This window comes from Osmerus eperlanus, chromosome 1, assembly GCF_963692335.1.
Source record: "Osmerus eperlanus chromosome 1, fOsmEpe2.1, whole genome shotgun sequence".
Classification (NCBI taxonomy): Eukaryota; Metazoa; Chordata; class Actinopteri; order Osmeriformes; family Osmeridae; genus Osmerus; species Osmerus eperlanus.
In genome coordinates this window covers 19,134,074-19,202,287 of record NC_085018.1, presented here as the reverse complement: position 1 = coordinate 19,202,287, position 68,214 = coordinate 19,134,074, and the positions used below count along the sequence as shown (strand labels likewise).

Here is a 68,214-nt window from a genome sequence, read left to right as displayed (position 1 = left end):
TATTTTAATACACCTGCTCATTGCTCTGGATCCCAGTGTTGGTTTCTAACTGGGCTGTGAATGACTGGATATGACACAGGCACTTTTACTAGAGTAACAAAGACGGCAACTGCATAGTTAGAGTGTTTGTAAATCTCAGTTTTATTGTGGTTTAAATTAAGGCAAGTTGACATTCATTACAACATATACCAAGGTTGTTGTGACCCAGTGTTTGGTCACAAAATGTCATGGAATTTGACACTAACACAGGTTCCACTACACTACACTAATCTGTCATAGTGATACTAAAGTGTCCTTTTTGACAGATATGTGCTTTCAGAACAGTGTAGGAGAAATGAAAGGATTTAATATTGTCATATGTTAATCCGTATAGGTCAATCAAGTCCTACCTTATATTACCACAAACATATATAACATTAGAATATCCGTTGTTTCATCATAGTACTACATTGAATGATATTGATTCTTCCACAACAGATGGATCCTATCTGGAGGCCGGCTCATCATGACCACCTCCCTTCAGTGGATGTTTATGTGCCTGTGTGTTAACTTATGTAATCCCCATGTGTTTCCCATATGAGGCTGTGTCCCAGAGGTCTGCCTGATGAGCAGTTCATGGATACCCCACCTCCCCATTTGTCCTCAACCTGCTTTGACCATCTCCACCACCGTCATTTGAACCCCCTGTGTTATAGAAGGGGTGAAAATGTCAACATTGAGACGGATAACTGCTGCCAATTATGCTAAATGGCCGACATCAACTGCCAGTGTGTTGACTTTAGCCTGCTTTTATGTTCACTGTTAGATAATCAAAGAAAAACAATGAATGTAAACACACATGTGGGACATTAGGGATAGGATTGTTGCTATATGGAAATATGTGTTAGTAAATTCCTTGTTTGTGCAAACTTACTTGGCGAATAAAGCTGATTCTGATTCTGATTGTCATGTCCTAAACTGTCATACATGAACCTGCTCTTATCTTTTGAGACTGTCAGGAACCATTGGGTTGGTAAAATGAAAGTAGGGAAACAGAGAGAGAATAATATTGAGTAAAATATACTACATGTATAACTGAAGCATCATGTTGGTAAGTTGTTCCATGAAGATCCCATGTCTTGTTTGGGGGAGATAAGTTTGTGTGTTTTTGTGAACAGTTCTGTAAAGTGGGAGGAGTTTGTGTGTTTAATAAATAAAATGTGAGAGTCAGCGTCTGTGAGTATAATGAACAGGAAGGAGGGCTCTGGCTCGTAAACAGGCCTCTCAGCCTCCCCTACACAGCAGTCTGTCTAACGGCCCAAGCATGGAGGTCTGAGGAGGCAACCCTCAAAGCTACCGCACTGGAATCTGACTAGTTCAGCCTGTTTCCCCATCTAGTCAACAGGGGGAGTGAGGTCTGAATGAAACTGAATTGTAACGCTTGTTTTTGAGAGTACAGTGACTAAATCTTAAAAACCTTGACCCTGACGTGATTTGAACACGCAACCTTCTGATCTGGAGTCAGACACGCTACCGTTGCGCCACAAGGTCATGCAGCAACGTTCCTTTCAAAGTGTATTAATAGAAAATACAGCCACCGTTTTTCCAGTGGCCACAGCACTGTGGAGGTGTGAGTGGCTGTCTATGTGTGTATGATCAGATATGAATTGCAGGATCCACTCATTTTCTATGGTGGAATGCAGCCTAGAGAGCTGGGCCCCCTGGTATGTGTGTTACAACCCTATAGGGAGAGCTGTGTTTGAGTTGTTTTCAAGACCGGGTCTCTTCTGGGGGCTGGGGAAGAATGACAGAGGCAAGTCTCAGTGATGACTCTACCACTCAGGGCTGTATATCATGCTCTCCTAACCTGCGCTGAGCTGCACAGTACTGCCTCTGTATTCTGCTATGTTCTGGTTATACAATATTATTCCACACAGGGAAGGAAAGGAACTGTAAATTCAACACTCACAGTTGAGCTACTTTCAGGAATGAGACTGAATTTAGATTCATGTCCACACCTTCAGAGTTCTTGCAGCAACAACCCTCCATGAGGATCAGTCCTACTACAGAAATCCACAGGGGTTTAAGTAGAATGAAGTGCTAATAGTGATGATGAAACTGTATAACGGGCTTGGGCCTTTTTTATCCTCTCTATGACTCTATCCACGTTGTCAATGCTGGCTGTGACTAGTCAGCAAATGTGACTCAAGTGTCATTACTGACGTCAGTATTTCCGACCCATATCATAACGTCTGTGTCTTTCCTGTCTCCAGTGTGTGTGTGTGTTGTGTTGTGTATGGACAAGATTAATGAATTAATTATTTGGCTTAATGGAAGATGACTAACTCAAGAAAAGGTTGTCACAGCACACTCATCCATCACGCTCTTCCTTTCACTCTTTCCATCTCTCCACTTTTCCACTCAGTTTATAGACCACATTTAAGACTCCCATGTATGGATGGTCTGTACGAGATACAGTGCAACTTGGAAAATACGGTAGTGAGATTTTTAATAGTAAAAATGACAAAGTAACACACACACACAGAGTACACTCTTGCAAAGCTCCCAGAGCAGACTGCCCAGCACAGTGAATGTAGGCTTCTTTCAACCCTGTGTGCTGCCAGGGTTACAGTTAGATGTGTTTTGTTTGGGGATGTAGGCTGGATGTAATGTCTCTTCAGGTACTTTAGGGGTCTGCTAATGTGATTCAGGAACAAAAACAGTCTGTCGCTATGGTGTTAACAGCAGGCTACTTGTGGTTATTATGGGATGCTGTCATAATAGAGGAATGTGACTGTGTCTCCCTGGTGGAGAAGCAGTGCCCAGCTGGACACTCACAGCAAGACACTCCCATGCTACCTGTCTGCCACCCAGAGACACAGGGTACAATATGGGCACAGAGAAATGAACCAATACATTTGAAATGTGATCTTTATTGCCTTCCTGTAGATCTCATCTGTAGTTTTATTTCTACCACTGCATGGTTTACTTTCTGAGGAGAAAAGACAGTGGACATTCAGTAGGGATTTCGGGTGTTTATTGGGTCTATTGTCTGTTATACAAAACAGTAAAATACAAAAACATGCCTCAAAAGAGCAAATAATAGGTAGGCCTCACAAATATAAAAATGAAGTGCTTACGCTCAAATACAACCTGCACATTCATATGTATGTTTGCAACTTGTGTTTGTGTGGGTGGGTTGTGAGCCTCTGTCCCCTGTGCTCTTGCTACTCCATAGAGCTGAAGTGTACACTGTGGACTACGTTCTGGATTGTCTAGGTACTAAAGTAGGACTATATGACGGGAGATGAGAGGGTTGCATTTATAGCTTGTCATACTGAGCTCTTGTGATCCTACTGTGAGGGGTCAGGAGGGGTCAGGAGGCAGCCTCATATGTATATGTGATGGAGCACCCGTAGACAGTAGACCCAGTCAGCAGGCAGTTGGTGGTAGGTCATCTTGTTGCCATCAAGTCGTAGGATCTTCATTCTAGAGTAGGACAGAGGACCCACCTCCTGGCAGAAACTGCTCACGCTGAACTCTGTAAGGAACATAGAATCCAAAGTTACTCCACTCTGGGAACACGAGAGCAGGCGTACTAATGGTGAAATTCACTCTATTTACAGCAGTTCTGTGCAGGGTATAACCTTGTTCAAGCTGTAGACATTAACAATACCTGTAATTTCATTAGAACACATAGAAGACCAACTCTATGTCTTCACTATCCGTTTAGCCGGATTGTTCCTTTGAAATGAGTGATCAAACAAAAGCTGACTCCATTAGATAGATTGCTGGTGCTTTAGCTAGGATGAAGTACAGCCACAGCTTGTCTCTGCCATCATCTGGTGTTTTCTACAAGGTTTGGCAGCATTCACAGTAGCTGTCAGGGAAGCTAGACAGTGAGGTGAATGTTACTGAGGTAGAATTTCTCTCTTTTCAGTCCCAGAATGGCACACAGACTGTTGGATCCCAGGCTGGAAAACAGGAATACATTTTTTCCTCTGGCCAGAACATTCTCTGTGCTAGTCAGAACAGAATGTCTGACTCTTGGACTGCGAATAATTCTATCTATAAACACAGTTTAGTCAGACAGTCGCAAACACATCCGAGCATGCATACACACACGCACGCACACACACACACACACACACACACACACACACACACACACACAGACAGAGTTAGCTTTGAGGTTCTCCACTGATATGGGAATCTGGTTGAATTCCCATGGTAAAGATATGGGGCAAATACACCCCACAAGCTTTTTTTGTTAAGCTTGAGCAGGACCTCGTGGCGCAACGGTAGCGCGTCTGACTCCAGATCAGAAGGTTGCGTGTTCAAATCACGTCGAGGTCAGTGATTTTAGAAATTATTGCTGTCACGTCATTGGTATTAGATTGTCGCCTGTGTTTATCGGCCACAATATGGCAGTCTGTGGTTGCGACACAGAAGAGGAGAGGGTTGAGATCACGATTAATGCTCGTAAAATATAACTGAACCAAGTAAAGACAGATTTATGAAGATCATCATGTCCATGTCATCCTCCCTCTCATAGGCTGTGGTTCGTTTACTCCCATGTCTGCCTAAAGCTGTAGATTTACTGTGGCTGCAGTTCCACTGCTTTCCTCTATTGAAGTCTAATCTCTGTCTGAGAGAAACAGACAAAGGAAGAAGGAAAGGATATTATAAAGAAAAGAACAGAGCGTGCTTTTGGCTCGCCTGATACCCCTTGTGAATCCCTCACAGATGTTTTCAGACCCCTCCACTCCTCTCTCCTCAGCGCTCCTCTCTCTCCATGTCACCCATGCCTCCCCAGCTCTGTTCCCTCCTCTAGCCCTGCCCCCTCCTCTAACCCCACCCCCAGCCCTCCCCTGAGCACGAGGGGTGTGTTGGACAGTTTGTTACTTTGCTTTACAGATCCAGTCATATTTTCCACATTTCCCCTTTCCTCCCTCACAGCAGGGTTAAGGTGTTGGATATCCTATGCCACTCTCACTGTATGCAGCTCTCCAAATACTGCACATTGCCAGTGTGTTTATTTGGTGTGGCGAGCGTGTGTGTGTGTTGTCTCCTACGGTATATTTGGTTGGCCTCCAGGTAGAGGTACTGCAGGGTTGTGGGGACAGTGGGGGTGAGGCTGAGCTTATTGTAGGAGAGGTCTAGCTCCACCAGGGAGGACAGGTTGAAGGCCTGGGGGTGGACGCTGGGGCTCTGCAGACCGCAGTGACTCAGACGCAGGTATCTGAGCCCCCTGAAGCCCACCAGACAGTCCTCCTCCAGCCCAGACAGGGAGTTGTTCGACAGGTAGAGCTGCTGCAAGGAGGGGGGGAGGTGGCGGGGAACGGTGGGGAACAGGTTCCCGCTCAAATCCAACAGGTTCAGATGCACCAGACCTGAGGGAGAGAGAGCGGGAGAGGAGGACCTCAGAAACATCATCATCAGAGTTGTCATTGCTTTGTCCCTCTGTCAGTTTCACTGCATGTCTGATGCTTGTCCATTCTTCCAGTGTGTGTATGTCTGTGTGTGTATGTGTGTGTGTAGGTGTAGTACTAGCTACCTTTGAAGTCATCCTCTGTGATGGTGCTGAGTCTGTTCCCCTGCAGCAGCAGTAGAGTGAGGTGCTCTAGATTCTGGAAGGTTCCTGGGGTAATGCTGGTAATGTGGTTGTAGGCCAATCTGAGTTGCCGGAGTCCGGCTGGCAGGTTTTCTGGTACCGTGGTCAGATGGTTGTGGTTGGCAAAAAGAAAGTGCAGCCTGGTCAGGTTCTGGAGAGCAGTTTGGTCCACTCTGTTGCTCTGCAGCTGGTTACGGTCTAGTATAAGCCAACGCAGGCTGGTGCCATTGGTAAAAGGAGAGGATGACATGGATGAGATGTTGTTGTCCTGAGGGAACATAACACAAGAAATTGAACTGCTGTCTTTCCTTAAAGTCATGAGACCAAAGTGATTTGAACACACAATCTTCTGCTCTCGAGTCATACCCCCCACCATTGTACCCCAAGGTCTGGCTAGTAAACCTAAACACATGATTTGTTATCATGAACCCTGTGCTATGCAAGCTAACGCTTGCTGTATACCACTGCCTTGATTGCCCTGACAGTTATTGCAATACAATGCGGTGAGGTCACACTCACAATCATTACCATCACAGGAGTCAAATGCTGTATGTTTTTGAGTAACTATGACAACATGGTAGCGTTCACCTGTAGGAAGAGGTATTCAGTCCTAGCTGGCAGGTTGTCTGGTATGGCTCCCAGTGCTCTGTGGTCACAGTAGAGGGCTGTGGGCCACTGGATGGGACAGTCACATGGCTCGGGACAGGCCTGGGGGTTGTTGGCCCGGTACCATGACGGGTCCATACGGCCACGCAGGGTCAGGACACTGGGCTCCCCTAGGAAACGGTTTATCCACAGGGGGACCCCTCCGTAGTCCGTGTCCACATCAGTAGAGGCCTGGAAAGGCACGATCAGGACCAGGACCAGGACCACGACCCGGGTGGACGACACAGGAAATAGGGTGGACGTGTGGAGTTCCATGGAGCTGGGTGCTGTGGAGCTAACAGTGCTGCTGACTGGATGTAGGAATCTGACATGAGGAGTAGTGTACAGTTAGGTAAGATGAGAGTTAATCTTGGTCACCGCATGAATCTACAGTGCAGTAACCATCAAAGTGTTTTCTGGTGATTACATTTTCTAGTAGTATAGTCAAGTCTACAAGCCAGGAAATAGTGGACTAGCTTATGAATGTGCTGATAGTCAGGTAACTTGTACACATGCTGTAGGTTTTAATAGTAATAATGTATGTACTACAGCAGCTAGGATTAAGCTGGCAGCCAGGATCATGCACTTGGTTCCTGTTTGCAGCAAACATCTGTGTATGAGAGGGAGGAATGTGTGTCTGTGTTTTTCCACATCTGCAGTCTGTTACAGTACAGTAGAAACACACACTCAGACACACGGAAACACTAACACATGCACATGCCTGCACACATGTACACACACACACAGTTTAACTAACTGGTCTCACAGGGACAGAGACTACATCCTCACCACAGCTGTTATTCATATTTGATTGTCACAATCATCATTTAACATGTTGGGAGACTCGGGGACATTTAAAATCTTAGTATCTTCACACTCTGTATTGTATCACGCATCACTTTGTCTTTGCAGTATCATCATCCTCAGCATGCAGTATTGGATCCACCAGTTTTCCAGTTATTTCATACAAAGTGTATATTTCACAGCACCATCCCCTCAAAAACATTGAAGAACATTGAACACAAAATGACAGCAAATAGATTTAAGACACATACCTGTTGTGGGTCTGGTGCTGGAGATGTGAACTTGCTTTAAGGTCGTTCCTGAGCGGTTCGGTGAGGTTCAGTCGTGGTGGTGCTGCATTGTAGAGAGTGTGTATGTGTGTGTGTGTGTGTGAACTATGTGTGTGCGTTCTACCTGCAGTGTTTACTCACTGCCTGATACATTCCTCCGTTCCACAAAGTACCCACAACCTGGGCCTAGACCTCCTCTACAACCCCCTTTTTCTCTCTCATTCTCTCTCTCTCTCTCTCTCTCTCTCTCTCTCTCTCTCTCTCTCTCTCTCTCTCTCTCTCTCTCTCTCTCTTCTCCTCTCTCTCTCTCTTCTCTCTCTCTCTCTCTCTCTCTCTCTCTCTCTCTCTCTCTCTCTCTCTCATCTCTCTCTCTCTCTCTCTCTCTCTCTCTCTCTCTCTCTCTCTCTCTCTCTCTCTCTCTCTCTCTCTCTCTCATATCCTCCCAGCCTATGGTAACTGTCACACCATCAACATTTGGTGGAAACATGTGTGCCAACCCTGTGTGAAAAAAAGAGGGAGCAAGATAAAATGAGGGGAAGAGGGAGAGAGAGAGATATATAAAAGAAGACAGTGAAAGACAGTAGAAAAGGAGAGAGAAAACAGAAGAGAAGATAGCAAGAAAGAGAGAAAGAGAGAAAGAGAGAAAGATGATGAGATAGAGCTGTAGAGGGGGATAAAGTAAATATCAAAGGAGGAGTGAAATGGGGTTTGAAATAGGGTGTCAATGAAACTAGCAGTGAAAATAAATGATATACCTTTTGTCTCTCTGACATGCCTTCATAACTCAGGAATCGCAGAGCATCTCAGTGCAGGGTGTTGCACTGCATCCCTCAGAGTTGTGGCCAAGAGCTGACTTCCATGTTGTTTCATGACAACCCGCCCCACACTGAGCAGTTTCTAAAATACATGATGTATAAACTCTGTGATTACGGCAAAAGCTTCCAATCTCCTGGACTATGATGACAATGTGTGTGTGTTCTTGTTTCAGCATATGTGTGTGTCTGAGGTATGTATGCTTTCTGGCTTTAACTGCACACAGTGTAGCCAAAGAGAGCACCTGGGGAGCCAAAGAGACCACTGCATGAGAATGTGTGTCTTGCTGCACTTGTGTGAGTGTGTGTGTGCTATAGTGTGTGTGTGTGTGTGTGTGTGTGTGTGTGTGTGTGTGTGTGTGTGTGCGTGTGTGCGTGTGTGCGTGTGTTGTGTGTGTGTGGTGGGGGGTACAATTACTGTATGTGTGCTTGCTGGTATGTGAATAGCTTTCTAACCCAAAAGAGACCACTGGATGAGAATGTGTTTCTTGCTGCACTTGTGTGAGTGTGTGTGTGCTATATGTGTGTGTGTTGGTGTGTGTGTGTGTGGTGGGGGGGGGTACATTACTGTATGTGTGCTTGCTGGTATGTGAATAGCTTTCTAACCCAAAGAGACCACTGGATGAGAATATGTTTCTTGCTTCACTTCTATGTGTGTGGGTCTTTTATGATGGTTCCCATGTGCGTCTAGCTGAGTTGACTCCCCAAGGTTACTGCTGGATATCAGGGGATTCATCAGAACTGGGTAGGGAGAGGGAATCAATAGGGAGAGGGTGTGGTGACACAGAGGATGGTCTACTTAGGAGCCATGGGAAAGTGTCCTGAAGCATATACCTATGGTATGGCATCAAACCCAAGAATTTTCAGCCTGTGTATGATCATGCATTCCATTCAAATGATCTCATTCAGTAAGAAAAGAACATTCACCCAATCCATTAGGCCTGCTAGACTGCTCTGAGGTTGATGTGGTTTCCACTCTGTAGGATCTCAAACCTACACGGTTATTTCTGTCAGAGCTAAGGTTATTTCAACCTAAAAACTATTTCAGGCAGAGCTAGATCAGGGGGTCAAGACTGAATATGGTGGGATATAATAAAGCAAACCTCAAATTGTGATCATTAGATGGACTTAGCAGGAGTGGGTGTGGGCCAGAAGGATTGAGCTTGGTGATCACATGACTAATGTTAGGATATTTGTTGTGAGTGTGTGTTTATGTGTGTGTGTGGATGCATGTCTCTGTGTGTGTACTGTACACGATATTCCAGAGACACTCAGCAGCTCCCTCCATGGCTCATTCCCCCTCCCCCCTCCTCCCTCCTCCCTCCTGCCATCATCAGCCTGATGGGTTTTCCATAAACAGCAGGAGGAAATGAGGAAACCTTCATTTCATCTTCCCTCCATCCTCTCCCCGTGTTGGCCAGGTCCCTGCACCCAAACAACACCTTTCACTGTGAGGTCATAGGGATCAGCCTCTCCAAGAAATCCTTTCACTCCCAGACATAACATCAACACAGGCAGGCAACTTCTCATAAATACAGTTCCTACAGTGTCAAAACAAGCTTGAATTTTGTTTTTGTGAAGAGGGTTACTTAATTCTGGACATAGTTAATACCTATGATTTGACTAATAGGGAAGGTTTGTTGGTTTTCAACTATATATTAAGGTGTTTGAGACAATATACAGATACAGAATACCATTCAGGCTGGTCTTGTCTGTCTTCAAAGGCTGCATTGGAACCACTGTCTTCCAGCCTCAAGCTTCTCTTCCTGCCAGCTCTTAGTTTGCATGTGGTATCTATTTCCACTGTGATATCTCTCTAATACTGTACTGTATCTCCCTCTCACACCATCCCATCTTCATCTCCTGACTCCACCCCATTCTTAACACCGACACCCCTCTCCTCCCTGATCCCTATCCTATCCACGCCACACCCCTCCCAAGTATCCACCCTCTCCTTACTCATCATCCCCTATCTGCCCCACATTTCATGGACCACAAATCCTTTCCTTCTCCTCCCTATTCCCTACTACGTTCCTGAAACTCTTTGAACAAATTTCCTGGAGACTTTGTGCCAACAAAGTAGTGACAAGACAAAACAAAGAAGGGCTGACAGGCATGAACGTGGCTGAACCTTGCCACACCACCTCACCCGAGCCCCTTCCAGACCAGAAGCGCAGCTCCAACAGAGCAGCACTGCACATGATCTCAGCACCATGAGACAAGCTGAAGCAGGCTGGAGGGTTCTGCCTCTGTCTGCAGGATGGATGTGCTGTCTATACTCCTTGTTTCCCAGCATGGTGGAGGATGACACTGTATGATTGTGCCGGGGATGATTTCATACAGTGAGATAACTGTTAATGGCGTGGCTTTGAACTGCCAGCAGAACACATGGGAGTGTTGTATTTTCATTTCCCGTCTCCATTCTCCAACACAGACAGATTTTTAGACCTGCTTCTCTCATCCAGTAAAAAGTTACCCCCTTCTCTCTCCCCTGATGTTGTGTTATATAAGCACTGCCTTATGGCAGATGTTCCATCCATATGTTTCTAGGAAGGTCTTCTATAGGCTCCTTTTACTCTGTGCTACTGTGAATGTGTGGTCTCACTACACCCTTGAAGGTCTACCTCACTAAACCTAGAGGGCGCCATTTCACCAAGCACAACCACTGTCCTGTGTTCAGCCTGACGGAGAAATGTGATGCAAAGCATTAGAGTTTGAGTAACCAGTTACCATTGAGTTAACATTCATATCAATGTACTGTCCCACTGTCAATAGAGAGGTTCTCGTCTTGAGTCTTAAGATATAGCATCTGTGGTTAAACTAGTGTTATATCCACTCAAATCAAAAATGTTAAAAGATGAGAGGCTTTCAGCTTAATTTGCAACATGTGTGTGTGTGTGTGTGTGTGTGTGTGTGTGTGTGTGTGTGTGTGTGTGTGTGTGTGTGTGTGTGTGTGTGTGTGTGTGTGTGTGTGTGTGTGTGTGTGCGTGTATGTGTATAGAATGGTCACTTAACACATCTGGAACATAGTTCAGATTCATTGAGCCACATTTCCTGATGATGTGTTGTATGATTCTAGCTACATGGCAGACTCAAAATCTTTCAAGTTCTCTGCCATAATGTCGACATACATCCAACATGCTTTCTCAGAAATGTCTACTTTGAATGACAGGTGGGAGCAGACGAGATGAAATGTATTTCTATCTCCGTCCATCCACCCCATACTCCAAGTGTAAGATGTACCGTAAGTGTACATGTATTTTCACATTCAGAACTGCACTGCAGGCATTCAGTGAAAACAATAGCGAGATTGTAATGTTTACATATTCTAGTGTGTGTGTGTGTGTGTGTGTGTGTAGGACACATCTGCTTTGCATTGCAGGGTCCATACTGGGGCTCAGGTTACCTTCAGGACCAACTCTGTCCTGGTACTCCCAGTCTTTATCAGTCCCTTGAAGTGAGAGTGTTCATGTGGGTTCATCTCTGGCTGAATACCCATTCTAAAGTATAATGATAAAAAAATATGTAAGGTTTGTTGGGTATTAAGTATTGCTGTTAATGCAATCAAAATTGAATTGCCATAAAACGCCCCATAAACTGTTCAGACGGAACTCATTAGGAAGCGTGTATGTGCTGCTTTTACACAGAAAGTGATGACTGGGATTTAGGTCTGATCTGATGTGTCTGTTAGTGTTGTAACTTGTGATTAGTGACCTGTTTGTGAAAGTACAAAGCTGTAGTCTTATAAAACCCCACTGGATGCATTATTTCTCATGTCCTGGAGACACAAACAGAGCATGTTTCCTCACTGTGTGACACCTGGCTCCAGAGGTGTAACATCTGGGACGCTCTGTGACGGACCAACGGATCAAATAAGATAGTTAGAAAACTTCATGGAACAAAGATCGCCTCAGTGTTCACTGGCCCAGCCTGTCTCAGAGACAAACACATTCCTTGGAGGTTGAGAGGTTTTGGAGCTGTGTAATTGTATGAGGGGTCTGAATTAGTTTGTAGAAGAGTAGATTCCATTCTAAAGCTGGACATTTGACAGTGAAGGAATAAGAAAGAAAGAGTCTGAAATGAGAAGCTGGGCATTCTCAGGGTGAATTCATGGCATGAGCCAAAGGTTTGAGGACTCTTATTCCCTGAGCCCTGCTTAACCATCGTGTTCATGACCTGGGGCCATGGGGGGGGGGGGGTTCCTGCCTTTGAAGTTCTGATTACCAGAGAACTGATTCCTTTCACTGTCTATATTAAAATTGTTGGGTTGCATATAACATACATTTTTACGCATGAACATACACACATGCACAGCCAGAAATCCTTACCAGCTGCAACACATTTAGACTTGCTTATACAGCATGCTCACGTATCAATAGTTAAGGTTAGCAGGTCTCAGAGTGGACAGGGGTCAGGTAAATGTTAGGGTTTCAAAATGTTACACTTAACTCAGAGTCCTCCCCTACCCCATCCTTCTTCTTGTTGTATAGCAGTTGTTTGGGTTCACGTGTTGTGTCTCTCAACAACATGTATAAAACATATTACATACATAATACATATAAATCGGTATCTTTAAACAGTTTGTTTAGTACAAAATACCAAATGGGCAATGACACGGAGGCCCTCTAAACTAAGCCTTCATAGGTGTTTGTGTGAACCCCACAAAACCATGTGAGACCATGTAGCGTCTGGCCTGAGTTACAGCAGGGTTAGGAAAGATAGTTAACCTTCAGCCTCCCCAGCCAGGGTTGACTTTGCACAACAACAAGCCTAGAGAAAGAGTCCCTAACGTCTACGGGATGCACAGCGTCCCTCTCTGGAGCAGAACGGTGGACATGAGGGGGCACGGGACACGTGAGGGAGCAGCTGCTGTGTAGCAGCGTGGGCATCACATTAGATGAGTAACTTGGTAGGTGAATACCCAGAGGCCCCCAGGGTCACTGGAGGGTCGGAGGGTCCGAACGCCACAGGCCCCAGGGGATGGAAACGTCCAAAGAGACAGGCAGGAATGTAAAATGTTTCCTGCTGCAGGAGGGAGAGAGTACAACCCCCTAACTCCTGGAGTTCAGGCATTGTTTATCTGCAAGGCCCTCATACATCGGGAATATTCTAGGATTAGCCCCTCTGACTAGCCCTTCTGATGAGGAAGTTAAACACTTTCTAAAACCAGTTAACCCCAGTTCCTTTCCTACTGTAACTTCCTATCCTTTCTACATGACTAGATCTACCTTTTCTTGCTGTGCAGCTAAATTCAAGTTAGGCATGTAACCAGGCCTATGAAGTCAAAGTCAACAGCTTTATCATAGTGGCAGGCTTCACCCTGACGACTTTGATAGCTTCATACTACACCATCTAAAAGAACTGACTGAATTAACACTGCACTGCCAACTATGTGGCTAGCAGCATCAGAGGTGCTCATTCCAAATCTGCAGATTTAGCCTTGTGGCCAGCATCACAGAAACCCAGTCTAAATTGGTGGCTAGCGTTATCATGAGTGGCCCCACTGGTGCAGACCACTATTTTGAGTTTACCCTATGTCAGCCATGCACAGTCCACACTGTGTATGTTGTCTCGTATGTGCATATATGTGTACATCCTCTTGGATGCCCACAAATGAGGGTGAACATAGTGTACAGTCATACATATAGACGACCACAAATGATAGTGTGTGATGCTAAATCGAGCTGGTAGACCAAACAGTATGGGTGTGCAATCAAATGTAACATGGGCAAATACAGCCCCTCACTCCACACACCAGCCTTTTCACTTTCTCCCTCTCTTTGCCAAAACATACATTAGGCCTTTTCCGCTCTTATTTCAGTTAAAAGTTTCTCCTCTGTACACAACTAGGAAATACAGGAGACTCTACATGAACATTTTCCTGTTTATTATCTCCTCTGATTCCAGACGGAGCTTTCTTATCTGAGTTGGAACCCCTTATCTAGAAACAGCTGCCCTCTCCATCTCTCCCCTCTCTCATCCACTAGTTACAGTAAAGCAAGCAAGCACAATCCCAAGATAGACAAAGTGAGTAAGGAGAGAAGAGGAGAGGCAGGCCACAGACTCTGAAGGAGGCTCAAGATAGGACCTCAGAACCACAGTAGATTCTCTCCAGGTACTCAGATGAAATATTTGAACAGTGAGTTCTAGGACAAGCTCATTTTCAGACTGAGAAAAGTGATTTTGTCATTCCAGGCAGACTCTGGAGTTCAGCGTTTGAATGAGTATTAGCACACAGCTCACAGACATATGCAGGTATGCGGTATTGCTATAACCCCCAAGAGATGGCTACAGGTCAGTGGAGAGGGATGAGGGTGGAATGGGTAGGAACGGGAGGGGGGACCCTGGAGATTGGGGTAAGGCTAGTCCCCCACCCACCCCCTTTAATGAGAAGAGCAGAACTTAGAGGAAACAGTGAGTAGAGGACTGTGGACGCCAGCACTGTGGGGGAACAGAGGGGGTTCAAGTCCGGAGAATATAGAGAGCTTGGCTGAGGGGTTCAATGTGCTCCACAGATGCAAACAATCCTGCTTAGCCACCCCACTTCAGACCACTCACTCTGGGGGAGAGAGGGGCTCCAGGAGGGGGCTGGGAGGCTGGGAGGGAGTTTGGGAAGGGCTGGGAGCTCAGGCAGTGGAAATAAAGATGGCAGACGAGGGGAGGAGAGAAGGGGGGAGAGAGGGGTGGAGTGGCGTGGGGCAGTCAGGGGGACAGAGAAGGGTAGAGAGGGGGATGGAGAAAAGGAAGGCAAGCAAGGAGTGATAGTTTTTCACAGTGTTTGGCAGAGTCCCTCTCAGTCTTGAACAGCTTCTTAGAGAGAGGGGAAGAGGAGGGACTGGCATCTTTGTTCAGGTAGGGATGTGTGTGTGTGTGTGTGCGCGCACTTGTGTGTGTGTGCGTGTGTGTACATGCATATATATAAATATTTTTTTGTTTGTTTGTCTTTGTCTTTTAAATAGTTGATTGTAAAATATGAAAGAGGAAATGTAGAAATGGAAAACACAGCTTCAACTTTTAGAGATCTTTTCCTCTTTGAATAAATAGATAGTTATTTAACTTCCTAAAACTGTGCAAGGTTTGGCAGCTGTGGGAAACATTTACTGAGGAGACATTCAAGGATTTAGTTAGTCCTCAAAAAACGTTTTCCTCTCTAAATTCCCAGTGGATCCCAAAGCATACAAGCAAACATAGCTAACGTCAAGGAAACAACCTTGCTTAAAAAACTGTGTCAGTGACTTCAACGTTAATCCTTCTAACCCCACATCTCTTCTCGGGACAATAACAGTTATCATGTTTGCAGCCATTAAGTATTAATAATCTATCATATGAAGATTTTTCAAAGTTAAAAATTAAAACTTTGTCTATTAATAATCCCAGACTGTAGATTGCAAGTGGGACACTAAATATATCTTATAGGATGAAACATTGTGGTTAAACATGTAAGGAACATGTAAGGAATCTTTTACCCCTGCGCATCAGAATCCTCCTTATATTTATTCATGATGTGTAACACTTGTGACAGAGCTCTCTGTCTCCCTTCTCTGCCAGCTGTTTGAGCTGTGTGTCCAGTCTGTCCCAGCCGTGCGGCCAGCAAGGGTGTGACCATGCGCGTGGTGTGTGTGTTCCTGTTTGCTGCCCTTCTTCCCTCGTCTCTCTCCCAGAGACACGACCCCTTCCAGTGGCTGTCAGCCCTGCGTAGCCAAGGCTACCATGCAGACAACACGGGAGGGGAGTGCCCTGAAGAGTGTGACTGTCCTCCCTCCTTCCCTATCGCCATGTACTGTGATGGGCGTGGGCTGACGGTCATGCCCACTGTGCCCTCCCGTATGAAGTACCTGTACCTGCAGCACAACGCCATCACCGCCCTGCCTGACGAAGCCCTGGCCAACGCCACCAGCCTGGTGTGGATGATGATGCACTATAACCAGCTGTCCTCCGACCGCATCGGCAAGAAGGTAGAAAGCCATCTGGATCCCATCAACACAGTCATATATATACAGCCAGACTGAACAGTGTGACAGATTCTGATGTTACTCCCCTGAACACACCCCTCATGCGGTAGTGGTGCTGGAGATTGTTGGGACAGGGATGTGGGTCCTGAAGTATGGCCTGTACTGTACAGTATGTCCATGTGAATTATTTGCAGTGAATACAAGTGCACATGCTGCAAACATGTTATTAAAGTTGATTTAACCCGTTAAGGAGTAGCGTCACACATATGTGATTCTGAACATTCCAACCGACTATTTTCCGATAGACAAAAAATAAATGACAAACGCTATAGTATGGCTTCAAAATTTACAATTAGGAGGCTAACAAGTAACACTAGCAGGTAGTAGCATTGCTACGAGTATTATGCTAGGTTGCTAGGTAACGGAAGCTAACTAAAACTAGCAAGCTTCCGTTTTGGAAAAATAACTCGCTCCTTAAAAGGTTAATTCCTTTGCAGACTAACAAAGTCTAATATGGGCTGGACAATCTGAATACTGTTATTTTCTGACAAAGACCTCCATTGTACCATATGTTCTCCAGGCATTTGCCAAGCTGAAGAGTCTTGAACGCCTCTATCTGCAGCACAATAACCTGACCCGTGTTCCTCCAAACCTCCCACGCTCTCTCCGAGATCTACGCCTCAATGGCAATAGTATCAACAAGGTAACATTCAGACAATTCACCAGGCACTGCTGAACACCTGTTTACTGGTCGTCATTACCTACTTGGGATTATGAGGAGAAATGAACATGAAATATATTATGTAACCTTGAACTGTTTGCTCTGTTGCCTAGGTAACACCTGCTGCCCTGGAGGGAATGGACAACTTAACCGTTCTGTATCTCCATGACAACGCTGTGACAGATATGGCTGCTTCACTGAAGGGGTTGAACTCTCTCACACTGCTGGATATCAGCGGCAACAAGCTCAAGAAGGTGTGTGTGTGTATGGGTGCATGTGTGTGAGAGTGCATGTGCTACCATCTGGTAATGGATAACCGTCCTGTGTGGATCCCTGACAGGTCCCAGAGGGTCTGCCAGAGCATCTCCACCAGCTGTACCTGGAGTCCAACTCCATCAGTGCTGTTCCAGAGGGCTTCCTGCGCCAGTTCTCCCAGCTACAGTACATCCGCATGGGCCACAACCAGATAACAGACAAGGGCATCCCCCCAAACACCTTCAATGTGACTGGCCTGGTGGAGCTGGACCTGAGCTACAACAAGCTAGAGAGGATCCCCCCTGTCAGTGCCACCCTGGAGCACCTGTACCTGCAGGCCAACCAAATCAAAGGTAGGGCACAGACACAAAAACACACACTCCAATGGCAAAGGATAAATTCTGAAAACAAGGTCTGTCTCTCTCTCTCTCTCTCTCTCTCTCTCTCTCTCTCTCTCCAGAGTTTACCCTGGGTAGCTTCTGCAGTGTTGTGGATGTGATGAACTTCTCCAAGCTGCGGACACTGCGACTGGATGGGAATGAGATCAGTGCCCAGGATGTGCCCTCTGACTCTGCCTTGTGTCTGCGCCTGGCAGCCACTATCGAGCTGTAGAAAATCCTCTAGATTCTGATCTAGGCTAAGATTAGCTTCCCCAACTCCTAACCTTAGCCATTGGTGGGGAGAAACTAAATAGGGATAGGAATCTAATACTTTAAGTTGGTCTGGCTTTCATGCTGCCACTGGAGGGCAACAGACCTGAACTGCATTGCTGTAGTTCTATTTCTACAGCAGGTGGCAGCGTTTTGGTTTATACTGCTAATGTATCAGGTCCTGAAGTGAAGCAACAGAATGAAGCAACAGGCTGAATAGCCCAAAGGTCAGCTGCAACATGTTTACCTACAATTGTTTAATTACAGGTGATCATTTGTGTTGTTTTCATTAAACATATAATACTTGCAAAGCCACCTCATAAAAAGAAAAGCTTTTGGAATAAGTTTGTAAACTACATACCACATAGTCTTGTAGTGCTAATACATAGACTTTTGCCTAAAAGCTTCAGGTGACTCTTGTCTGTGTGAATGAGCATGCATGTTTAATCCTCTCCTCAGTAGATCATGGTCAGTTTGACCACTCTTTTGTGGTGTGTAGATACATTATACTATTGAGTATTTTCAATATGTTTCTTGGTATTCTTTTGCAACCATAATTTTGTTGCGACAGCATTTGCAGGTGTTGAACAGTGCTATGAGTATTTACTCAATCACTTGGCCTCAGAGAACGGACTCACAAATGTACAATTACATATCATACTCCCAAGGCCTCCATACTTCCTAACCCCATATTAGTTATTTCTAGTCTCTACAAACTAGCTCAACACTTTTATTGCTATGGCGGTGTTGCTTTGTACAATGCAAACTGTTTTGTGCATTTGTCTTTTTCTGTGGCGCTAAAATTGACACATGAATGCATAGCATGTATTGATCTTCAAATTGACTAAGGTTGTGGTGTTTTAATACTAAGTGCCTGTCTTATGGAATGAATAAATAAAGGTAACCATTTTTACATGTACTGGGATGTGTTTGCTTGGTTTGTGTGTGTGTGTGAACTTGAACATACTCTGCCATTGTCTTAAAAGTGGAGTATGACCCCACCCCCATCATGATTTTTCTGCAAAATATTGAATGAATGAAAAAACTAAGGATGCCCCTTTCTTCATGAACTACCAGCATCAAGTGATAATAAACAATAATACTTTTATTTGTATTTTTTATTATTATTATTTTTAGGGGTGCTGAGATGAAATTTAGTTTATTTATTTTATGGGTCTAAAATCGCCACTGAGTCTTAGGATCAAACAAAAATTATGTTAGGTGGTTGGTGCTGGTTGGTGCTAGTTGAAGCTAGTTCTTCTAGCTAATTTAGAAAGAAATACATTTAATAGCATACATTCTAGCCTACTGGAAATATTAGCAATTGTTTTAGGGCATTTTGAATTGAAGTGCCGTCCAAACCACCGAGGTGAAGTTAGTTACATATTCGACATTCGTCTCACATTCGGAAGACGCTACTTTGCAGCGTCGCATTAGGGACCGGGTGAAAACTAAACCCTTCAATTTAGAAAATGTATGTGTTTCATAATATTTCTATGGATATAAAGCCTCAAACTGTTACCAGATTATTCTAATAATGCCTGGCCTACTTCCACACCCTTTACCTTTTCAATAAAAGTTTTAACAAAATACAAATAAATAATTGAAAAAGTAAAGGGTGTAGAAAGTTATTAAGTTTATCGAGAATTTCATGCTATTTTCAGAGATTAGCAATTTTTTATCATTTAGTTTGAAGCTTAATTGAAAATATAAAAGGTGTGGAAGTAGGCCAGACTTTATTAGAATAGCTAATCTGGTCTATATTTGAGATTGTTCTGTACAAAAGTTATCAGTGTTAGGGTTAGCATGAAAATAGCATGAAATCCTCGCTAATATTAATAACTTTTTCAGAATTGTACTGAAGAATCTTAAATATACACCAGATTATTCTATTTTCAGAGGTAAGCGATTTTCGATCATTTTGTTTGAAACTTAATTGAAAAAGTAAAAGCTGTGGAAGTATACCAGACATTGTTAGAATAATCTGGTGTCCGATTGAAGTTTTATATTCATGAACATATTATAAAATTCATAATTTTTCAAAATGGTATGGGTAGTTTAAACACGGTCCCTAACGCGACGCCCGAATGTGAGACGAATGTTGAATGTCGAATATGAAACTAACTTCACCTTGCTGTCCAAACCATAACCAACTACCGCCACGTAGGGCTACATAATGATAGGATCGCATGTAAGTTTCTGTTATGAGGTTGATGTCACATTTAGCCTTCCTTAAGGTTTGGCCAGTGTGGTTGGTCATCTTTTGAATCCTAGGGTATTTACAGTCTCCTTAGTGTTGCGGTAGAAGAGTGAGGGTTTGACCACCTGACCGTCATCCTATGATGAGACTGGTGTTGTTCCTGATTATCATGACATCCACAGCATGTGTTGATGAATGATCCAGTACAGTCATGTACACCTGTCATGTTTTCGTGGTCGGAAAAGCCAGCTGGTTAGGCAACAAGAGGCGGTGTTAGTCCGCTAGTGCTTTGGCATGGCAATGTTGAGATGCTTCCACTAATGACGTAGGCTTAGCTGAATGGAACTGACACACAGTAAAAAAAAAAAAACAACGCTGTGATAAGTGTTCTAGTAAGAACTGTAGAAGTGTACAGTTTCATATAAATGCTACGTAATGGCTGTCACCTTTTATTATTAGGGTAGAGACCGCTTGAAGATAAGACCATGAGCAGTTTTACTCACCTGATAAACTTTTCCATGTAGGCTAATATAGGCTACACTAAAATGCTTTGCCAGTCTGCTAATGTTTCGTCGCTAATCCCAACTCACATAATTTTTTATGTGGATTCATGTGTTTGTCCATATTGACCTCACAAAAGATCACATTAATATCAAGGCCACTGTATTTTTAAGAGTTTGCTTGTGCGCAAACGTCTGACTGCCATTGTTCGTAATACTGATTGTGTCGGGGTGCAGTAGTCGGGATCATCACTGACCTCTGTCCAATAGAATGTCTTCCAAATATGGATCATGACAGTGATTGGCTAAAGACGTATAAGTGTCGCTCCAGCACACCGGACTTTAAATACTGTTCCTAAAGCATCCTGGAAAGACTTCAGACAGCTTCACATCAAGAAATCAGGATGAGGAAAGTCGGATTGAGCAGTTTTACAAACTTGGCTTTTAGAAATTCTGCGTCTACTGACACGGTAGGATATCATAACCAATGCTTAGACAGATAAGAAACACTGAAAGAAGGAACATCATATAGCGTTTTATTAGGCCATATGTATTATTTTGGTGGAGCCTTCAGCTCTAGTAATAACTTTAGTATGTACGCTGTTTGGTGTAATATTGTGCATTTTAAAGTGAATAGGTTGGCGTGCTGTTGAGTATTGATTTGGAAGAGTGAAACTGCATGGCACTGTTTGTCAATACCCACCTAGCAGCCAATGAGAAATGATACATTAATCAAGCCACATATAAAATAAAAACATGTGATATGACACTGAATATAGACTGGACAGGTACCACTGTCCTGTGCCCTACTGTTGCTTGGAGTCGATTTTGACCCGTAAGATAATCAATACGTTTATTATTTGCAGTATGTTCAATTTGTATGATCTGTCTGTTTCAGTTGAGGGAGAACAAACAGAAACAAGCCCCTGATGGGAACACAGATGAGAATGTAGAGAGGGGAAACTGGAGCAGTAAGAGCGAGTACTTGTTGTCTATGATTGGCTATGCAGTCGGTCTGGGAAACATATGGAGGTTCCCTTATCTGGCATACAAGAACGGAGGAGGTGAGTGGTGTTCCTACATCTGGTGATCCTACATCTGGTGATCCTACATCTGGTGATCCTACATCTGGTAATCCTACATCTGGTGATCCTACATCTGGTGATCCTACATCTGGTAATCCTACATCTGGTGATCCTACATCTGGTGATCCTACATCTGGTGTTCCTGCATCTGGTGTTGCTACATCTGAACCACTAAAGCTTTTCCAGAGTAGGATATGTTTGCACAATTACAGGAGGACGATGACATGGCAATTATTGATCCTCTCTCCCTCCTCTTTCATGTGTATTACCAGGTGCCTTCCTCATCCCTTACTCCATCATGTTGTTTGTCATTGGTATCCCTTTCTTTTTCCTGGAGTGCTCCATTGGCCAGTTCAGCAGCCAAGGGCCCATCAATGTGTGGAGGGCTGTGCCAGCAATGCAGGGTAAGACTGGGAATGCTCAACTGTCTCAATTCCAAATGGGACAACTCTGTATTGTAAAAATGAATGTAACTTGACAAGTAACTGGAGTGCATTCTCTCTTCCTCTTTCCTTTTTTACTTCTCTTTCTCTATCCAGGTGTGGGGATAGCAATGGTGTTATCGAACGTCATTGTAACCATCTACTATAATGTGCTCATAGCCTACTCCCTATTCTACTTGTTTTCTTCCTTCCAGTTTCCTCTGCCTTGGAGTGAATGTTCCAGCAACTGCAGCATCACACCTAAAGGTTCTGTTTAACTTCATGCTCTAAATTTGTTACTCGGAACTGTACTGTACTTAACTGAACTGTCCTCTCTGCAGTATTATATGCCAGAGTGAGTCATCATCAATAGCACTGACTGGAAGAAGGTGGTTATCTTAGAAACTTTCTAGGTGGCCAATATCTTTACCCTGTCCCCCTGTGCCCTGCTTGCCTTTGTATAGACATCTGCAATGGGACAGCTGTCAATGAGAGTCTCAACCTGATGCTGGGAACGAATAGCACCTGTCATTCAAACAGCAGCACACTAAAGAGTGCTAGTGAAAAATACTGGGAGTGAGTACAATACACACAAACACACACACACACTGGCTATGGTGTATGAAACTGTTGTAGACTGATGGTGTGTTTGTAAAAAGCTGTCTCTAACTGGTTGCTTAGGTTACAACAATTTCTGAGTAGCTTGTCCAACACTGCCCCCCTCTCTCTGTCTCTGTCTCTGTCTCTGTCTCTCTCTCTCTCTCTCTCTCTCTCTCTCTCTCTCTCTCTCTCTCTCTCTCTCTCTCTCTCTCTCTCTCTCTCTCTCTCTCTCTCTCTCTCTCTCTCTCTCTCTCTCTCTCTCTCTCTCTCTCTCTCTCTCTCTCTCTCTCTCTCAGTGAGGTAGTCCTGCAGCGCTCCAGTGGTATAGATGAAACTGGGCCAGTCGTCTGGTACCTGGCCCTCTGTCTGCTGTTGAGCTGGATCCTTGTGGGCGGGGCCATCTACAAAGGTGTCAAGTCTTCTGGGAAAGTGAGTCTGAAGCCAGAGGCCTCAGTCTTTTTCAGGCTCCCCCCATCCCCTTTCAATAGTGACTATGTCTGCATCTGTGTGTTTTGTTTCTGCTTCCTTTGCCCCCTTCCCTCCAAGGTGGTGTATGTCACAGCTACATTCCCCTATGTAGTGCTGTTCATCCTCCTGATCCGAGGTTTGACATTGGAGGGCGCTAAAGACGGGATCGATTTCTACATTGGCTCCAAGTCCAACTTCACTAAGCTGGGTGAGGCCGAGGTGAGGTTCCACGGGTACTGACCCCTCACCTTTACCTCAGTCACACTAATCCTGTGGCTGGACACAGGAATCCTGTTGCTATGTCGATAATAAACATGACATAAACTTCTGCTTGTCAGCCTGTCGGTTTATGTCTGTCTGTCTGTGGCAGGTCTGGAAAGATGCTGCATCCCAGATCTTCTTTTCTCTGTCTGCAGCAAACGGTGGAATCATCACCCTAGCCTCCTATAACAGGTTCAAAAACAATGTGTATACGGACTCCATGGTTGTCTGCCTCATCAACTGTGGTAAGAATTTGGAGCGTGCATAACTCATGTCAGAAATGATTGCAGTTAAGCTCATCACTCAGATTTCATGAATGACCAAACGTTGTGTCATCTTCTTCTCTGTGTCGACTTAGCTACTAGTGTGTTTGCCGGTTTTGCCATCTTCTCCATCCTGGGTCACATGGCATTCATCTACGGGAAGCCTGTGACGGAGGTCGCCCAGGCAGGTTAGGCACGCCTGCTTGATGCCCTCTTACAGTACATGCTGCCCCGGCTTCATCTATTTGTTCCCTGACAGTCGTGTGTTTGTGTGTGTGCAGAATTTGGACTGGTCTTCGTCGTGTACCCAGATGCCCTCTCCAAGCTTCCCATCTCTCCTCTGTGGTCCATCCTGTTCTTCGTCATGCTCCTCACCCTGGGACTGGACTCTCAGTTTGCTGGGATAGGTGAGAATGTCTGACCACAACGACAGCCAGGAACAAGCTTCGGAGTGCTGTTGTAAACCCCCAGCCCCTGTCTGTGGTCCTCAGAGGTTCTAACCACTTGCCTCCAGGATGCCTTCCCTCAAGCCCTGAAATCCAAGCGCTCCATCATCTCCGTGGTAACCTGTGCAGTCTTATTCCTGCTGGGCCTACTGTGTGTTACCAGGGTAGGTTCTCCCACACATCAACATCCTGGTACTGCCCTCACAAGTCTCTGCAAACTTGTTTACCATATACATTTTGCGTGTGTGTGTGTGTGTAGGGAGGGATCTACTGGGTGACTCTGATGGATCAGTTCTGCGGAGGCTGGGTCCGGTTGATGATTGCTGTCCTTGAGGTCCTTGGAGTCATTTACATATACGGTACACCTGGACCGAGAGATGATTATTATAGGGATTAGTAGTGATTGCATAATAAGAAACAAGTATAGATGATAAACAATTCATAATAAATGCAAATGACAATTGTGTTTGTGCGTGTGTGTCTCTAAAACAAAGGTGGAAACAGATTCATTAAAGACATAGAAATGATGATTGGCACCAAGAGCTTATGGTTCTGGTTTTGGTGGAGATCCTGCTGGTACTTTATTTCCCCCTGTGTCATCATCGTAAGCAATTCATCCATCTATCCATACTGCCTCAAGGTATTCCATTCACTCAAGTTCCCTCCCCCTCGGCCTCTCAGCCCTGACCCAGACTGTTTTTGCTGCAGGTGATTCTGGCCTGGTCTCTGTTCACCTTCGAGGTCCCAACTTATGCAGGTGTACAGTACCCATGGTGGGGCATAGCACTGGGCTGGTGTATCACTGCCTTCTGTCTCATCTGGATCCCAATCATCGCTATTTACAAGTTCATCAGAGCATTGGGAGGACCATTGCAGGTGTGCATATGTGTGTAGCTGTAGTCATGTGTTAAACTGTATAAAGTATAGCCTACTGTGTAATTCTTAGATATGTTCATCAGGTGTCAAAACTAATTAGTGTATGTGTGTATGCAGCGTTTGAAAGAGATGTGTTCTCCGACGGAGGCCTGGGGTCCCTACCTGGAGACGCACCGTGGAGAGCGCTACAAACGAGACATCAACTCCTACAGTCTCCCACAACTGTGAGGTGTCGTGTGTGTGTGTGTGTGTGTACAGTGAGACAGACGGACAGATGGACAGATATAGAGAGAGACTGTGTGTGTGGAAACATTCAAGCACACGTCAGACATTTCTGTTCTACAGTTGTATATCAGGGTTCTGTTAATCAACACTGAGGGACACATGGCAGGTTTTGTTAAGCATTACTTCATACCTGCTTCTGTTACCATCATCCTGGCGATGATGATGACGAAGATGATGATATGTTATTTTTAATGCCTTGATTGCAGTTAGGTTTTATTGTAGTTTGGTTTCAGTGCAATTTATATTGTATATCGTCTTTGTGTTTTTTTTAGTTCTATATATGTGCTGCCTGTGTATTAATACATCTGTTTGCTTTGTTATGTTGTTTATGATGATGATCACATATTCTGTTGTTTGAATTGTATTTTTCCATCTCTCTGTTATGTGATGTCAGCAGCCTTGAATAGTTTGTCTTTTTCACAATAGAGGCACACTTTTGTAGGTTGCTTCAAATTATGTTTATTACAGTCAGATCAGAAATGGTTTACAATTGTTACATGTAGCTGATGTTGTTCTACTGAGGGAGCTGAAGGGGAGGTTTAAGCCCAGTTGCAGCAGGAGCAGCTAGCGTCAAACACCAGTCCAGCAGCACAGTGCTGGGTGTAGGTCACTCCCTGGCTGCATTCATAGAAGTGGTTCTTGTTGGTGGGGTCTGGGAAGAGACCATTGGCCTTGCCAGCACAGAAGCCAGATCCTCCAGTGGCACCACCACCACTACCACCACCACCGCTGGGCTTGGGAGGAGCCTGGGTAACGGGGGGGAGGGGGTTCGTGCGAGCAGCACAACCTGGAAGGGACAGGAGAGATTAGACAGTCAGGTTGCTGTGGTGTGTGTGTGTGTGTGTGTGTGTGTGTGTGTGTGTGTGTGTGTGTGTGTGTGTGTGTGTGTGTGTGTGTGTGTGTGTGTGTGTGTGTGTGTGTGTGTGTGTGTGTGTGTGTGTGTGTGTGTGTGTGTGTGTGTGTCTGTGTCTGTGTCTGTGTCTGTGTCTGTGTCTGTGTCTGTGTCTGTGTCTGTGTCTGTGTCTGTGTCTGTGTCTGTGTGTGTGTGTGTGTGTGTGTGTGTGTCTGTGTCTGTGTCTGTGTCTGTGTCTGTGTCTGTGTCTGTGTCTGTGTCTGTGTCTGTGTCTGTGTCTGTGTCTGTGTGTGTGTGTGTGTGTGTGTGTGTGTGTGTGTGTGTGTGTGTGTGTGTGTGTGTGTGTGTGTGTGTGTGTGTGTGTGTGTGTGTGTGTGTGTGTGTGTGTGTGTGTGTGTGTGTGTGTGTGTGTGTGTGTGTGTGTGTGTGTGTGTGTGTGTGTGTCTGTGTCTGTGTCTGTGTCTGTGTCTGTGTCTGTGTCTGTGTCTGTGTCTGTGTCTGTGTCTGTGTCTGTGTCTGTGTCTGTGTCTGTGTGTGTCACCTGCTCCGGTGCCCAGACCACTCTTTATGGTGTTGATCAGAGGGTATCTGCCCTGGCCGCAGAAGGTGCCAGTGAAGTCATCCAGATCCAGACTCCACACCATGGCTCCTCCAAAACCAGCCTGCTTCAGCCATTTGATCTGTGGGGAGGAAGAAAGTTTACAGACATGTATCACATGACCAGCTCCGTGTCATGTCAACTCGATAGTAGTGACACGCGCGCATGATGTAATACCTTGATCAGGAAGCTCTTGACATTGTCATATCCAACCCACATGTTCTTGCTGTCGTAGGCGTAGGGCACATCCTGGGTAGAGTCCCAAGCCTGGGTGGCACCCTGCTTCAGGAAGGTGCAGATCTGGTGGAAGGTGCAGTGAAAGGGGTTAGATTCTCCATGCTGTAAACACACGCACGTGCAGTACACAAGCATTCACAACCCCTCCCCTTCACAGACACACACACACAGACCTCATAGTAAGCCCAGAATCCAGCCTGGCGGGTGAAGGTCCCAGCGGGGCCGGGGCCAGCGGAGGGAGCTCCGACTCCAGTGTTGGAGGCGGAAGCCAGGCGGAAGGTGTGGCCGTAGGTTGGGAAACCAACCAGCAGCTTCTCAGCTGGGACACCATTGCTCTTCCAGTACTTCATGGCGTAGTCCTGAAAACAGAAACGCTCACAGTGTTGATGGATCACCTCTATGAATATATTAAGCTTCTGTCAGACAGCGGGAAGTGGATAGAGAAAGAGATAGTAAGGAGTTCATCACTCACCACATTGAAGTAGATGAGGTCTCCCTGGTCAGATGGGCCTCTGTACAGAGGGCTGTTCTCCCCAGTGTTCTTTTCCCAGGAGCCATGGAAATCATAGGTCATCACGTGGAAGTAGTCCAGCACTCTGACAAAGACAAACTTAAGTTATCACCACAACACAGTTGATAAAGAAACTTGTGTATCCTGTGCGTGTGTGTGCGCACAAACTGACTGTCCAATCTGGGCGATCTGGTATCCAGAGTCGATGGTTCCCTTCCCAGCAGACACGGCGGCGGTCAGCATCAGACGGGGGCGGTTGGTGCTCTTTCCTTCCTTCACGAATGCGCTCAGCAGTTCCTACACACACACAGACAACAGCAGAACGTGTCAATATTGTATGCATGAATGCACACAATTGATCCCAAAGTCGAAACGTAAGACTTTCGACAAGAGGATTTATGAGGCCTTGCTTCTCTTACTGTAAAGAGGCAGAGGAACATGTACTGGAGCTGTAGATCTGCAGGAGAGGGGGTCTGACAGTACCTGCACCAAGGTGGTGTAGCGCTGCTTGTCCTCTGGAGGGGACCCTCTGGAGCCAGGGTATTCCCAGTCAATGTCCAGGCCATCAAACTGGTATTGACGGAGGAACTTGATCACACTGGTGATGAAGGTCTGCCGATTAGCAGCACTGGAGACCATGGCTGTGAACCTGAGGACAGACATGTAGCATCAGCATTCCGCTCTTCCTGGTTGGGTGCTGGGTTAGAGGCAGGTGCGTGGATAAGAACACTCAGTCTGGATTTACTTCTGAGTGCCGAAGTTCCATCCTCCGATGGCCAACAGGGTCTTCAGGTTGCTGTTCCTAGAAATGCAGAGAAACAAAACAGCTCAGAGATGTGTGCACTTTTATGTGCTAGCGTGAGTGTGTGTATATGTGTGTTTAAATATGTGCATGTGCAAACCTGTAAATGTGCAAAAGCGTACGGACTTGTGTGCTCGTGTGTGTGTGTGTGTGTGTGAGTACTTACTGGTTCTTGAGGGCCTGGAACTGTCCGTAGAGCTTCTCGTCGTCCCACTCGTAGGTCTTGATCTGGTTGCTGTCCATCCCAGCGAAGGCATAGATGAGGTGGTCACAGAGACATGGGTCAATGTCGGTAGGGAAATACTTCCCTGCTCCTGGTCGGTACTGTCCCCAGTTAGTGAAATAACAGGAGAGGATGTAGGAGGATCCTAGACAGAGATACAAAGAGATACAAAAATATAGTGTTATTGTCGGGGTTAGGGTTAGTGTCAGGGTTTGTGCAGGACTCAGATAACGTAATTAATTGAACATCCTGGATTGCATGATAAACAAAAGAATATGGTTATGGTCCACTCAAAGGGTAGGGATGTGGATGTTCATTGACTTTCGGTAGATTTATTTTACCACGTCAGTAAATCTTAGAGTGCAATTTGAGCTCAGAGGTCATAGAGGTATAAAATTCCAACCCTGTCCTCATGAACAGACTAACCATTATTTAAGTTTGTACTTACCTAGCTGCACATGCAGCAGGAGAGCCAATCCTACAAAGAGAAAAAGAGTGAGAGAGAGAGAAGTATGTTAAAGACAAGTCATGGAGAAATCATGAAGATGCAGGTGCACCGGTATCTGCTTACCAACGCAGATGAGTAGTTTGCCCATGTTGCCTCTGTACATTGGTGTGAGGGCTGATTGAACCTTATATAGCCCAGGCTCCTTCCTCTATCTGCACACTATGTTTGATCTGGCTTCTCCGCTATGGTTGATTCAGCAAAAGTCAGCATTCAGCCACATTGACGTTGGTCTTGACCGGACATCAGATTGCGTTGTGCCATGAAAACCTGATAAACTTCACACGTCCTTCTGGAATGATATGATTCCTTGCTTATTTAAGATATCATTTTTCTAATGCAAGTTGCTGCCTATTTTAAAATCCCCCACCAACTGCACTTACAATACAGCTTGTTTGGGGTCAATCCATTTAAGTCTATCTTTAATTTGTCAACATATGTAACTATGTATTGAACATGTTGTTTTCACATTTACAAAATGCTTACCTTAATCTGTAAGAGCAATAAACTAATACATTCGTTTTGAGTTACGCCCCTGAAAAAACAACCACAGTAATAGACATCCACATCCATGAATTTCCTTTGGGATCCATAAAGTAAATTGAATTGAATGACATGATGGCAGTCTATCCAGAATGACTCTGGAAGTCACTACTGTGCCCTCTGTTAAGACGCTACAAGGGGTCATTGTCTGGGAGAGGCCAGAAAGTGTCTGACAGCTGGTGCTGGTGTTTGCTCAGTGGTACCTAAGTGGCTGTACCTGCCTGCCTTATCATTGAAGAACACATGTCCAACCCTCAGTACATAGCTTCAGTATCAGTCCACACACAAACACGTGATGCCCTGAACGACCTCTATGACACTGACAGGCTGCGTCACATATTCCTCAGCTGGATACTTGCTTACTACCTGTTTTCCTCTCTAGTGTGAACATATAGAGTACAACGCTTCCCACTAGTGTGGTCCCTCTTTATGTGGATTGAATGGAATTCATGTTGAAGGTGTATCAATAGGAATGTACCTGTTGTGGAAGGATGGCCTTTAGTGAAGATGGAGACTTGGAGAAGTCTACAGGTCTCCTACCATCTGTAGGTTTGCAGCAGCAGTGTCAAACATGACCATCAGAGGCCGCTGTTGTCCCATGACCAACTCGGAGCAGGTTATGACATTTTGTCCGTTTCCTACATAATCCCTCAAATTTGTCATGCAACTACACACCACCTTTTGCTTCTGTATTGTAATGGACCATTACGACCATATTTTATCACCATCCATCTCTCTGTCTTTCTATCTTTCTATCTCGTTCTCTAATTCTCTCTGTGTAACCCTCTACCATCCTTCTTCACCAGTAACCATGGTAACCCCAAAGCCAGCGATCCAGCGTGTTGACACTGAGAATAGACCTGTTGCCATTAACACATGACACATAAACACACACACACACACAAAGTCACGTACAAAGGGAAAGGAGAAACAATATGCAGCTATTGCAGGCTTTATTCACCTTGGTCATCATCGTGCAGCTCAACAGTGTGGTAGGAAATGTCCATATTTTATTACCAAATGGGGTTTACTGTGCTGAGTACTGTGCTATACTGTGCTGCCTAGCTTTGAGTTGCTGTGTTTATTGATCCAGTAAATCCATGATGTAACATCCAGTTATGAGTTATATTCATGTCATGAGGAGAACTGCGCAACAGTCATAAGGTTGTGTTCTTCTAAAGTATGAGTCACACATGAGGGTGTTTAGTGTCTCTCTCTCTCCCTCTCTCTCCCTCTTTCTGATGTAAGGTCTTCGGTATCTAGTTGCTACTGCTGGGCCTGTCACCATGGCAGCAGATTCCCAATCATCGTCTCTCAGAAATATTTATGATTTCAACTCACACACACAAAGAGAGAGATTATATATAGAGAGATAATGTCTCAATCCATTCTTAAATACAATACATGGAGACAACAATTCTGTGGTAATTGTAACATCTACATGTATATCATTTGTTGTTTCCGTGTTTGCGTGTCTTTGTGTTGTGTGTGTGTGTGTGTAGGGTTGCCTACCTGTAGGGCTTTTTTATGTATGATTAATTTACAGTAACAGAAGCTGATACTGCAACATGCTTCAGCTTAAGTATCTATATGAGTCTAAACTATGTTTCAGTGAGAGCATACTTACAAAGACACATACTATCCACACACATACACAAACATTCGAGAGGGTATCAATAGCGAGCTTGGAATTGTTGTTTGAAATGGTGCTGAAGGCTAGAGTAAGACAAGTGTTCGTCAGTAATTTGGAAAAATGAACCTATTAAAAAAATCATCTTTCTTTCTCCCTCTCTCAGCTTCTCTCACGCATACCCACGTACACTCCCCCACACTCACACACACAAAATCCTTCACATAATCCAATGCAGTCATCAGCCTTTTGAGTTCTTATTGTGACACTTCTAACTGAATTAGTCACTGAGAGAAACATTTCTACACACTCTCCTCTGAAATATACATAGTGAAAAGATGTTTGTGACAGTATAACTGCACACGACGGTGCTGGGAAACAAAAGAGGGGAAGAAAAGGAGGAGGGAGAGGAGAGGGAGAGGAGAGGACAGGAGATGGAGAGGACAGGAGAGGAGAGGAGAGGAAGAGGAGAGGAGAGGAGAGGAGAGGAGAGGAGAGGAGAGGGAGAGGAGAGGAGAGGAGAGGAGAGGAGAGGAGAGGGAGAGGACAGGAGAGGAGAGGGAGAGGAGAGGAGAGGACAGGAGAGGAGAGGAGAGGGAGAGGAGAGGACAGGGAGAGGACAGGAGAGGGAGAGGACAGGAGAGGAGAGGAGAGGGAGAGGAGAGCAGAGGAGAGGAGAGGGAGAGGAGAGGGAGAGCAGAGGAGAGGAGAGGGAGAGGAGAGGGAGAGGACAGGACAGGACAGGAGAGGGAGAGGAGAGGAGAGGAGAGGGAGAGGGAGAGGGAGAGGGAGAGGAAGAGGAAGAGGAAGAGGAGAGGGAGAGGGAGAGGAGAGGAGAGGAGAGGAGAGGAGAAGGAGAGGAGAGGGAGAGGAGAGGAGGAGAGAGGGAGAGGGAGAGGAGAGGAGAGGAGAGGAGAGGAGAGGAGAGGAGGGGAGGGGAGGGGAGGGGAGGGGAGGGGAGGGGAGGGGAGGGGAGAGGAGAGGAGAGGAGAGGGAGAGGAAAGGGAGAGGAGAAGAGAGGGAGAGGAGAGGAGAGGAGAGGAGAGGAGAGGAGAGGGAGAGGAGAGGAGAGCAGAGCAGAGGAGAGGGGAGGGGAGGGGAGGGGAGGGAAGGAGAAGAGAAGAGAAGAGAAGAGAAGAGAAGAGAGGAGAGGGAGAGGAGAGGAAGCATAGCTCCGTTTCTTCTCTCCAATAAAAGCAACACTCTCACAGAGTTGCTATGGCAACCTCTTCTCATTTCTTTCGACTCACTGCTGTCTTTCTGTGTGTGTGTGTGTGTGTGTGTATGTGTGTGATCTTGAATCAGCCTAATGAAGGAGAGAACCATTAGAGAACCAAATAGTCCAACAATAACAGGCCTATAAACCACATAAAGACATACATATGTAAACGTAACTAATATAAAATATCTTGGAGAAATACAGATGAAATATATTAAAGTATTATGTTGTATATAATTTGTGTCTGTGTGTGTGTGTGTGTGTGTGTGTGTGTGTGTGTGTGTGTGTGTGTGTGTATGCATGTGTGGGTGTGTGCGTAAGTGTGTGTACCTAAAACATTGCTTTTATGAGATACCCTTTTTGCTCTCAGCCCTTCCTTTTCCTAACACTCAAGAAACGAATACGATTCAACAGTTAGTGCTTTCATCCTCCTCTCCATCCATCCTCTCCATCCATCCTCGCTTATCTTTCAGTATGTCCTCCTTTCATTACTGCTCATCCGACCACACAATACAAACATAATGCGTCCATCCACTTCCTCCTTCTGTCCTTGTAACTGGAGCATACTTAGTGAGGGGGGAGTACAGTACCCCCCAAGCACTTAATGTCTTTAATGCAGCCTCTCCTTATTCTTCCTGTGTCACTCAGCCATCAAGCCGGTCCTTAAAGTCCCACTCTCTCAAGCTCTCAAAGCAGGAGCTGATATTTTTCTGCAGCAAGACAGAAATCCCCACTAAACAGTAAATAAGCAATAATTGTGTTGAGGAACTTTATATCACAAGATAAACAATGACAGGAATTGAAAGTATGTGTTGATGTGTTAAATGGAGTGTTGTCCATGTTCACTACTGACTGTAGAATTCATTAAGAACATACAAAGAGTTTTCCATATAGAGTTTGAAGACAGTTGGAAGTAAAAGGCCAATGGAAAGTGAATTTACCGTTTAGTATGCAGATCCACCAACACATGCACACACATACATTTACACTCTCATTGCCATAGGATTTCTGTACTCAAGACTGCTGAATTATTGTCATCATTTGTTAAGGAGAAGACCAAACTTCAGTCGGATGCTTTCTGTTTTTACCTTGACTGTCAACAATGGAGGATGAATGGCTGAGGGGGTAAACACAGTGACGCATGAATACAAAGAGAGAGAGAGGGAAGAGAGAGGGAATAAAGAGAGGAGAGAGAGGGAGGAGACAGAGGAGAGAGAGAGGGAGGAGACAGAGGAGAGAGAGAGGGAGGAGACAGAGGAGAGAGAGGAGAGAGAAGTAAGTGAGGAGAGTTCTCATTAGAGGACTGTTGGAGGTTGATAGACCAGGTTTACTGGGCTCTTAGTGAGACAGACACTGAAACTGAAAACACACAGACACTCTCTCTCCATGACTCCTTCTTTCTTATAAACACATAAAGAATATTATGTGTCAGTGCAAACAACAACTATGAATCTAGTGAGAAAATAACATTTGGACTGGAACCCTTAGTTTCCATTATAAAAGTACAACTTTCCTTACACTGTTTATTAATGTTAATCTTATGTTCCGAAAAAAAGGGAGCCAAGAGGGAAAGACTGAAGTTAAAAGAGAAAGAGAATAAGAAATGTTACTAGGGAGATGGAGAGAGGTACAGATGAAAGGTGAAGGGACTAAGTATGGTGAAGGAGGAAGACGGGAAAAGGGGAGGGGCTTACGCGGACAGAATAACTGCTGAGTGCGCCTCCTCTTCTTCTACCTCGTTCAAAGGCTCTGTCTGCTGAGAAAGAGGAGGGGGATAAAGACAGAGACAGAGTGGGAGACAGAGAGAGAGAGGGGGAGGAGGGGGAGAAGGCGACACAGATAGAGCGAGAGTGAGAGAGACAGAGAGAGGGAGAGAAAGAGAAGGGGATAGAGAGAGGGAGGGAAGGAAGGAAAGAGATAGGGAGACAGAGAGAGAGAGTGACAGAGAGAGAGCAAGAAAAGGAGGGACCAGTGCACAAAGACTCAGTATGTGCAGTTTGTTCTTTTGCATCAGAGGAAGGGACAGAGGGAAGAAGGACATTTGAGCAAAAAAATCTGGATATTCACAAATGTGGCACAAGAAGGAGAAAACATTCATTTAGGAAGAGACCATAGAGTGAGGGAACAGAAAACAGAAGGAGAGGCAGAGGAGTGAAGAAGAGGGGGATGTAGCCAGACCTTGTGTCATGGTAAGGAAGCTGAAATGTGCATGCACATTAGTTAGAGTGTTAGTTAGACACTGTACTAGAGGAGTGAGGCATATACACAGGATGTAGTAGGTGTTGCCACAATAGAAATGATCTGTGATATGGTGTTTAGACTGTAAATGTGTTACATGAGTATGTGTGTGTGTGTAAGTGTGTGTGTACGTGTGTGTGTGAGGGTGCGTGCGTGCGTGCACGTACATGAGTGTGTTGTAGCAATCATGGATGGAAGCCAATGCATCTCTCTTTTCATTGAAAGGATTAACATCTAGCACTCCTCTCCCTCTCAATCTTTCCTGTGTCCCTACTGTTGCAGTGCTGTTATCATAGTTACACAGCACAGCAACTCTGCATCCTGCAGTAGGCAACCTCAGCTACAGCTTAGCATTTTTCTATCCCCCCTCCCTTGGTGGATTTGTTCTACAGGGAGTGAGGACATGCGGGAGGATTGGGCCAGAGCTGGCCAAACAGAGCATAAATTTAATGAGCATGTTTGTTTATTAGTCTGATTGCACTCCAGAGCAACGGAGGACTTGGTCTAACGTAGCCTGAACATGTCATCATGTCATTATTCTTACTCTCAAGTCCAGTCGTTCATTAGCTGTTAGAACTGTGGCCATTCTGTATGTTGTAATAATGACGTTGTGTTGCCACTGTGTCCTTTTCAGTGTCATTACATACCCTACTCTATCAAACACCAAAACAAACTCAGTAGATACACAAACACTCAAATGCAAGATGGAAAACCTCTGTAAAAGATTTGATTTATCGATAAAATGTGTCTTTCTATCAAGTTAAGTGGGATCACTACATGATTCGACAGTTTTTATTATCCCAGAAAACTGCCTGGTCTGTCACATCTCTGTCCACCCCAGTAACCACAAACTACCCCTGGCCACAGAGGGACACACACACACACTTACAGGGATGGCTTCACAGGATGCATCTAACTGCTACTGACGAACATCTGGAGCTTTGTCTTCAAACCCCCCCTCTCTGAGCTTCCATTTTTGGGGGGTTTATTTGGACACAAACACAGACACCTTTTAAGTCATGCTGTCTAACACTGATCATTATCCATAATTGTCTAATTGTATTGCACTTGTTTTGCCCACAGTCATGTTACGTCATCACTCACACCACAAGTGTTTGTCAGACACAGACCAGAACGAGCAAGAGATTGACGAAAATAGGAAGGAAAGGAACAGAGAGAGAAAGAGAGAGAGAAATAATTTAGGAAAGGTGAATTTTGCATCACAATTTTAAACATCTTTAGCTTTCTTCCATTTTCATCATTGTATTATCTCCACTCCTCCTCCTCCTCCTCTTCACCTCTGGTCAGTCTGAGGAGTCATCTCGTTTTTCTAATTACCTTGTACTGTGGGATGTAGTATGTACTATTATTTGTGTGTGTACTATGTGTGTGTGTGTATCATTATTATGAATATAATGTACTGTTCAGTGGCCCAGAAGTGCTGTCTGTCTGAGGATATGTTTCAGGAGAGAAGACGGCCAGTGTTTGTTTAAGGCACAGCTCTCCATTTACAGAGAGAGAGGGACAAAGAGAAAGAAGCAGTAGTGATCCATGTGTGGAATTACACACACACACACACACACACACACACACACGCATACTTGAATACATGCATACAGCACACACACAAATACACGCACACACACACACACTCACTCACACACAGCTCAGTTTTTCTGAAACAGATAAATACACACAATGAGAATGGAAGAGCAAAGAAGAAAAATAGGGACATCAAAAATAGATGAACAGAAATCCATTATTGAACATGGGGGAATGTGGAAACACAGAGAGACTGCAGATCAAAGAGAATGGGTGAGAAACCCAGAAGGTACAGCTAATAAATATTCCTACATTTCTCTTTCAATATCTCCATTCCTCTTTGATTACCCTCAATCATTTTTACTCAAACGCAAATTATTTTTTATTTTTTCACAAATGTATTAGGCTACAGGTGTGTTTCATAAATCTGTATATGATACATCTGAACACATATGTATACACCACACACACATAAACACACACCACACACACACACTCTGAGCTGCTAACTGGAGTAATTGAAACCCATGGGGGTGTTTGAGTGCTAATGGTTTGGGTGCATCCTCTTGGTGTGTAAATTAGCTCTATCTAATTTTCCCTCCAACTACTTAGTGGAGAAGCTTTCCTTCTTGGTAAGCATCTCTGTGCAACCCATCCCTCTTCCCTTCTGTCCTCACAAACACAAACACACACACCAACACTCACACATACAGTCATACACACACTCACACAGGGTTGTATTTTTGTTTCATGTAGACGGCAGAGGTCTCCTAGCTGCAAAGGCGGGTGACAGGATGCAATGTCTGCTGAAGGCAATTTTCCCTGATATGTACTGTACAGCAGAACTAAAGGTGTTTTAGTGGAAAAGGATGTGAGTCCAGCAGGCGCAGGGAAGAAGCTGCAGATGAATCAATGAGATACACTGAGAAAGGCTTTTCCTCAAACTCTTTGGGACGCAGTTGGATAGAATGCTGTTTTTGTATATTCAGTTTGAAATGTTGGCCCGGCATTCAGTTATCATGTACAGCAGAGCCTCCCTCTTTCTCTGTTCATGTTGACCTGTTGGTTGTTCGGGTGATCAGCCAAGTTGGGTTTCAGTGTTGTATGTTCAGATTATATTTAGGATTAACATGTGGACATAGTTATTCCACAGACAATATCAGAATGCTCTGACTGGGACAGAACTGACCTTGTGAAGCAGAGAAGCAGGTCTCCATGGCAACTGTGTAGCAAGCAACTACTGCATAGCCTCCTCTGTGTGTGTGTGTGTGTGTGTGTGTGTGTGTGTGTGTGTGTGTGTGTGTGCGTGTGTGCGTGTGTGCGTGTGTGCGTGTGTGCGTGTGCGTGTGCGTGTGTGCGTGTGTGTGTGTGTGTGGCGGGGACGACTACGACTCTAAGAGCCACTGAGAAGGAGATGGAAGGAATATATACTATATGACCATGTACAGGATGAAAAAAGCAATTTGTGTAAACATACAACAGAATAAACTGTCTATGTGTGTTGATACCTGTGTGTCTCCATATGTGTTTGAACAGGTGTGTGCTTGTGTGTACGTTCCCAGTTCTTTACTACAATCCATATTCCCCTGAGTAGCTCAGCAGTAGCAGGATCCATCTAACCACAGCAGAGTCAGTTCAACTCTGTGGAGCAGGTGATTGAGAACAGCAGGGTAACTGTACTGGAGAGGATCCATGGAAAGGAACAGAACGCTACAGTGGAATAGAATCTTAGATCTGAATAGAATACAAATGATTAAATGGTGTATTTGTGGGTAATGGTGGATAGAGCACAGAATGTGATTTGCATTATATATACATAGATCAACTCTATGGTATTTCATAAAATAAATGAACATAAAATGAACATCACATAAAGGGAGTCAGGTGGCTGAGTGGTCAGAGAATCGGGCTAGTAATCAGAAGATCGCCGGTTCGATTCCCGGCCGCTCAAATTACGTTGTGTCTTTGGGCAAGGCACTTCACCCTACTTGCCTCGGGGGAATGTCTCTGTACTTACTGTAAGTCGCTCTGGATAAGAGCGTCTGCTAAATGTAAATAATGTACGTTCCTTCAATAGCAAGCCAAGTATCGGGATATGTGTTGAATAGATGACTGTTGCATAATATAAGGCTATCATACAATAATTTATTCTTCAACAGCCCTTTCTCTCACTCTCCTACTCCACTACTTGGGATGCTCCACAGAGCAGTCAAGCTAATCTCACTCTCCTACTCCACTACTTGGGCTGCTCCACAGAGCAGTCAAGCTAATCTCACTCTCCTACTCCACTACTTGGGCTGCTCCACAGAGTAGTCAAGCTAATCTCACTCCCACCAGTGCCACACAATCGAGGCAGGGTTTATCTAGACTCTACACTGCAGCTGTGGTCCTCGCACCCAGGAGAGAACAAAGATCTTGACAGGAGAGGGGGTAAACAGAGCGAGGCTGTCTAACATAGAGACCGCTAACCATACTCTCTGTCACAATACCACTCTATCCAACTCTAACACATGCATATTCACTCCTCAACCTCTTCAGAGCTATAGAAAGGTGGCATGGTGTTCTGATTTAAAGTTTCCCATAAAATAATTGATATCTAGATACAGATAAGGAGCTTAATGGTCCAGTGATTAAATTGGTGTATTTGATCAACAGTTGGGTGCTGTTTATCAGCAGTTAAACCCTCTCCTTTGCATCTTTCTTTCACCATCCTTCCAATCCATTTAACTTTATCTCCTGTTTTAAGTGTCTCATTCTTCTTTCTCCCTCCATTGTCTCAGATGTGTTGTCATGAAACAAGACTACTCCCCTGCTGGGTGTCTAATCACAAGGCTTTATACTGTAAACCTAAGCCAGCATGTTTCCCTGTGGAGCTACCGTTCCTTTGATGTTGAAGGACAAACAGACAAGCCCTAAATGCACACCACAGCCAACCTGGCTCCTCTCCATCCCTCCTCTCTCATCCCTCCCTCCTTCGCTCCATCCTCACCTCATACTTCATACCTCATACTCCTCTTACCTTCACCCCCCCAACCTCTCCCTCCCCTCCTCTGCACTAATTCTTCAGCCTATTTGTCTGAGTGTGTCCTTGTCTGTTGTGTGATCACCAGATGATTACATGATCCAGTTAGGAGCCAACCAAGCAGTGCCAGTGCCAGCCTGACACTTACACAGAGTGCTGCTAATGAAGGAGCCTTTCCACCCTCATCTTCCTCCCTTCTGAATCCACCCTCCTCTCGTCCTCTCCCCCTGTCCTCTCTTACAACTATCCCACTCCTCCCTTCACATGCTCTCAATAAACTGATGTAAATATTCTATGTGTGTAGATATGCTTGTCCTTCTAATCTCTCTCTCTCTCTCTCTCTCTCTCTCTCTCTCTCTCTCTCTCTCTCTCTCTCTCTCTCTCTCTCTCTCTCTCTCTCTCTCTCTCTCTCTCTCTCTCTCTCTCTCTCTCTCTCTCTCTCTCTCTCTCTCTCTCTCTCTCTCTCTGTGTCTCTTTGTGTTGCAGTTCTGCTCTAAACTGAGAGCCCCATCACCTCCACCTGCTGTCAGGATGTAACAGCAACAGTCTACTTTCTACTATCCACAGAGACCAACACACGAACATCAGCCACACAACAGTAACTTCAACTCGCCTTCAGCATTGCGACTGTCAGTAGACTTTAGAATAATCTAGAACAAACTCAGACTGTGTTTGTGTACTAACTCTGTACTGTAAGCATGTGGAGGCCAACACCCATTGTGTTGCAGTCTCAGCTGCTCCTGTTTGTGTGTATGTGTGTGTGTGTGTGTGGGTTGGGTGCGGTGGTGATTCAATCCCTCCCATGGCATGTCTCCTGCCCGGGCCACTGTGTCTGTCAGATCAAGCCTTGGTTCTCCCCTGAGTCTGTCTACTGTGAAGCTCCTACTGTCGACTGTAATGACCTTCTGTTGACCAAGCTGCCCTCGGCCCTCCCTCACAATACACACACCCTGCGCCTGCAAAGCAACCTCCTGTCTGCCTTAGACAGCACCGGGTTACATACACTCCCCAACCTTACTGAGCTCGACCTCTCCCAGAACCACTTCAACAGTGTGAGAAGCCTGACACAGAGCCTGGCCCTGGCCTCTCTGCTCTCCCTGCATCTGGAGGAGAATCAGCTGACCCATCTCCCCCTGAGTTCCTTTTTTTCCTTGCCTGCCCTTCAGGAGCTTTTCCTCAGCCACAACCGCCTACGGTCCCTGGCCCCTGGAGCCTTCACAGGCCTGGACTCCTTACTGCGTCTGCATCTCAATAACAACAGACTGACCTCCATCGACCCACGCTGGTTCACGGCACTGCCCAGTCTGGAGGTGCTGATGCTTGGGGGGAATCCGGTGGAGGCCCTCCCTGAGCAGGGCTTCCAGGCCCTGGGCTCCCTACGGAGCCTGGTTCTTGGGGACATGGGCCTGAAGGGGCTGCCTGAAGGAGCCCTAGAAGGGCTGGATAACCTGGAGAGCCTGTCTTTCTATGACAATCTACTGACCAGTGTTCCCACTCAGGCTCTGAGGAGAGTAGCAGGGTTGAAGTTCCTGGACCTCAACAAGAACCGTATTGGCCTGGTACAGACGGGAGACTTCAAGAATATGGTCCATTTGAAAGAGCTAGGGCTGAACAACATGGAGGAGTTGGTTTCCATTGAGAAAGCTGCCCTGGAGAATCTCCCAGAGCTCACCAAGCTGGAGATCACCAACAACCCCCGTCTGTCCTACATCCACCCCCAGGCCTTTCTTCAGCTTGGCAGGCTGGAGAGTCTGATGCTGAACTCCAACTCTCTGACTGCCCTTCACCAACACACACTTCTATCCCTGCCCAGCCTGCAGGAGGTCAGCTTACACTCCAACCCACTCCGCTGTGACTGTCTGTTCCGCTGGGTGGCTGGAGGCCACTCACACACAGACTCAGACACACACACACACCTGGAGGCACAGGCTGATGCGCACACACCGCGAGCTGTGAGGTTCATCCAGCCCCAGGCCACGCTGTGCTCTGAGCCTCCGGAACTGAGAGCCCGCAGGGTGAGGGAGCTGTCTTTGAGAGAGATGTCTGCCTCTTGTCTTCCCCTGATCCCACCAGGTCCCCTCCCCCCATACATGGGGGTGAGAGAGGGGGGGAGTCTGGTCCTGCACTGCAGAGCTCTAGCTGAGCCACAGCCTACTATCTACTGGGTGACTCCCACTGGGCTGAAACTGGGACCTAACATGAGCCACGCAGCCAACCACACGCCAGAACCGAGCCCCATGCCTTCCCTTCAAGCCAGTCCAGCCAAGTCCCACCACCACAAACACACCCACCCTTCCGGTCATGCTCAGGGGCTGTCCATTGTCCCAGGCCCAGGTTCCTCCTCCCACTATAACCTTCTCCCAGAGGGGACACTGCAGATTGTCAGAGTGACGCCCAAGGAGGCAGGTTTATACACCTGTGTGGCTGAGAATGCGCTGGGTGCAGACACTCGCAGCGTCACTGTGGGCGTGCATGGAAGGGGAGAGTGGAGGGAGGGCCCGGTGCCCTCCAGCCCGGTGCCTTCCAGCCCGGTGCCCTCCAGCCCGGTGCCCTCCAGCCCGGTGCCTTCCAGCCCGGTGCCCTCCAGCCCGGTGCCCTCCAGCCCGGTGCCCTCCAGCCCGGTGCCTTCCAGCCTGCAGGAGTTTCCATTCCTCAAGTCAGCTGGGGGTTTACAGGTGAAGAAGGTAGGAGAACACTATGCTGTTTTAACCTGGATGACCGGCCACAACTTCCCCTTTGCCAAATTATCCTGGCACGCCACACACTCGGATACACAGACACATTCCACTCGTATCCTAGCTGGCACACAAAGCTTCAACCTCACACATCTGCAGCCGGGGACCCTCTACCGTGTGTGTCTGCACACGGAGATCAGAGAGGGACCAAGACAGGCAGGGAGCAGGCAGAGAGACGGGAGCCCGCCCCAGTGTGTGTCCCTCAGGACTGTGGAGAACTCCAAGCCTTACGCTGACCTGACCCTAAGCCCAGAGCTGACCTCCACGGTCCTGCTGCTGCTCACCCTCACCCTGCTGCTGCTGGCCCTCCAATCCTGGCATGGGGAGCCCTGGGAGGGCATGGAGAAACCCCACGGTGCCCTTCTACAGGAGGTCCAAGGTCATGAGGCGATCCCAGAGGTCAAAGTTGAAAAGAAGAAATGCTCAGCCAATCAGACACCAGAGAGCTCTGACCAGCCTGGACAAGAAGAGAAAGGGTTGCAACAGCCTGTGTAATGTTGAGACACACATGCAGCAACACACACACATGTACACAAGTACACAAGGAAAGTTATTACTTTCAAATAAATTACTTGGTGGATGGCACCAGAGATGGTATCCAGTATGACATAGTAAGAGATTTGTATTTATTTTACATATGAATATATATTCTCATTCTTTGTTTGTGTAACAAGATGTATAAAGAAGGATTTTCCAAAACATGCTACAAACCAGAGATCAGCAGACCATCTGTCTGTATTTGACATCCACAGGACCTATCCCCGGCAAAGGCCTGAGCTGACATTGCAGAATAAGCCTGGGTCACACTGAACAGTGACTGAGAGCTACCGAACTATGAACCAATCCCAGACTGAATATATAGGCCTACTGGTATCTATGAAGGTTACAGTAGGTTTCAACTATCACAACTGGCATGGATGTGGCTAAACTGTCAGTTACTGTGATGTACAGGAAATCTTTTTTTCTCTCAATCTTCACATGCAAACTGGTAGAGCAGTCTGTGTTTTTGTTCCTCTTGCTGTGAAAACAGTCTTTGTAACCTGTGATGTGTGCACAAAGGATGAGACAGGAGGTTTCTCAGTGGTAACAGAGATGGACCCTCTCGGGTCCACTTTCTGAGTTCACAGAGCAGACTCTCTCTTCTTCCATCCTATTCTAACCACTCCATCCAGCCTTGCATCTTCAAACAGAGACACATTCTCCGAAGTGCATCATTACACACACTTCATGCGCCTTCTGGGTCTTGCACATCCAAGAAGTCGATGTGAATAACCTGTCTAGCTTTTATGACACTTTTATTTGGTCTTAAATTCTGCAGTACAATCTAGATTCCTTTACCCATAAGTATTCCCTCTTTCAAAAATGATATGTATATATATGACTGTATTGAATTCTATTTTGAACAATCAATAAAATGTTTTTGACTGATATGCTAATGGTGTGATTTACATCTACAGAAAGACATGTTCAGTGTAACACGAAGCGTGTGAATGTTCAGTATTTTTTGTAATGTAGTGTGAGCCCTGTGCTCAGTTCGCCCTCTGGCTGCTAAAGAGTGGAACTACATGCTGTCTTGATGTTCAGATACAGTGGGGGGTGTGAGAACAGGACGGAAATCTCCAGAAAAGGCTCCCGCTGAGGCTGAGCCAGTTGAACTTATATTTATTCACACAAAACAAAATACATTTTTTAGAAGGCAACACAATATATACATACAGTGGTTTATATATGAATACCATACTTAAATTGCATGTTGTCATATATATTTTTTGTTTTTCTAACAACACTACCAGCACTAGCCTGAACACAAAAATCATTGAGCAAGGTCATGTAAAAGTATACCAAGTGATAAAGCTACCTCAAAGGTATCCAGACAGATTGTGTCCATAGCAATTCTCTTTTGTTCAGTGTGGCCTGTTGAAGTATTCTAAAAGCGGCTACAAGCTTTGGACTGCGACACAACATGAAATCCCTTTTAGATGGAGTTTTATAAACAATCAAAAATCCAGTAAACCATGATCTCCCTTTCACGAGGAAAATAAGTTACAACTGAATGGAATGATACTGTAATGAATGTGCTTATGCACACAGCATGACTGACTAACTCCAACAGCATATAGAGCGTATTCCTTGTTACTTTCATTAGCAGTGTACGTTACAGCACAGCAAAAACATTTTATTTGACATTTCTTTCAGACCCAAAAATGTGTCACCGAAGCCAACGCACAGTGCTTAAATAAAACAAGCGCAAATTCGCAATAGCTGTGATCGTGTACACACATGCATCCACATGTTTGTGGACCGACTTACCAACTGAGAGAGCTATACAGCTGCTGGTTGCAGCTAAAAAGCGCCATGTCTGTACTGCTGACTGTGCTTTCACAGCATATATCCATTATGATTGACCGTAAAGAATAGTGTTATAAGTAATATAGAAAGAAAAAGAATCTGTGATGCTTAACTTTCTGCTTCTATTTTGTTTTTCTTTAAAAATGGGCCAGTGGTACCTTGTCATCTTTCCAGCTAAAACAGATCTCACATAATTTACAAAAATATAATTTCTATTCTGCATAACAAACAGCAATATAGATTAGTAATGAATTAGGAGATGAGCGGAAAAATTAACTGACTTGTATATACACTAACTCAAAGAATAATTAGTAACAGAACAAACTTTGTTGTTGGGAGAAACTTGATGGTATTAAGCAATAATAAGACTCAACTGTATTCTTTCCAAATACATAGAGCATCTTTTCACATTTCCTGTTGATAAGGCCATGGAGTGATGAATAAGAGGCAACACAATATAAACCTTGTGATTCATACTGAGTTGGCATAGTATTGGTAAATGTAATACACATTTACAATAAGTCATATGTACCCAGCCTTTAACAGTAAAGGGCAGTTTGATTTCAGAACATTAGTCTAGTGTTGTTGAGATTTAAGGATTAGGACATCTAGGGGAGAAGCATGCCCTTTCCTTTTCCTTGACACACACACACACACACACACACACAAACATTTAGACACGCAAGCACACAAGCTTACATACTCACATAATTCTTTGCAAACTCACAAACCCACAGAAGCAGACCAGACACATTCAAACACTTCAGCCATAGTTATAGGTGAAGTTGTAAGAGCTTGGCTCCTTTGGCACAGGGGGAGGAGCCTCTGGAATGGTAATGTTCTCCAGGTCGAGGAGACGGAGCTTCATCTCCATACTGATCAGTGTATCCAGGTCACTCCGGGTGAGGTCACTGCCCATCTCTCTGCCCAGCAGGGCACACAGCCCATCAGTCCAGATACAGTACTGCCACATACATACACACACACGTTAATGTATATAATTCCAGACCCATCACTGTATGAGCTGTTGACTCAGCTGAAGCAGGTAACTTACCTCATATTTGTTTGGGGCTACAAAGTTGAGGGCCTCATCAGGATCATACAGGATTGAGAAGGCCAGGTCCAACACCTCCTGCTCACAGAGTAGTAGAGATCCCACTTCAAACCTCTATACTGGACTGGAAGTGCTAATAAGCTAACAGGTCACTATATTAATGTAGTACTGTACGTGTTCTGAACCCAACATGCAACACTTTCAAAGTTACAGTTCGAAGAAGGAAATAAGTCAATGCAACTAACTGCATTCATCTTGGAATTTCACAAGACAATGACATTTTTAACCCATCAAACATGGAACCTTTAGTGTAGTTACCTTGTTTTGTTTTAGTGCACTCTTCTCCTTCATGTGAGGACAATCCTTTCCAGTCACCACAGACTTGATGTCAGACACAGGGACTGTAGGGAAAGAACAGGACCACTCGTCTTTCACAGGCTGTGGGTGTGTCTGGGACAGCATTATTGAGGAGGAGGCTAGGAGACTTACTCTTGTCAGTTAGCAGTTCAAAAGGCACTTCCCCCTGGGGAGACTCATCCAGGTCTCCGTAGTGCAGCACCTTGTGGTTCAGGGACAGACGGCAGAACCAGAACTTTTCTGGAGGACAACAGAGAGAGAGAGATCACAGTAACTACAGTATACATACGTAACTGTTTATTGCTCTTTGAGGAAAAAGTCATTGTTGAACATAGATACAGAAAGTGTAAGTGTGTGTATGTGTGTTTGTGTAGGAGTCAGGTGGCTGAGCGGTTAGGGAATCGGGCTAGTAATCAGAAGGTTCCCGGTTCGATTCCTGCCTGTGCAAAAATGACGTTGTGTCCTTGGGCAAGGCACTTCACCCTACTTGCCTCGGGGGAATGTCCCTGTACTTACTGTAAGTCGCTCTGGATAAGAGCGTCTGCTAAATGACTAAATGTAATGTAAATGTGCATGGAGGGGCCTGCACCTTGCCTCCGGCGGTTGCCCAGCTTGCGGAAGCAGCTCCCCTCACACAGGCGGTTTAGCCTCTGCTGCTTGATCAACTCCAGGATCTCAGGCTGGATCCTCTCACGCAGTTCACTGGAGGATCATCAGCAAAGTTAGCACCCTAGCCCACACTACCCTCAGCATATCTCACACTACTAGCAACAAGAGAGCAGATGCATTAAACAGGCATGTTTGATGGTTTTCTAGGTGTAGCCGTGCGCGAGTGGCGTAAAGAGAGTAAGCGTGTGCCGTGTGACTGACATGATGGGAGGAGACTGGAAGTCGTCCTGGCTCATCCGCTCAGACTGGCGCAGACGCAGGATCTCTGAGTAGCTCAGGCCTCGCAGCTTACTCTTCAGCTGGTCCAGAGACGACGGCTTCATGGCCAGGGCCCGCGTGATCTGCTCACGGACCACCTGCATCACCTGGACACGCAGGGGGGAAACACCAAACACACTGCATCACCTGGACACGCAGGGGGGGAACACCAAACACACTGCATCACCTGGACACGCAGGGGGGAAACACCAAACACACTGCATCACCTGGACACGCAGGGGGGAAACACACTGCATCACCTGGACACGCAGGGGGGAAACACCAAACACACTGCATCCTAACCCCGTCTCAACCATCCAAAACACCTACATGACTCAATACTGAGGCACGCAGGGGGGAAACACCAAACACACTGCATCACCTGGACACGCAGGGGGGAAACACCAAACACACTGCATCACCTGGACACGCAGGGGGGAAACACCAAACACACTGCATCACCTGGACACGCAGGGGGGAAACACCAAACACACTGCATCACCTGGACACGCAGGGGGGAAACACCAAACACACTGCATCACCTGGACACGCAGGGGGGAAACACCAAACACACTGCATCACCTGGACACGCAGGGGGGAAACACCAAACACACTGCATCCTAACCCCGTCTCAACCATCCAAAACACCTACATGACTCAATACTGAGGCCCCATATCGCTACAAACTTTAAATCAATCGAAACGTGTGAGGTGAATTGATGTGTGCCTTCCTGGATGACGTCTGACCTTGTTGAAGTCCTCTGCCGTGGCCCTCATCTCCTTCCAGGTCTTGTTTAGCAGCTGGATGCAGACACAGAAGAACTCCTCCCAGGCTCGGTCATGAGTGAAGAACATGGGGTGGTAGTCATTACAGCCCTCGCTGGCTACAGGACCACAACACAAAGGGATGAGATACAGTTATTTATTTCATGCTGCCTTTTGATTACGACTTTTATCTGGTTTCTATCATGCGGCTGTACAATAAAAGTTCCTTTTGACTCCTTAAACTTTTCTTGATAGACTTTGGAAAGCTACAGACAGCCGGGCCGTTGCTTGGCAGCAGTGAGGCGTCTGGAACCATCTGGGAGGTGTTGAGTGTGTGGGAGACGGGCACAGGACTCACGCAGCTCTCCCACTTGCAGGATCTCACACAGCATGCGGGTAAGCTCGATGGCACAGCGGCCAAAAGGACACTCGTGTTTGTCCTCACGGCTGCTGTTCTCCAAGACAATCTGGAGGAGGAGAACACACACACACACACACACACTTAAGTAAATATCTGTTGGAGATGGCTTCATATCCATCTTTCTGACTGTGGTCTGTGGTCCAGCCATACCCTGATGTAGGTGTCCTGGTGCAGCTTGGCCAGGTAGAGCATGTTGTCCAGTGCCAGCATGCCAGGAGGGGTCTGGGTAAAGTCCATGGCAGGGTTCACGTGGTTCTGGACACAACACAAGGACCTGCTCAGTAATTTCAAGCTCAAAGACCACACATTATCACAAATAACCAAAGCGGCTCAATATCTCTGAAGGGAGACTGTACTAAACCTCCTCCGCGTCAAACACATTCTCAAGTGACTGAAGAGTTCCAGTCTTGTGCTGGTTTGCGGACTCACGGTGAAGCCCAGCATCTTGTAGTCCTTCGTGTACATGGCCTTCCTCTTCTCCGTGGCACCAGGGTCGTTCTCTCCGTCAAAGGCAATCCTGCGCAGCTCAAAGATGATGTCCCTCTGAGCCTGGACACGCGGTGGGACAGCAGAACATCAGACGTGAACGTCAGGATGTTGTCAGACAACAATGGAGGCAGATGGGCAGAGGAGGCAGATGGGCAGAGGAGGCAGCCTTTCTGACACGTAAAGATTTGCAGCCGTACCTGATCATTGGGGTCCATTTTAGTCATCATGCGTTCCTCAAGGAGGTTAAAGGTCAGCACCTGCAGCACGTAGAGCTGGTGAGCCATCTCTGTTTTGATTGGTCGGTTTCCTCTGATGACATGCTGGGAGAGAGCACACATGTGAGCGTGTAGTTTCGCCACTTCTCACCTCCTTACTACAGAACAAAGGTTTAACCACAAACCAGAGCTGGACTATGGTTGACAGAATTGATGTTGAGATGACACTCACATTAAGGATGATGGAGCGCAGGTGTTTCTGAGCCAATGTACTCGCCATCTCCTGAGAAGACAATTTAAGACATGTCCAAAAGGTCAGATCCAGCTATCCAAGCATACACAGCAAGGCTACCGTTAGTCAAAGAAAGTAGCAAAACACACAATGTAAAATAATTTAAGCTGAAAAACTGCATTGACATTTCTCTAGCTCACAAGTCCCTCCCAAGACTCCCAGAGATGTGACATCTGAGGCTGCCCTCTGCTACCACAAGAGGGCCCCCGAGTACCTCTGATAGACATCAGCTAGAAAAGCAGGCTATTCACCTGTCTCCATAATGGAGTAATTCACAGTCATGGTTCTCTCTGAAGTTTAAGAAGTCTTTGTGGTTTTATAAGGAGCAGAGGGAGATAGGGGGGGGGGGGGGTGAGGTGGATGGAATGAAGGATGCATACTTACAGTGAGCTGTTGGTCCAGGGGATTTGAGTACTCCTCCTGGGGGGGGGGGGGGGGGGGGAGGATGTGCAGGCGTGACAGTAATGGGACAAAGAGTGCACACACTTATGCATGGACCATACACTACAGGGCACGGCATGCACAGAGCATGACACAGTACGGTCACAAAGTTGTACAAAAGCCAGTCAGATTGCTGCTATTAAATATATGGTGCATTCCAGCAAGTCAACAAGATATCATGTGAACTGTCAAACATGCAGTCCTGTGTTGAACAATAATAAAGGCTCATGTTAGTAGTCAGTTATGAGAGAAGTTATATCTCATTGTGTAAGGCATGGACAGTGGCAGCCAAACATGATGAATGTGTATGAGACAAGTACTGATGAGTGAGGTAACATGTGAGTGTAACTTCTCCATAACATAATTCTAAGTTTATATCCCAGGGTATGACATGGTACGGTATATACAGGGGTAACATGGAGATGCATGGAGGGGAATATCCCACCTCTTCAGATGGCATGCATCGTTCATTTGTGTCTCTGTGTAAACTGTAGATCAGTGTGGCATGAACGCCTGCTACTAACCTGTCTTCTGTCCTCTGGTGCCTTGAGGAAGAGTGCATTGATGAGAGCAATGGCATAGGTCTGGATCTCTTGGTTGGATCTAGAGATATCAGCACAAAAACAACCAGTTAGAAGCATCTGTTCCTGAGTGACCCCATGCTGGTGCTAAACTACAGTGGTGACTGGTTAGGGCAGGCCAAAGGATTATATTATATTATGATTATATCAGACTGGATTTTTAACACTTGTAAAAACATTCAACACTATTTCTTAACACTGATTTGAGGTAATCCCTGCCAGTAAAGCAGAGTAGGAGCAGCTGTGTTCCTGCTCTGCTCTCAGTCACATCCCACTGCTACATTCCTACTCCTGCGCCCCACACCCGCGGGGTGGGAGGTGCGTGTGTGTGTGCTCACACTTGCAGGTGTCCGATGAGCTGTCCCACGGTGATCTCCTGCGCCACCCGGTGGTAGAGGCTGTGGCTGTTGAGGACCATGCTCTCCAGGATGGCCAGGGAGCGCTGCAGGATGGACACGTCCACCATGGGCTGGTTCACATAGCCCGCAATCTAAGGAGGTACAACAAGCGGACATTTCAATAGAAAAGTTCTGTCACAGTTTTCGTACTTGTGGGATATTTTACACTTTGGCTCAGTATGATGATGAACAGTCAGAAGGTAGATTGAGAGGTAAGCCCAGAAAAAAGTAACCATTTGAATCCATTAGTTTCCTGTAAGAATAGGCAGAGTGCAGCATGGCTATGTGGGGGGACTTTATCTGAACACGATGGACAGACTACGCAACCGCAGGGGCTCCAAATAACATGGAGGGAAGGTTGCTAGGTAACAGCAACCCACTCAGTTACGGCATGCAATGAGGGTTGAAGGTCAAGCAATTAAAGAAAAGAGGCTGTAAACATGAGGGAGGACTTAGACAGGCATCACACTGTCCCAAATTCATACACACTGCTCAGAGTCATTTGAAATATTGAACTAAACAGCACTAATTAGAGAATACAGTAAGAGGGACATTTCAGGTGGTTGAATACAGTTACCTGTTTGATGAAGGAGAGTGAGATTAGGTCCCATGATACTATGCCATTGTCCATCAGCTCCAAGAAGGCTGTGAGAGTGAAGGCAAGCATCTCGCCAAAGCTGAGCGACACAGGAGAAAAGACAAGGTAAGGGGACCCCCCCATTTCTTAAGGTTAAGACCTGTCCCTGTGAACTGATACCAGTGGCGATAACACTTACTGGTTGCCACTCTCCACCAGGCGTGCCAAGGTCCCGATGCCCTCCATGTTAATATACTCTGTGGCGAAGGTGGGGTCAGCAGACAGCTTGGCCAGCTCCTTTAGGGCTTCCAAGCGAGCATCGATGCTGTGGGACTGGATCCTCTCCAGGAGCTGGCGGGCAGCACGCGCCTGTAGCAGACCAGCAACACAGCCGTCACGACACACAGCCGTCACTACACACAGCCGTCACGACACACAGCCGTCACTACACACAGCCGTCACGACACACAGCCGTCACGACACACAGCCGTCACGACACACAGCCGTCACTACACACAGCCGTCACGACACACAGCCGTCACGACACACAGCCGTCACGACACACAGCCGTCACGACACACAGCCGTCACTACACACAGCCGTCACGACACACAGCCGTCACTACACACAGCCGTCACGACACACAGCCGTCACGACACACAGCCGTCACGACACACAGCCGTCACTACACACAGCCGTCACTACACACAGCCGTCACGACACACAGCCATCACGACACACAGCCGTCACGACACACAGCCGTCACTACACACAGCTGTGCGTCTCCTCCACTAGCCTTATCTCAAGTCAAGCAAGACTCATATAATGTTTACTTCATACTGGAACTTTTGTAAATGCATTTATAGAATATTTGTACTCATGAAAACATTTGTTATTATTGAATATGTTTTTAATAAACCTAAAACATGATACAAATTGTATATGTCCCACCGGAGATATGGCTAGTCGAAGAATGGTTCCATTCTTCATTTCACCACGACTCTGGAACACAAAAGAATACAACAGGTAAAATCACCAAAGGAAAACAATGTTGTTTTAACGGCAACATGTTTCCTTGTAATGTAGCATGGAAAGAGGTTCACCTGCTCAGTGATGTAGAGCTGAGGACCATCAGCATAGCGCAAAGCAAACTGCTCAGAGCCAGACAGAGACCAGCTATGGATACACACACACACACACGTCAATGTCCAATCCTCACCTAGAACACACTGATACATTGAGAATATCGTTGAGATAAACACGTTTTCAATACACCTCACAGTAAACATGGTAACATGTACAAAATTTTAAGAACTCAGATTGGTGTTTTAAGCACTTAGTTTGCCAGAGTAGCAGATGGAGAGAGTGGGGAGACATCCAGTGGGCGTTAAATGCAAAAAAAATTAAATACATTCAGATGTAAGAGCGAGGGAGTCGGAGAGAAGCTAGGAAACACAGAGAGAGAGAAAGCGAGAGAGAGAACAAATTCTGTTCTTTTCTTGATGGATAGATAATCATTCAGATGACAATGAAGAAAATACGACAATGAGAACAACAAGAGGCTTATAGCAGGAACAGGGAGAATAGGCGCAGACTGACAGAAAGAGCAGGGTAATACACAGTTATGTAAGCAGAAAAAACATCCTCAGTAGAGGCTGGCCCCATCTGTGTACCATTAGAATTCCTTTATTAGTCTAAGAAAAAGGCCTTTCAAGAACACAGACAGGGGGAGAAAAGAGAGAGGAAGAGGGGGAAGGGAGAGTGGAGACAGCAACCTTGCCTGAATCATTTGTACCAGACTTCAACTACACTCTAAACTCTGGAGCATACATTGGCAGCCTGTTAAGTGGAAATGTTGACTATGTTCACACAAACCCCATAAACTCACACTGACAAAGTTATTTTGTTAGAAATTAGGCATATTTCTTACCCATCACACACTTCTCGTACGATGGAGGACAGGGGCTTTTTCTGAAAACACAGAACAGACATGAGCCAGACAAGGGATTCAAAAGGTAAATGCACTGTATTTATATAGCGCTTTTCTAGCGGCACTCACAGCACTTCATTTTTTTTGCAATGCAAGGCACTATCGGGAGCAACTTGGGGTTCTGTGTCTTGCTCAAGGACACATGGCCATGAGGAGTCTGGGTTCGAGCCCCCAACCTTGTTTGACCCTCTCTAACCCCTGAGCCACAGGCGCCCCAAAAGCAACACAGCTTTCTATAATGGGGGGCTACCAGTAGTTTAATCTTCTTCATTGGGAGTCAGGTGGCTGAGCGGTTAGGGAAGCGGGCTAGTAATCAAAAGGTTGCCAGTTCGATTCGAATTCAAATCAGAGGTTTATGACTATTGTACTCAACTTAAAGGTCCCATGACATGAAAATGTCACTTCCGGAGGTTATTTAACCTTAATACGAGTTCCCCTAGCCTGTCTTTGGTCCCCCAGTGGCTAGAAATGTTGATAGGTGTAAACCAAGCCCTGGGTATTCTTCTCCGCCTTTGAGAAAATGAAAGCTCAAACGCTCCGATTTGAAAATTTCTCTGCTTTGCCCATCCAGAGAATCTGGCCCTCCAATGAGGAAATGAACTACGACCATGCGAGTGCGATATTGTTTTTTCCTCGAGAGACACATGGCTTGCAAACAACCGAAGCATGGCAGTTAGCCCCGCCTCTCCTCCTCATGGCATTTAAAGTTTACAGAAATGGCACGTCCTAAGGAAAGCTCATTGGGGGACTGCTCATAGTTGCTGTAATTCTGCACCAAGGCTGAATTTCGGGAAAGAGACTTCAGATACAGTATTAGGGGACCACTAAGGCCTATATAAAAGCATCCAAAAACAGCATGTCATGGGACCTTTAAAATATGTTATTTGTGTGAAACTACAGTGGGGTCTATATCGGACCAAGTCAGACAAAAGCTGTCAGTGCATTAGCTAGGAGACTTTGCTTTCTTTACCCTTCAATTATTAAACCGTCTCTGAAGTGTAACTAGCACAGGAAGAAAAGAAACCCATCTATAAATAGGTGTATTGAGTAAGAATGTAGTAAAACAGAGGTAGGATGCTTTTAGTGAAATGTTTTTAGACAGTCACTGACCTGGTCAATCTCAATGAGTTGGGCATTGGCACCAGGCCACTCGATGGCCACCTTCACAATGTCAGATGGGGGTGGCATGGCTGCTGTCCTATCACACCACACTAGACCAGGGGAACACACAGCTGAGCTCATAATTTCACCCCCCAAAAAAAAAGAAATCTGACAGATATCGAACTCTGTTAGCAAAGGGAAATGTTTAAACACATAAGAAACCATTAAAAAGTAATGAAACATTCAGAAACATATTAAATGTCACAAGGTAAATTAGATCAAAACCTGTACGAAGTAAATTGGCTCCAAAAAGCATCAGTTTAACTGTGGCATTGACTGCCAAGCTAAAGCATCTATTTAATTTGGCTCTATGAAAGGACAGCAATTTGTTGAACCCATTTACATTAAGCCTCTACCATGTCAATACAGGGCTTTTAAGAGGTGACCAGCACCGATTTCAACACTGTCCTCTCAACCTAATGAAGATCCCTTTCAATGCCAACCTCTAAAATGATTGGATAATAAGAGATCATGGAGGAACACGTACACTGGTGTGAATCAGCAGCTTTCAGAGGAACACTGCATAGTCCTTCAACTCAGGAGCAACTCACCCTCCATATTCCAAGACAAAGCAAATGTGAAGTATTTGATTTTACCAACACATGAGAGTGATAGGAGTGGTTAGCAAAGCTGTGTGAGATTGAGAGGTTTTCACTGGTAAGCACAGGCTAGCTTAACCAAGTAGTGCTTGTCACTGCTTGCCCTGATCGATCCTTTACTGTGGGATATAATGGCAGGAGAAAACAGGGAGAGTGGATTCGGCTGGTCTCTGTGTTGGGATGCATGTTCCTTTTTCTGCCAATTGTACAATACCTGGATGACATCCAAATAAATCAGTGAAGAACACAATATCCCAGAATTCTCCCTGTCTTCAGGGACTCCACTTGGCTTGTTATTGGTTGGTTAACATGGCGCATGCTTAGAACAGCGTCTTGTTTGTTTGACTTGGTATTCATGATTGTTTCTTACATGGACAGACAGGCTTGGACAGACAAGTCTGTACAGAAACTTTCTTTCACCAAACTCGATTCCTGAAACCAAGAACCTGCTAAATAGCACAGTCTTGCATCCACAAATCAGGGGTGTGACTCACTTTAGCTAAAACAGGGCAATAACACAACTACCTTCTTACCAGAATGTCAGACAACCCTGCGATTATGGTTATGGCATGTTTTCTTTCAGATGCAATCATATCAAGGCAAAAACAACAAGTAAACAGCGAGCGGAAGACACATGGCACATGTAATAGCCAAGTAAACCTAGCCAGACAGGAACTCCTGCCACTATATATCAACTGAGCAACAATGCTGTCATTGTTTGGGTCTAAATGAGAGAGGTCCATTCCCAGAGCCAAAGCACTGCTGTCCCAACAGGGGGAAAAAACTCAATGATGACAGTATGCGCCCATGCTCCTCCTTAACAAAACTGTAAAAGCTTGCCTTGAGTAAAATACTGATATCACAGTGTACACAGACTGGACTTGTTTAACATTTATTCAAATTTGCTTGCTCTTTGCATGAGTGAGCTAGCGAGAGAGCGATTGAGTGACTGAGGCCAAGTCACTGATGTGCATTGATCATCTTCCCATACTTCATCTTATAAAGATTCTAGATGTTACATGATACAGAAGTCTCACCTTCTGAAGGAGCCTTGAGTGGACACCTCACTCTAAGAACTGCAGCTCAAACCATTGCATCGGGTTTTCTGCCAAGACATTCAGACATTGGACATTTTGTTAGGAACAACAGTACACAAATATTGCATTCTTAGACCTGCTTATGTTTGAACTGTATTAAATGTATCAACCCTCACCACTAAAGATAAAGATAATGGGTGATTATAGTTTACATTTAGTCATTTAGCAGACACTCTTATCCAGAGCAACTTACATTAAGTACAGGGACATTCTACAAGTAAGGTGAAGTGCCCAAGGACATAACGTCATTTTAGCATGGCCAGGAATCGAACCAGCAACCTTCTGATTAATAGCCCGATTCCCTCACCACTCAGCCATCTGACCCCCAGTTATTACTCTTTTTAATCAATCTGTATAGTCATACAGATATCATGCCTTGACTTTTACAATTACATGAATACCATGACAATCAAAAAAACATACCAAGGCCAAAATAATACTGAAGTGGTGAACACTAAAACAATGAGTAGGCCTAAGGTACAGTATGTGCTTCAAGCTACCTGAGGATGCAAATAATGTCACAAACAAGTACAGTAAGCAGTATCCCTTACATGTCAGGAAAGGGATACTGCTTACTGTACTTGTTTGTGACATTAGCCCTACAACTTTGGACCCTACAACTTTGCATTACTGGCGGTAGAAACCACTCAAATAGTGAAGAATGAGGAAAGAAACGCTATCCCATCCTGTATGGCGTTAGCCCACTTGTCGCACAACTTGCTGATGAACGTTGGCACAGCAACGCTTTATATGTACAATACTTGATGGTTTGGATGGTTTCTCACAGGGTTCTACATTTACAGGTGAATTGCACTGCACCGGCAAAATAGCATTTCTTCTCTAATAGAAATGACACTTATACTAATTGTAAAGTTAACATTCCATTAATGTCAATGGAACAATTGCTATAATTTAAGAACTAACCGCAGAGCAGATGATTTAGTATTTAGCTAGCAATAGCAAAACGTTATGGCAAACCAAAGCGGAATGTGTGAAAGGCAAAGCACGCCAGCATTGCAAGCTTGTAGGATTGCAGCAAACATACGGCTGTTTTAATATTAGTGATATTTTAACACTGATTATTGAAACTCGGGTATTGCATTCAAAATGTACCATAATCTACATTTCCCTTTGACACGGGATGTTTCAATATCTGACTAGGATGACTTATTACTGATGTACGTTCACAAACATCCATTTTCTATTGCGCCTGTATAGCTAGCTAATATTGTGCTTGATCAGAAGGCCACTTAAGTGTGCATGATACAAGTATTTATTTTCATTTAAAAAAACGCTCTCAGTGAAGGTAAATTCGTATAGTATGCAGTAACGGTTACTTACCCTAAGCTTGAATAATACTGCAGCTGCTTGACTATTCTCCCAGTCCCCACCAATTGAACATTTGGGGGGAAAAAGGCACATAAAACCACGCCTTGTGGGAGGGGCATACAACTTATGTCGCTTGCTGCAGAAAATACACGTACAGACTTAAACAATATGTAGAATATCTTTATTGTATTTCTAGTTATGAGGCAGGACAACTATAAGAACAGAGTAGCAGGGTCTATTTCCTTAGAACAGTTTTGAATATGAATATGGCTGGCTCCTAGCCGACCTCTGCTGTCAGTCCTCTCCAAAACGCCAAGCGTAAAATACATCGACAATAACTCGTATACACATAAGCTACTGCTACACCTCGTGTACAGGTCTTTAATACCTTAATGCCAGAGAGACAACAGGTGGTGCACTGAAACACAAAAATTTGACATCTGCCAGACCATTGACAGTACTGCTAGACTTAACTGATATTCACAGGATTCATTTACAATAGTCACCATATGGAATGTTGATCTCAGTACAGTTTGGTCAACTCAATAAAGAACAAATCCAGTTGAAGCCCAATATGCAATTAACATGTATATGTAAAATGAATTTTACGAAACAGCTTCATGTAGAATATTAAAAAATACAATTTCTTTGACTTTGACAGAAATATCTTATCTAGAAGTTTTGCAACCAACCCCCCTCAATTATGTAACAATTGTATCAATAATGGACATAACTTGTTTTTACAAAACACTGTGAAAAGACCGCATACCTAACTATCTTTGTTGATCTGCAACATAGATTAGAAATCATTAGAACTATAATTTCTAAAGAAATTGACTATTTAAGGATTACAAATGGTCAATTAATTATTCAAATGATATATATCAATGGACTGCTAAGTTTGTGATGTCTTGACTTAAAATGCCAAGTATCATCAAAATAATACAGTACAAGAAAAGTGTAGTATAGTCAAGTATCATAAATATAAAAGAATCTGCGATTCATTTAACTTTAATATAAGATAATACATGCTGTCCATATATTTAAGGAGAGAACAAACACACACTCAAACAGCCTAACTGTTATCAAGAGGCATGAGGACAGCTCATTAAGGCCTGTGATACATCAAATAGGGATGGGGAGCATAACTGCACAGGATGCACATAACAGGCTTTGCACACATCACAGTTATTCTGATTTACTTACAATGTTTTTTTTAATCATGTTTGGTTGTGGAAACATGCAAGTCTTTGCTGCTGATATACAAAAAGCACTTTTCTTTCAGTTGCATGCCACTCCATACCACCAAGTCGTAGTTCCACCAAAATAAAGCTAATAGGGTTTTTAGGTGCAACAAAAAGTTGTGCCCTCAAGAATGAATCATTCATGAATTTGAAGCAATACTCGAGGACACCAAAGACACAGATAACATGGAAATAGGAGACACGATATGGAGATGTTTGAACTAGTTCAAGAGGTCAGCAGTTACAGCTGAATTTGGGATGAATTTCAACTAACTTGTTTCTTTCAAATGCAAACATGACCAAGAAGTTGAAGATCCTCAATTCAAGCAGTTTTAAATATTTGTTTTTGTTTAGCTTGTCTGGATGTTTGTGACATCACAATTTTGTAGTCTTGACCTCTATGGCCTTGGAAGTGTTTATTTCATATGACAATATAAACAAGGTAGTTTGTACAGGTTTCATCAATCCACAGCAACTCAAATGCAACACAACACAGACTTGAAAAACAGCTCATAGAGAAAGTGTTGTGGTAGACAGACAGATGCAATTAGACTATATCCATCTACAGTTAAACTGAGGTCACGATAGGTCACTGTGAGGTCACTGTGAGTTCACAGTTTTGGCAGTATAACAATATAGCCCACATGCAATAATCCTCTCAGTCTGAAACATCACACTCAGACTTTGTTTTACATTGAATAAACCTCTAATCATAACAGTTGATTTACAACCATTGAAAAGCGGTGGAATTTTACTACCATCATTCTCTCAATCTCTGATTTTCAGTCTCAACATCCTCGTTAACATTAATAGCTCCACGTTACTAGAAAAGAAGGCTGACAATGGAAGATATTTTTCAAAAACGAAACAACCCATGAATCCACAAACTACAGCAATACACGGCATCATTGCACAATGTTGGGGGCCTTCACACAAAGGTTATGTGCAAACAGAAAGATGCTTTTCACCAAGATATTGTCAATTGACATGATGCATTGAGTGCAGGGTTTGTCCTAAACAATATCACATAATAACTGTTTCTAGTGTACTTAAAGAAATGGTTTAAGTTCACCATTCATAATTAAGAAGGATAAACCGGCACCAATTTGGGTAAAAATTATATTAAAACAATTTGTACCTCCTCCAAAATAAAAGACTGCACTCCTCCTTTTAAATTCATGAATTAACCTTAATTGGGCTCAATACCACATCCAGTCATTCGTATTCAATAATGAATAATAGGGCCTACATCATTTGCTAATATTGAGCCCCATGCTGGTTCCAGTTCTCATAGACAGAGCTGTGCAACTGTAAAAGTGCCTAAAGGAGGGAGGATAGACAGGTAGAGGGTTTAAAGAGAAATGGTGGGTAGATGAAGCATGACAGAGAGACAGAGAGTCAGAGAGAGATATCTCTACCAGTCTGCATTATCCCAGCTCTCTTCTGCAGGTTTCGAGGGGCTCTTTTTCCCTTTTGTCTCCCCAGCATTCTCCCAGTTGTTGTCCCAGGCCTCCCAGCTGTCTCCTGTGCTGTGTTTGTTGTTGGACGCTGCCTCGGAGCCCCAGTTGTCCCAACTATCGGAGCTCTTCTTCTCGGCAGAGTTGTCAGCAATGGTCCAACTGTCGCTACTCAGGGACTTCTTGGTTGCCTGCTTCAGGGAGTTGTTGCTGCCAAATGTTTCCCAGAAGTCCTTGGCCGGAGGCTGGCTCTGGCTACCCTGGTAGCCCTCGGTGGCATCCATGTTCTGGTAGCTCTCTCCTCCTGATCTGTAATATATGCTTGGTCAGGTACATTCATATACAATGCTCAATCAAGAGTGTAATAATTCATGTTGAAAAATGTATTATTACCCATCCTCCGGTTTGCCAGCAAAGAGGTTTGTCAATTTTGCACCAGCTCCCTGAACCTGAAAGAAAAAAGACTTTTCTCGTACAAAACTCAAGCCTTCATGACATAGGGCATTAAGTCTGATAAACCATCTTATAAACATATCAGATACAGATTCAGTACAAAACAACATGTATAGTACTCACCACCAAAATTAACAGTGGCAGCAAGAAAGAAATGTGATATATATTGCATTAATATTTTTCAAATATATATTAACATACCTAAACCAGTCTCCTTTTCAAGGTTATATATGGGAAGCACAGCACTTAGCCTTGCCAAGTTAGAGTGGATGGCCTACAGATGCTTGGCTTGAACCCACGGTCCCTTGCCCAGGAGACTAGTTATAGGTTTGCGCAGTATGACATAGGTCTGCCTCCCCCCTACCTTGTTGGCCAACCCGGTGATGCTGACAGTCATTTCATCTAACAATTTTCCATCTTTCACCTGGACAGGTCAAATTGCATTCCATGTAAAATAGAGGCCACATAAATCTTTAGGTCTGAAGTTTTCAAAGAAAGCATACAACTACAAAAAATCTGACAGTATTATTGATTAAAATCTTTTGATGTTGAGAATAAGGTTGATATGTCCATTAACGAACAATTCATATTTAATGTTACAACTAAAACGCATATAAATGCGCACACACAAATCTGAGCAGCTGGAACAGATTGAAAAATACTCCAAGTCAAACAAATACAGCATCTACTGCACATGAGCATCTAGGCCTGACCAATAACCACAGCAGACACACATTCCAAATGACAGGCAATGTTCAAAGTGCACATTCACATCTGAAGCTGTTTCTACAAAGCAGTGTGACCCACCACCAAACTGTCAACTTCAAACATCAATGTTACCTTTTCCTGGGTAGGTTTGATAACATTCTCATTTAATGTCTGTCCTAACTCTGTGGCCTGGTTGGGAGTGAGAAGGAAGAAAATGTGTGAATAAAACGAACAGATTTGTTCGACATTCACAATGACAACACTATGCTTCTCAGGTGCAGACAGCTGAAGCAAGCCGTCATTTCACCAAACAACCATTCAGCAGAGCGCAGGGGATCCTCACAAGGACTTAGTAACAGGACTGTCATGCTTGGATGGATAACCCTATAGCATGTGGGCAGTTAGATATAAAAACAAATATATTCAATGTTGTTTTTGGGTTGTGACAGGAATGTTGATATTCTGAAAAGGATTGCCAATTGTTGACTATGGTCAAAATAAAGCAATTTAATTGGTATTAATAAAGCATGTACGTAAGACAAAATATTTGTTTAATACTAGGACTCTACATGGATTAATCACTTCCTTGGCATTGACCACCTTAATACTGTAGAACTGTCCCTCTTTAGTCATTGGCCATGTGCTGCACTGACTTTATGCACGTGTATATCTGATAAATGAATAAATATAAAAGTATGTAAATCTAATAAAACTAACTAAACTTGCTTTAAACCACAAGTAACTTTTCTATACAGTAAGATTATCCATCAACTAATAACCAGACTTAAACGAAACAAGCAGATAAGTGCAGCCAAGCAAAAGCTGACAGGCGATAAATCCATTACTAGGAAAAAAAAGTATTTATGCAAAGACAAACATGGACCATACACCAGTAACCAGCCACTGGTATATACATATATATATATATATAAAATAAAAGAATTGTGAAAAACAAGAAAGAGTTGTGATAATTGTATTAAAAAATAAACTGAATATAGTCATTATGGTGGTGAAAAAGAGCCATGCAGTCGTTATTGGTTTTACCGGCTCTGGGGGAGGTTTATAGCCCCTTAACTACATCCAGAGAAGGCAGTTTAAAGAAAAGGTTAGGGAAGCGACACAGTTCAGACTACTTCAATATTCACAGTCAAGTCATCTTTGCCCATTTAAACTTTAAAGGAAATATTACAATGGTGGTCATACCTTCAGGGTTGCTTGACTTGCCAGTTTGGCAGTCTGTTCAAGAAAAGAAGACCATTAGTTTGGATTTTTTAAAATGCATCCAAGTAACATAAATGGCATGATGCAGTAAACCAAAGCAAAGTCAAAGTCAATAACTGTTATTGAGGTACTTACATTATCTTTGGCAACTGAAGCAAATTTGCTAGCACCAACAGTAAAACTGCTCCATCCCTACAGGAAAGAACATGCCACACAAAATGTTTTCATCTAAACATGGTAGATACATTAAGTAAGAAAATTACTCAAATTCCAATTCCTAAGGCTAAGCCAAGTCATACCGAGTAAATGGAGGACATGGCATTGTTAAACACGTCCTCCTCCTTCTTCTGAGGGGTCACTGTGTTTCCAAAGCCAACATAGCGGTTTTCCTGATTCCCACTATAACCCCCACCACTGCAGGATAGAGCATTTCATATTAACAACATACGGGAACCAATACAGCACATCAAAGAGTAAACTGTGTTTTGTGGAGTAGTAATAGGTTGGTGAAACAGAAGTGGTAAACAAAGGCAGTGAAGCTGTACACACATATCTTTAAAGCTGAAGGTGTAAAGCTCTCACCTCTGATAAGAGTTAACATCATCACCCAGCCAGTCCTCAAATGCCTTGTCTGAAGGGTTGGATGATGTCTTCACTGGGCCCCCTGAACTATTTTAAACAAGATATTTTATTTAAAAAATTCTGTTGCAAGCACATTCCAAAATGAGACCAATGAAACTAATTACAACTATTCCGAAGGTTTTCCTTTACCGATGAGTAGATGAGAGTCCAGTTCTCGGCTGAGAAGGTGTCCAGTCTTTAGCAGAGGAAGTCTCAATGGACCATTCCTTCCCCTCTGCTAAAGTTGCAACCTATAAAGTTAAATAGAGTAGTATGCCACATAAATACTGTCACACAATGCCATGCCCAAAACATTTTCTGATCTACTGTACGTCTTTTCACCTTGTCTCTGAAAAGAGCAGCAGCTTTACTATTATATTTTTCCTGTAGAGTCCAATTAGGGTCGTAGTCATCCTGCAGTTCCAGAAACAGACGGAATTTCCCGTTCCCCCCTGCTTTCATCTTCTCCAGCTCGATGTCCTTCCACTTGTCCATGGTTACAGAGCGCACAAAGCTGCGAAGCACAGTGGAGTTGAGGACACAATCAGAAAAGAAAACTATTGAAACCTTTGTGATTGGCAAGGTTTGGTAGGTGGAGTATAAATTGTCCGTATGGGGGTCAGATGGCTGAGCGGTTAGGGAGTCGGGCTATTAATCAGAAGGTTGTTGGTTCGATTCCCGGCCGTGCAAAATGATGTTGTGTCCTTGGGCAAGGCACTTCACCCTACTTGCCTCGGGGAGAATGTCCCTGTACTTACTGTAAGTCGCTCTGGATAAGAGCGTCTGCTAAATGACTAAATGTAAATAGAAAAGCAAAGAAAATTGTGTTCTGTTAAGGACAGGTGTATTACGGTGTAAATCTGATATTGGCCTTACCTGAGATGGACTCCCAGGCCTCTATGTTTGCCAGAACACTCCAGACAAATCCATATCCCATAAGTCACACTCACCCACTGAGGGTTAAAACCACCACACTCAAAGCACAGCTACAGAAAGAGAAACATAGGTAGGATGTATTACAAACCAAACCACTCATCTTCTAAAAAGTAGAAGTACAGCTGCAATACTTTTAAAACGTTACAAATGAAATATGAATACACTCTGTATTCAGAGAATTCAGTTCACTCTGTTATTAACAGAGTGTAGTTATTAACAGTGTATTCATTAACAGACTGTTAATCTTATGTAGCCACTAACAATGAATGGGGCAGCGGCGATCAATTTCTGACAATGCTAAAGAAAAACAAATTATGTCACAACGGATTTGTACAGATAATACTCACATTGTTTTCTTCTTGGGTTCTCACTTCCTTTAGTACCCTTCTGGTTCTTGGACTTGCCATTTTCGCACTTTAAGAAATAGGGTCTGATCAGCATTATAACAGTTGTATCAAAGTGACTCACATCATTGCAATTGGATGCCGGCAAACCTGAAACCTGTCTTTTCAACAGCCAATTACTTATTTGTGACTGTCTTCATGTAACAGAAAATATAAATACGGAGAAATACAGTCATAATTCAACAAAGGATGATTAATTATTTTTACTCCAGCAAAAGTGAAAACGTAAAGCCGTGGATAGCTAGCTAGTTAGCCGTCACGTCAGCTTTGGTAGCCTTGCGTTTGCTAGCAGTTGCAGGCTAGCTAGTAGCAGTATTCTTGGGTTTTACCTGGTTCAATAACGCAAGCAGTGTTTCAAGAAGCTGACTTCCTGAGCTGAGTATAACAATTCAGAGAGTCCGTTGATAGATTAATCTATTTTCTATCAGCTTAAATAATACCCATTGACTAAAGATGGATGTGAATGCAAGCTAGCTGCTACTATCCACCACTGGCCATATTCGTGTTTGCTTACGTTGGCGTTACAGTGCATTTTGGGATACACGAACCACGATTATCAGGGTTGCCAGGTTTGTACCTATATAATCTTATTATAATTATTTTAACCATAGCATGCTAGCTTGTATACCTTAAAAACCTAATACCTTTTAAAGGGCCAAAGTGCAATCCAATGTTCAGGGAGAGCGTTCTGAAGTCCAGTGCTGCTGTGTGAAACATTTATGCAGAGTTTCTACCCAGTATCCTTAGGTGCTCTTATCTGACTGGGGAGAGTATAAAATGACATGGTAGTGAAATTGCTGGAGTAACAAGCAGTTAATCCATAACTGAGCAGTCAGTTGTGAAGGATCATGAATAATTCCACAAGCCTGAAGGTCCGCTTGCCAGTGCTGGTTCTGGTTTTGGAGGTGGTTTTGCTAGCTCTCTATGCCAGCTTTGTCACTTATGATGACAATGCGAACGCCAAGATGCAAGACAATGAAACCAACCCCATGGACAACTCATTGTATAAAGACTACCCCTTTTTTGCTGATGTGCAGGTGATGATCTTCATTGGCTTTGGCTGCCTGTTGGCTTTCCTGCGGTTCTATGGCTTCAGCGGGATGGTCTTCAATTTCCTTACAGCCACCTTTTCTATCCAATGGGCCATTCTGGTGCAAGGATATTTCCAATTCTACTATGATGGAAAGATTCATCTGGGTGTGATCAACCTGCTCAATGCTGAATTTGCTTGTGCGGTTGTGCTCATTTCATTTGGGGCTGTGCTGGGGAAGACCAGTCCAGTCCAGCTCCTTGTCATGGCCCTGCTGGAAGTCCCCATTTTTGCTGTCACAGAATGGTTTGTGTTAAAGCACCTAAAGATCACTGATGCTGGTGGCACCATCCTCATCCACTTATTTGCCTGCTACTTTGGGTTGGGAGTGACATTTGTGCATTACCGCCCCAACTTGAACCAGGGTCATGTTAAGGAGATCACCAGTTACCAGTCCGACATCCTGTCTCTTATAGGAACTCTGTTCCTTTGGGTGTTCTGGCCTTCCTTCAACTCAGCCCTGACCATCAAAGGAGACGACCAGCACAGGGCAGTGTTGCACACGTTCATAGGCCTTAGCTCCTCCACCCTCACCGCCTTCGCTCTCTCAGCTCTGTTCAACAAAAGAGGCAAGCTGACGATGGCTGACATTCAGAATGTAACTCTGGCAGGTGGTGTAACTGTCGGAGCCTCTGTGGACATGATGATCACTCCCTCTGCTGCATACGCACTTGGCATCATGGGCTGCATAGCCTGCTTCTTTGGCTACAGGTACCTAACCCCATTCATGGCCCGCCACTTGAGGATCCAAGACCAATGTGGGATTCACAACCTCCATGGCCTCACTGGCCTCATATCCAGCACTGCAGGCATCTGTGCAATCCTCATGGCCACTGAGGAGACCTATGGTCCTAGCATGTACCAGATCTTTGCTCACCGTGCACCCCCTGAGGGAGATCCCAAGCTGCTGGAGCTGCAGCAGCTGATCCCAGGACTGAAGCCGGGCCTGGGACGCACTGCCCAGGAGCAGGCCCTCTTCCAAGTCGCAGCTGTCTTCTTTACCATTGCAGCCGCCTCAGTAGGGGGGTTGCTAACTGGATTTGCCCTGAAACTGCCCTGTCTGGCAATGCCATCTGACAAATTTTGCTTTGACGATGAGTTGTTCTTTGATGTGCCCTCTGACTTTGACAGCATGGGTGTAAACAAAGTTCCCATCAACTCTGAGGATGACACCAAAGTTTGAGGTAACATAATTTAATATCTGTTAAGGGGACTCTGTGAAAACAATATTTAGGCAATGAGTAGCCTATGCTGCAAAATATTGTTTCTGCTGTTCCATAAACTGCAAGATGTAATGGTCCTCTAACTTGATTGTTGCATTTTCTAATGCATTTTCTAATGCATTTTCTAATGCAGTCCTCAAATTTAACTACAGTAATATGTGTTGTAGCAGACAAATAACTAAAAGTTAATATATATTTCCTTGTTTAGTCTGTATTTCATTACAGAACATTTATGATAGTCTGTTATGTGATTTGAACAGGTATGTCTTTAACCACTGATCAATTAACAATAACTAATGATTACTTTATTACTTTTATACTGTTTGGAATGCTCTGAATATAATAAACAATTTTTGAACTATACCCTTCTATATTCACTCATGAGAACATGGAACGTCAGGGCCATTTCTAGGAGCCCTATCTAAAGCGTAAACAAACGCTATCTAGCACAATGAGTGCGGCGTCTTTTGTCTGCGCTTGCGAAGGCTGTGATGTTTCTGGTGGGAGTAAAACCTCCCATATTGTGATACTATTTAACTGCCCTTCATTACTGTATTCTTTGTCCGAGTCCTTTGAGATGCTCAACTTGAATGTATCAGACAACTGCACCTTAGAGATCTATAATAAATACCTTGATTTTGTATTGAACTTGTGCTTGGCGATTCACTTCATTGACTTGGTACTTTCACAGCAATTGGGTACTATCTAATACGTCTTTAGATTGTTTCACATGAGAAAATAATTCCACTATCCTATTCACAAGCTCATTGTCGTGGTTTATTGATTATAGGGCAGGTACGCAGGCATGTGGGTATCCAGTGGTCAGGAAAAAGGCCTAGGTTTGGGCTGTGTTATCTGTGCAGCAGAAACATGTCCTGAACTAGTCTCAGTAAGGAATGTGGTAGCAGGGGTTTTGGAAAGTTGAGAAAAGAACAACAGCAGATATGGTGCCAGAAGAAAATAGAATGCTCTCGAAGTACAAGGAGGGGGGGGCGGCAGGGTGAGTCAGCATTATGGGGCACTGTGCTGTGTGCTCGTATCCCAGACAAGGATTGTTATGATTCCAAGTAAACTAAAAATCCTTCTGAAGAAAAACCCTAAATCATTTTGTCAAGGATTCCATATCTGTGCACCGTAAACACTCAAAGATGCTCTCAAGTCCTTCACTTCAAAATACATAAAAGCTTTGAAATTATAGAAAGGTACTGTGTATAATGTTATGTAGGTTCTGCAAAGGAAACCATTCAAATTGTGGATTTGTTCAATTACAAAGTTCATATCAACCTTTCTGTCAATCAATTACTTTTGCATGCAGAAAGACAAGGACATGAATTGGAGAGAGGCCTTTTCTCAAACTGGTATTGCCCTGGTTGAACTTGCAACCTTCATATCATAGGTCATTTACCTGTGAAGTTATTTGATAACTGATTTTGTACTGTATCTGTTGACCTAAGGTCTGGGTAGTTTTATAGCCTTAACAACACCTTATTCAGATTCAGATTACAAGGAAGGTTGTTATCAAATAAAGCGAACATGGCATTTACACTTCTGTTTGGAGGGGTTACTTCCTGCACGTTTTTCTTGCCCCCAATCCCAGTGGTCCACCGCTTTACAGAAGGACACTATGGGCAGGTTACCATAGAGTCCCCCACAGTTAACACAGATTTTTGGGGGATTGTGTCAACAAATTGTCAAACGTTTAGCAGTAAGGTTTGGTGATCCAAACACTATACCTTTTAGATTCTTTATCAGAGAGTTGTTGCGCCAGCAAGCTTATCTCTGTATTATTACACCAGTTGGTCCAATCCCATGGACAAACCTTCAACTTTATCTGAGTCTATGGCTTTTGACTTATCAGTATAACATTTTGACCATGATCATTGATGGACATCCAAGCTTAGATAAACTGCTGATACTGTAAGTCGCTCTGGATAAGAGCGTCTGCTAATTGACTAAATGTAAATGTAAATATTCGGCTCATAGTTAATACTAGTCAGGACTAGTCGAAACTTAAATGTACTGTTCTATTGGTTAAACATTAACATACAGT

The 68,214-nt window shown here is 44.6% G+C and overlaps 8 protein-coding genes, 1 long non-coding RNA gene and 2 other non-coding genes across 26 annotated transcripts in view; 6 read left to right on the top strand and 5 right to left on the bottom strand.

Annotated features, from left to right (window-relative positions):
• Positions 1-938, top strand: part of LOC134031419 (uncharacterized) — a 2,187-nt gene extending 1,249 nt beyond the window's left edge. The window contains exon 2 of the long non-coding RNA XR_009931917.1: positions 582-938. This is a non-coding gene — a long non-coding RNA (uncharacterized LOC134031419). The remainder of the gene's footprint in view (positions 1-581) is intronic.
• A 520-nt stretch (positions 939-1,458) lies between these two features.
• Positions 1,459-1,530, bottom strand: trnaw-cca (transfer RNA tryptophan (anticodon CCA)). Its single transcript has one exon. It is a non-coding gene; the product is annotated as a tRNA-Trp (tRNA).
• Positions 1,531-2,999: 1,469 nt separating this feature from the next.
• On the bottom strand, positions 3,000-6,487 carry zgc:113307 (uncharacterized protein LOC553753 homolog; the record flags this gene model as incomplete). Its single annotated transcript, XM_062457966.1, has 4 exons — positions 3,000-3,520; positions 5,055-5,372; positions 5,537-5,861; positions 6,182-6,487. Coding segments are annotated over 4 exons (1,101 nt in total), but the record flags the coding sequence as incomplete, so codon positions are not given.
• trnaw-cca (transfer RNA tryptophan (anticodon CCA)) lies at positions 4,264-4,335 on the top strand. Its single transcript has one exon. It is a non-coding gene; the product is annotated as a tRNA-Trp (tRNA).
• An 8,349-nt stretch (positions 6,488-14,836) lies between the features above and the next one.
• Positions 14,837-18,620, top strand: fmoda (fibromodulin a). The gene is made up of 6 exons (XM_062468208.1): positions 14,837-14,975; positions 15,672-16,078; positions 16,656-16,778; positions 16,910-17,050; positions 17,137-17,404; positions 17,512-18,620. Exons 2-6 carry the CDS (start codon positions 15,728-15,730, stop codon positions 17,661-17,663), a joined length of 1,035 nt encoding a protein of 344 aa, XP_062324192.1. The 5' UTR covers positions 14,837-14,975; positions 15,672-15,727; the 3' UTR covers positions 17,664-18,620.
• Positions 18,621-20,805: 2,185 nt separating this feature from the next.
• slc6a14 (solute carrier family 6 member 14) lies at positions 20,806-25,050 on the top strand. Its single transcript, XM_062457839.1, has 15 exons — positions 20,806-20,871; positions 21,300-21,465; positions 21,759-21,890; positions 22,026-22,175; positions 22,373-22,484; positions 22,805-22,937; positions 23,055-23,195; positions 23,347-23,482; positions 23,596-23,688; positions 23,782-23,907; positions 23,992-24,110; positions 24,206-24,305; positions 24,441-24,550; positions 24,655-24,822; positions 24,940-25,050. Exons 1-15 carry the CDS (start codon positions 20,806-20,808, stop codon positions 25,048-25,050), a joined length of 1,863 nt encoding a protein of 620 aa, XP_062313823.1.
• Positions 25,051-25,554: 504 nt separating this feature from the next.
• Positions 25,555-28,957, bottom strand: LOC134031337 (acidic mammalian chitinase-like). The gene is made up of 11 exons (XM_062474966.1): positions 28,903-28,957; positions 28,780-28,809; positions 28,275-28,476; positions 28,052-28,108; positions 27,790-27,955; positions 27,479-27,603; positions 27,268-27,391; positions 26,969-27,154; positions 26,736-26,858; positions 26,502-26,640; positions 25,555-25,894 (listed from the first exon to the last, which is right to left on the bottom strand). The coding sequence occupies exons 1-11, from the start codon at positions 28,940-28,942 to the stop codon at positions 25,647-25,649; spliced, it is 1,440 nt and encodes a 479-aa protein (XP_062330950.1). The 5' UTR covers positions 28,943-28,957; the 3' UTR covers positions 25,555-25,646.
• Positions 28,958-34,119: 5,162 nt separating this feature from the next.
• On the top strand, positions 34,120-43,149 carry lrrn2 (leucine rich repeat neuronal 2). Its single transcript, XM_062467842.1, has 2 exons — positions 34,120-34,417; positions 39,517-43,149. Exon 2 carries the CDS (start codon positions 39,729-39,731, stop codon positions 42,258-42,260), a length of 2,532 nt encoding a protein of 843 aa, XP_062323826.1. The 5' UTR covers positions 34,120-34,417; positions 39,517-39,728; the 3' UTR covers positions 42,261-43,149.
• Positions 43,150-43,411: 262 nt separating this feature from the next.
• Positions 43,412-56,896, bottom strand: elmo2 (engulfment and cell motility 2). 8 transcript variants are annotated; one of them, XM_062467855.1, is made up of 23 exons: positions 56,820-56,896; positions 55,419-55,486; positions 53,732-53,832; positions 52,562-52,602; positions 51,735-51,807; positions 51,583-51,633; positions 50,831-51,000; positions 50,632-50,731; positions 49,995-50,146; positions 49,600-49,678; positions 49,019-49,054; positions 48,575-48,625; positions 48,325-48,447; positions 48,068-48,187; positions 47,789-47,893; positions 47,576-47,684; positions 47,200-47,336; positions 46,396-46,559; positions 46,115-46,227; positions 45,658-45,765; positions 45,487-45,569; positions 45,169-45,249; positions 43,412-45,078 (listed from the first exon to the last, which is right to left on the bottom strand). In XM_062467855.1, the coding sequence occupies exons 3-23, from the start codon at positions 53,807-53,809 to the stop codon at positions 44,878-44,880; spliced, it is 2,175 nt and encodes a 724-aa protein (XP_062323839.1). In that variant the 5' UTR covers positions 53,810-53,832; positions 55,419-55,486; positions 56,820-56,896; the 3' UTR covers positions 43,412-44,877. The 8 variants fall into 8 exon arrangements, with proteins under 8 accessions (XP_062323839.1, XP_062323857.1, XP_062323866.1 ...); XM_062467873.1 differs by having other exon boundaries at positions 45,169-45,246; XM_062467882.1 differs by having other exon boundaries at positions 50,001-50,146.
• A 75-nt stretch (positions 56,897-56,971) lies between these two features.
• On the bottom strand, positions 56,972-64,612 carry arfgap1 (ADP-ribosylation factor GTPase activating protein 1). Of its 9 annotated transcripts, none has more exons than XM_062468027.1 (14): positions 64,496-64,612; positions 63,795-63,861; positions 63,388-63,497; positions 62,854-63,025; positions 62,662-62,762; positions 62,473-62,559; positions 62,190-62,304; positions 62,026-62,082; positions 61,873-61,905; positions 61,714-61,743; positions 60,802-60,858; positions 60,326-60,385; positions 59,902-59,957; positions 56,972-59,817 (listed from the first exon to the last, which is right to left on the bottom strand). In XM_062468027.1, exons 2-14 carry the CDS (start codon positions 63,852-63,854, stop codon positions 59,466-59,468), a joined length of 1,290 nt encoding a protein of 429 aa, XP_062324011.1. In that variant the 5' UTR covers positions 63,855-63,861; positions 64,496-64,612; the 3' UTR covers positions 56,972-59,465. The 9 variants fall into 9 exon arrangements, with proteins under 9 accessions (XP_062324011.1, XP_062324005.1, XP_062323999.1 ...); XM_062468021.1 differs by lacking the exon at positions 64,496-64,612 and adding an exon at positions 64,181-64,378 and having other exon boundaries at positions 63,795-63,877; XM_062468015.1 differs by lacking the exon at positions 64,496-64,612 and adding an exon at positions 64,181-64,378.
• LOC134025109 (ammonium transporter Rh type B-like) lies at positions 64,444-66,378 on the top strand. The gene has a single exon (XM_062467976.1). It carries the CDS (start codon positions 64,700-64,702, stop codon positions 66,122-66,124), a length of 1,425 nt encoding a protein of 474 aa, XP_062323960.1. The 5' UTR covers positions 64,444-64,699; the 3' UTR covers positions 66,125-66,378.
• Positions 66,379-68,214: the final 1,836 nt, after the last annotated feature.

Excerpts from the sequence above, each read along its gene's own strand:
- fmoda (XM_062468208.1), top strand. The coding sequence starts at position 15,728 with ATGCGCGTGGTGTGTGTGTTCCTGTTTGCTGCCCTTCTTCCCTCGTCT. Across the intron at positions 16,079-16,655 it reads CCGACCGCATCGGCAAGAAG|GCATTTGCCAAGCTGAAGAG; the intron begins GTAGAAAGCCAT and ends TATGTTCTCCAG. Across the intron at positions 17,405-17,511 it reads GCAGGCCAACCAAATCAAAG|AGTTTACCCTGGGTAGCTTC; the intron begins GTAGGGCACAGA and ends CTCTCTCTCCAG.
- slc6a14 (XM_062457839.1), top strand. The coding sequence starts at position 20,806 with ATGAGGAAAGTCGGATTGAGCAGTTTTACAAACTTGGCTTTTAGAAAT. Across the intron at positions 21,891-22,025 it reads GGCTGTGCCAGCAATGCAGG|GTGTGGGGATAGCAATGGTG; the intron begins GTAAGACTGGGA and ends TTCTCTATCCAG. Across the intron at positions 24,111-24,205 it reads GCCTACTGTGTGTTACCAGG|GGAGGGATCTACTGGGTGAC; the intron begins GTAGGTTCTCCC and ends GTGTGTGTGTAG.
- LOC134031337 (XM_062474966.1), bottom strand. The coding sequence starts at position 28,942 with ATGTACAGAGGCAACATGGGCAAACTACTCATCTGCGTTG. Across the intron at positions 28,477-28,779 it reads CCTGCTGCATGTGCAGCTAG|GATCCTCCTACATCCTCTCC; the intron begins GTAAGTACAAAC and ends ATCTCTGTCTAG. Across the intron at positions 28,109-28,274 it reads TTCCAGGCCCTCAAGAACCA|GAACAGCAACCTGAAGACCC; the intron begins GTAAGTACTCAC and ends CTGCATTTCTAG.
- lrrn2 (XM_062467842.1), top strand. The coding sequence starts at position 39,729 with ATGTGGAGGCCAACACCCATTGTGTTGCAGTCTCAGCTGCTCCTGTTT.
- elmo2 (XM_062467855.1), bottom strand. The coding sequence starts at position 53,809 with ATGCCACCCCCATCTGACATTGTGAAGGTGGCCATCGAGTGGCCTGGT. Across the intron at positions 45,250-45,486 it reads GTGCACTAAAACAAAACAAG|CAGGAGGTGTTGGACCTGGC; the intron begins GTAACTACACTA and ends CTACTCTGTGAG. Across the intron at positions 45,079-45,168 it reads TAGCCCCAAACAAATATGAG|TACTGTATCTGGACTGATGG; the intron begins GTAAGTTACCTG and ends TGTATGTGGCAG.
- arfgap1 (XM_062468027.1), bottom strand. The coding sequence starts at position 63,854 with ATGGCAAGTCCAAGAACCAGAAGGGTACTAAAGGAAGTGAGAACCCAA. Across the intron at positions 62,083-62,189 it reads CCATGTCCTCCATTTACTCG|GGATGGAGCAGTTTTACTGT; the intron begins GTATGACTTGGC and ends TCTTTCCTGTAG. Across the intron at positions 61,744-61,872 it reads CAAGTCAAGCAACCCTGAAG|TTAAGGGGCTATAAACCTCC; the intron begins GTATGACCACCA and ends CTCTGGATGTAG.
- LOC134025109 (XM_062467976.1), top strand. The coding sequence starts at position 64,700 with ATGAATAATTCCACAAGCCTGAAGGTCCGCTTGCCAGTGCTGGTTCTG.